At 39.9% G+C, this 72,089-nt stretch overlaps 1 long non-coding RNA gene across 1 annotated transcript; it reads left to right on the top strand.

Moving 5' to 3' along the window:
• Nucleotides 1-29,368: 29,368 nt before the first annotated feature.
• On the top strand, nt 29,369-49,403 carry LOC129149693 (uncharacterized). Its single transcript, XR_008556539.1, has 3 exons — nt 29,369-29,461; nt 46,648-46,717; nt 49,375-49,403. It is a non-coding gene; the product is annotated as an uncharacterized LOC129149693 (long non-coding RNA).
• The last annotated feature ends 22,686 nt before the right edge of the window (nt 49,404-72,089 follow it).

Raw genomic sequence — 72,089 nt, 5'->3', positions numbered from 1 at the left:
GGTCAAACAAGATAATATGATAGAAATTTCCCATCCCTGACTTCTCTGGTAATATAATACATACACCTTTTCCTAAATGATAGCTGTCAGCTCGACAGGCCAGAACTGGGCCATCTGCCTTATAACATAAAGATGCGAACACAGCTCCAAGCAGTTCTGCAGATTCTGTTCAATGGGATTTTTTTTTCCTTCTATTTTGGATATCTAGTTTTCAGAACTTTGGTATCATTTCAAAAAAATATTTTTTTCTATGTAATTATCTTCATTTGAGCTTAAAGAGACCTCTTCAATGATACACTTTTTCTCTAGTGCTTTTAGAAGCTTTTGGTAGAAGTGAATAGGAGAAAGACACAGAGCCTGTCTTCAAGGAGTGTAAACCCTACCACACTGATGTTGGTAAATGTGTCTGGGCAGAGATTCCGTTCTTTGCTGTGAAGCTGGCAGATTACATGCTGACAGGGGTCTTTCCAACAAATGCCAGTGAGAAGGATATCTGTTCAAGATGCACATCAAAGGGAGCCTTGGCCAACAGACCTCCCAGGGCAAGAGGTTCAGGCACTGTGGTAAATAGAGTTGCTACAGCAGCATGCCAAAAATCAAACACGCCGGCCTGAGAAATTTCCAAATGATGATGGTGGGCAGTGTGTATGGAATGGATTTTCTCCACCAGATACTGGCTCTTGCCCTCTCCCCCTTCCACTTCCCAGGCCTCTCATTCCATGTCATTCTTCGTCTCTATATAACCTTGGAACAAATCCTGCAAATTAATCTCCTGGGTATTTTTATTTGGGATCTGAGTGGTTTATTATTATTATTATTATTATTATTATTATTATTATAACTTTTTAATTCCTACATCACCTTGTACTCCCTGCCACTGGTTACCATATCTTAATTTTCCCAAGGGACACTCGAGTTCAAAACCACTTACTTAAGACAGCTTTAATTCCCATGACTTAGAAGGTTCCCTCAGAAGCCAAAAGAGCAGAACTAATAGACAAAGCTTGGTGTATCTGGTTGCCTGGGCAAGTTGACTTGCCTTGCATATGTGAAGATATTAAATTCCTACCCAGTTAATTAAAAGAGCTTCTTCATGTGTCAATGCAAGACCTAGTTTATAAACAGGGCATTAGGAGTTTACTCTGGTTTCAGGAAACAGCATCCTCTCCAGGTTTCTCACACTTTTAAACTTCGTTTTTTAGAAGATCCTACTGGTCATCTGAGCATTTCTGGTCAGCATTTTATTAAAAAGAAAAGTCAATTTCGTTCTCTGAAGATGTTTTTTGAGAGAGGGTAATGGGTGGGTTTTAATTAATTCAAGTTATATAATTTTCTTGACTCTGATTTTAAGGCTAAAAATATGCCAGTTCAATTTCAAACAATATTTTATAGAGAGACTGTGGAATAGTAACTAAGAGACCAAACACTGCTATTCAACAGACATAGATATGAGTCCTAGCTCCATTACTTACTATCTAATTAACCTTGATGTTGGGAAAGTTATTTAATTCCTTCTAACCTCAATGTGCCAACCATAAGATGAGAGTGATAATTGCATCTTTTTTTATAAGGTTGGTTGTCCTAGGATTAATACCTATACTTTATATAATGTATTCAGTACAGTGACTGAATGATGATAAAGGCTCCAACAGCCATTATTATTATTATTATTACTTTTGGCCATGAGACAAAGGGATACCTGAGAATTTTGAAAGCACATTTGTGAATTTTATTGCATTTTATCATCAAATGAGAAAAGAAGGGTGGAGTCCCTTACAATTAGCCAGTGACAAAAGGCAGCAAAGCAATTACCATCTCCTCCTTTCCATGCCCAAGTTTTCCCACTCTAAGAGATAGGCTAAGAAAAGCTATATGAGAACTGAACATCCTAAAACTTAAAATTATTGTAGGTATAATGAGGGAAGACAACAAAATTGACTTTAGGAGAATGAGTCTTATTATAATCCATTTCCATATCCAGGTCCTGGAAAAGTGAAATCTGAGCCCCAACAAAACACTGGTTCCAGACCCTCAAACAGAATCAACTAAAACAACTATACTTGGGATTTAAAATTTCATTGATCTGTTTCTATTTCTGGATTCTTCAACCTAATTTTTGGTCTGCTGGTCTGTCCTCACACCCAAACCACACTATCTCAATTACTACAACTTTCTAATGAATCTTGATGTCTGGTAGGATGAGGACATGATCTTGTTTTTTAAAATTGGTTGGCCATTTGATTGCTCATGTAAATTTTAAGATCAGCTTGTTGGTAAGGTTAGACTTGGAGTTATGTCAAATTTATAGATTAATTTGAGGAGACTTGATATCTTTATGATGTCTAATCTTCCCAGGCATGAACATAGTATAATTCTCCTTTTATTTCAACCACTTTTTGTGTTTTTGAATAAGGTTTTATGGTTTTTTTCCCCCTTGAAGTCTTTTACATCTTCAGTTATAGCTGTTCCTAGTCATCATATAGGTTTTGCTGCTATTCCCAAAGGTACCTTAAAAAATAGATATTCTGAATACTTTTGTTGATATATAAAAACATAATTTTTTTTGTACATTGATCATATATCCAGGGTTTTTTGTATCCTATTAGTTCTAATAGTTTGTATTATCCCTTGAACTATCACGTGTGAATTATAACATGTTTTCTTACTTTTTAATTAGTATTTTTCCCATTACACTTTTGAAATGTCTGAGAGCACTGATGCAATGTTGAATAGAAGTGATGATGGGCATCTTTGACTTGTTCATGACTTTACATTGAATGCTTCATCATGAAATACTCATATGCTTCAGATTTTTGGTAAATGACATTTCTCTCACCAGTCAGATTTCATTTTAGAAGTAGTACAAGGTATCTACGTTACAAGAGCATTCACCTATTACATATTATACTCTCTCCCTCAAGCTCTTATTTGGTCTTAGTCCTCTATTTATTTTGGTTGTTTAAAGCTTATCTTCCAGTGAATTCCTCAGGAAGGGCTCGTTAGATTAGCATTCTTACATGTTGATAACAGTTCATCTGTTTCTTGTATTCTTTAAAGCCAGTTTTAATGAATATGAAAATCTTGGTTTATGCTTTCCTCCCTTAAATGGCTTAATGATACTATTCTATGTTCTTCATGAATAGAATGTTGCTGTTAAAAGTCTGGTATAATTTTATTTCCTTTATTAGTGCCCTGGCGCACAGATTCGTGCACATTGCAAGGAAATTAATTAGAAGGTGGCCAGCGGGGTGGGGCTGGGCAAGATGACACACCTTGGAGCCAACATCCAATGGTTCCTCCCTGGCTGGCCGCACCTGGAGCAGCGCTGCAGCTCAAAGGGTGTCTGCAGAGTGAGCAGGGTCCCTCTGGCAGGTGGGGTCCCTCGGCCTGGCCTGTGAGGATCGGACCCAGACCAGCTCTCCAATATCCCCCGAGGGGTCCTGGATTGTGAGAGGGCGGTTCTTGGGTGATGCACCCTGGAATCAGGCTCCCTCCTGTCTGGTTCCGGGGTGTGTCACCTGAGAACCACTGCTGCCAAGTCACTGCAGCTCGGCAGCTCCTGCATTGAGCATCTGCCCCCTGGTGGTCATTGCCTGTCATAGCTACCAGTCCGACAGTAAGATGTTACTTAGCCTTTTATATATATAGATAGATTGCATGATCTTTTTTTTCTACATGCCCAAAGTTTTTTTATTTAAAATTTATTGATTTTACTATAATTGTTCTTGGTATTGATTATTCTGAGTCTATAAGTATAATGTTTCAATATGTAGTTATAAATCTTTTTATTTTACTTCCCAGGAAAGGTTTATTTAATAAAAAAATATTTATTTATTTTTCCCCCTTGCTTTGGTTTTATTCTACAGGACTCCTAGTATCTGTATGTTAGATCTTCTTGGCCCATCTTTGTATTTGTCACTTTCTCCTGAACTCTTATTATATCTTTAATCCTTTGATTAAAAAACATCTTCTCACCATCTATTTCCCTTCTGTATCCTTCTATTTTAATATTCATTTTTTAAAGGATATTTTCTTTTATTTCTAATTCTCTTTTGTGTTCTATTATTTCAGTTGTAAAAAATCTGATTTGTGTAGTTTTTCATGCCTTGTATAACTTTGTTAATGTCTTTTAACTAATTTTGAAATAAGTTTCATTTTGGTCTGCTTGTGGACATGCTTTTCTGGCATGCTTTCATCATCTCCAGAAATGTTATTATGCCCTTTATTTTCTCATTTCTTATTATAACTTTGTGTGGAATTTGACCTTGAGAATTCTCTGTTGCTCACTTTTACATGAAATTAGTTTTCCTGACCTTTTAGAATGAGGCAGCACTTAGGAAAGCTTTTCTAGTGTCACAAATGTCCCTTTTCTGTTACTTTTAGGTAATGTTTAAAAATATGGCCATTTGCTTCCTGAAATTTCCTGACTGTCTTCCTCATCCCACTTGGGACTGAATCTTCTCTTTTTATATCTTAATTTTCCCTAAACTGATAAACGTTATTCTGCTTCTAGTATTTTCTCCACAGTGTGGTTCCAGTATTAAAAAGAAGTAAGCCTATTTTAGTTTCCTGAGTTAATAGGGGTTAATCTGCTTTAACCCCTTTAGTCCTTACTTCATGTTCCTTGAACTCACTTGGTATTAGAGAGAAAAAAATTCATCCTGTTTTATATGGTGTTCTCATATTGGTCCACTGTGCTTCACAGTAAATGACTGCTGACCCTTCAGGGGTTCTGTTCACCATTAATCATGACCATCCATACATGCTTCTCTCTACTTTCTTCTGCACAGATGCCAATTCCATGAGGGTCTATGGCTGTTGATGATTTGTCCCCATTTGCTTGTATTGGGGGATACTTTGTTGGCTAGTTTTGTTATATATTTTGTCCATGGACCTTTGATTTTTTAATTTATTTTATCTGTCTGTTTAATGGAAAGATTCAAAATATTGAAAAGTATACTGTCACTATAATTACTATACTTTCAGAATCTCTGGATTGTACTTTAAAGGCAAAAACTATAACAACTACAGGTTCAGTTATATATTCTTTGTAATAGGTATATCAAAGACATATTTATGCCGACATTTTTGAGATGAAGGATATAAAAACATATGACATGGAATTAGAAATCAAAATATAACTAGTATAACATATCTGATGTCAAATTAAATAACCCTTAAAACAAAAACATCTATATGAATAAAAGGGTAATATGCTAATTAGACTGGGAGACCTTCTGGAAGACCTTCCGGACATCCTTCTGGACAAAGCCATGGTGTCGGGGCCAAGGCAGAGGCAGTTAGGGGTGATCAGGCCAGGAGGGGAGGGCAGTTGGGGGCAAGCAGGCTGTCAGGGGGGGCAGTTGGGGTGATCAGGCCAGCAGGGGGGGCAGTTGGGGGAAAGCAGGTTGTCAGGGGGGTAGTTGGGGCCGATCAGGCTGGTGGGGGGGGGGGGGCGGGGGGACAGTTGGGGGTGAGCAGGCCAGCATGCAGAATGGTTAGGGGCGATCAGGCAGAGGCAGGCAGGTGAATGGTTAGGAGCCAGCAGTCCCGGATTGTGAGAGCCAGCAGTCCCTATGGGATGGGGCCTAAACTGGCAGTAGGACATCTCCCAAGGGGTTCCAGATTGGAGAGAGTGCAGGCCGGGCTGAGGGACACCCCCTGCCCATGCACAAATTTTGTGCACCAGGCCACTAGTTATTAATAAAAAAATATAATGTGTAGAAAACATTTGATCAGGAATATATAATCATGGACTGTGTTCCCCTAGAAAATAACACTTAAAAACCCTAGCTGTCTTGGCTCAGTGGATAGAGCATCGGCCTGCAGACCAAAGGGTCCCGGGTTCAATTCCGGTCAGGGGCATGTACCTCAGTTGCAGACTCCTCCCTGGCCTATACCCTGGTTGGGGTGCATGTAGGAGGTAACCAATCAATGTGCTTCTCTCACATTGATGTCTCTCTCTTCCTTCTCTCTCCCACTCTCTCTAAGAGATCAATGGAAAAATATCCTCTGGTGAGGATAAAATATATATCCTATCTAATAATAGACAAATATGCAAATTGACCATACCTCCGACACACCCACAAGCCATGTCAACAAGCCACGCCCACCATCCAATCAGAGCGAGTATGCAAATTAACCCAAACCAAGATGGCTACAGCCACAGAGAGCAAGGTTTCCTAGGTAACAGAGGAAGCCAAGCTTTCCGCCTGCCCTGGCCAGGCCTAAGCCTCCACTCAAGCTACAAAGTTTCAATTATAGAAGGTAAACAAATTCAAACAAATGGCGGCAGAATGGAGCTTGAGAGAGCAGGCCAGGGTTGCCGCCGGCAACAGGGGAAGCAAAGCTTTCCGCACACCCTGGCCGGACCCACCCACTTAAGGCAACAAAGTTTCAATTATAACCCCAAAACAAACGGCTGCCAGCCTTGGAGGGAGCCCCAGGCTTGGCTCTGCTCCAGGTTACAGTTTCAATTGTAGAAGGAAAATAAATTCCAGATACCAGGGCCTCTGCTTGGGTTGCCAGGGGGCGTGGCCGGCCTGCAAACCACCACAGGCCCCTTGCTCAGGCCGCCCCACACCCCAAGGGAACCCCCAACTGATCTGGGACACCCTTCAGGGCAAACCAGCTGGCCCCCACCCGTGCACCAGGCCTCTATCCTATCTAATAAAAGAGTAATCTGCAGATTGATCATCACTGCAACACACAATATCGCTGCCCCCATGTGGTCAAAGATCCTGCCCCCATGTGGACACAAGATGGCCACTATAAGATGGCCAGCAGGAGAGGGCAGTTGGGAGGCACCCGGCCTGCAAGGGAGGGCAGTTGAGAGGGACCAAGCCTGCAAGGGAGGGCAGTTGGAGGTGATCAACCCTGCAGGAGAGGGCAGTTAGGAATGACCAGGCCGGCAGAGGAGGGAAGTTGGGGGCAAACAGGCTGGCAGCAGAGTGGTTAGGGCAGTGATGGGCAACCTTTTGAGCTTGATGTGTCAAACTTCTCCAAAAAACTGAGCATAACTCAGGTAGTGTGTCACTTTGAGGAAAAAACATTATTTCGCAGATGTTTCATCCTCAGGAGCAGCAAATGTTTCATCCTCGGCATGTGGCTGCCTCAGCGGCCACATGTCATCAGAAATGCTACACGTGTCAGTGCTGACACGCATGTCATAGGTTCGCCATCACTGGGTTAGGGGGTGATCAGGCTGGCAGGCAGAAGCGGTTAGGGGCAATCAGGAAGGCAGGCAGGCAAGCAGTTGGGAGCCAGCAGTCCTGGATTGTGAGAGGGATGTCCGACTGCCCGTTTAGGCCCGATCCCACTGGGATCCCATATTGGCGAGGGTACAGGCTGGACTGAGGGACAACCCCCCTCTGTGCACGAATTTCGTGCTCCGGGCCTCTAGTATATAGATAGCAAAACTGAATGAATTGCAAGAAAAAACTGACAAATTTGTAATTTAAACTTTTTTTGAAAAATATGTTTTTCTTGATTTCAGAGAGGAAGGGAGAAGGAGAGAGAGAAAGAGAGAGAGAGAGAGAGAGAGAGAGAGAGAGAGAGAGAGAGAGAGAAACATCAATGATGAAAGAGAATCATTGATCAGCTGCCCTCCACTGGGGATCAAGATCCCAACCCAGATCCCAACCCAGGCATGTGTCCTGACTGGGAAACAAACCATGGTTCATGGGTCAGTGTTTAACCACTGAGCAACACCGGCCAGGCACAAATTTGTAATTTAAATGGGCAATTTTAGCATATCAGTTCCATATGCAATACAACCATCTGACTGTCCGACCGGTAGCTATGACTTGCAATGACCACATATATATATCCTACATAAAGCTATTACAGAATGCATATTTTTTCCCAAAGATACATGGAGATTTATAAAACATAAACCTGTAAAAGGTCACAAATGAAAATTTAATAAATGCCAGAATTGATATTACACTGACTATATAGTCTTCAACCACAAATGAAATAAACAAAAAGATTATCTCTCTCCCCAAATCCACATGCTTAAAAGTTAAAAAACAAACACCCATAATACATTGTAAAACAAAGAAATATAGTGAAAGTTTAAAATATTTACAACCTGCGAAGTAAAACACAGCAGAACTACTGGATGCAGCTAAAGCTGTGGTCTAAAATGCATATATTCAAAAGAAAAACCGAACATGAATGAGCTAAGTGATCAACTCAAGAAGTTCAAAAACAGAACCACAAAAGGAACTCAAGGAAGAAAAAAAGAATTACATTTTGGAAACAACACAAATAAACAAAATCGAAAAAGGAATCAGGAGCTTTTGAAAAATCATCATTCTCTCGGAGCATGGATTTTGCAATTAGATCTGATTCACCCTACTGGCTGCGTGGCCTCTGACAAGTAGATTCTCCCCCTTCATTCGTCATTTATGGAATTGGTAAGATAATGTTACCTACCTCATAGATGTATCTAGAGGGTTTAATGACATAATGCTTGAAAGACCTGAGCAAAGTGCCTGGCATCTAGGAAGAACCTTTTGTTAATTATGGCTGTTTTATTTCCCCAATCATTTCATACATTAGGGAAACAGACATGCCAGGCACTTGAGGGCGATGCTGAGTTCAGCCTTTGATCCAGCCAAAGAGATTTCCCACAATGTTCCTATGGGTTCTCAGCATGAATAAAATCACAGGACGCTCCCCTTGAGGACACAGCAGTATTCATTTATTCATATAGGCTGAGGTTTCTTGGTGGTTCCCCTCCAGATACTCCTGTGGCTGAAAAAGGCAGTGGATCCAGGCATGACCTGTTTCTTTCCAAGAATCTCCAGGACCTTTCCAAGCATCCCTTACATTCCGGAAATATTTCTAAGAGACCCTTCTATGTCTCAACATCTGAGCACCACTCATTAGCTTTGGAGCAGGGAAAATCAGGCATTGTGGTTAGTCCCATAGACTCCTTCAGAGTTTTCCTCTCTCTTTCCTGGGTTATCAACATAGTGCATCCATGTGGCTATGATGATTGGTCTCTTTGCGGTGGCCACAATCCAAGGCTATACTCATCTGATTGCATTTTAGAATCTTGTGTAGGTGCTATTGAGGAAAATGCTTGCCTTTCCTTCTGGATAGCAGGTGAGATGTGAGGTTTGGGGCTGCTAAAGCCATCTTGCAACCACAAGAGGAGAAGGAAGCAAACAAAAAAGTGAGAAGAACCAAAAGACAAGAAAACCAAGGTCCATTGACATCATTTGAGCCCCTAACTGAGCCAAGCCCCAGGAGCAAGCCCTACCTTTGTTATATGAGCTGATAATCCTCTTGGCATTTTTATCTTAACTTAAAGAGTCTCAACTGACATTTTAAGAAATAAAATATACTACAGTCTCTTATAAAATTAAATACACATAGATATTTTTGATTTCTTAAAGGTGAAAAATAAATTTTAGTTACCTAAACCCAGATCATGATTCTAACTATGCAGAAGCTGATGTTCTACAGAGAATATTGTCCTGCCTTGAACAAAAAGCATAGTGGGTGTAACATGACTTTCTAAATAGCAACCAGCCCTGCTGAGTCAATGTTGACACATGTAACTCTTTCCTGGAAGGCAAGAAAATCTAAGGGTTGACTGATTTACTCACTCACCCCAGCTTTTGTTTCCTAACGAAGGGGTAATATTAGTCTTTCAGTATGATAACATAAAGCTGACCCATTTGCATCGCTCTGTGTGTTTGAGTTTGTTCTTATTTAATATGAGCTGCCCTGAAACTGGGTAGTCTCTATTTGTTCAGCAGCCTCTTATGAGGGCCTGCCTTCTCTCCTGGATTGAGTTGGACCAGAGAAAAGAGAGATATGGGACAAGCGTGAGGAAGTTTTCTGAGCTAAAACAGACTTGCCCAACTTTTCACCACTCCAAGGACTTCCAATAGGACCTTTGGTATCTTTAGAAATCTAGTCTCTGCAGCCTGGGAATACAGTTAATTGTAGTCTCTTACTTCACTTATCTTGAGATTCTGGCCCAGCTGATCTTTGTCACTACTCTCTTTTGCTGTGTCTTTGAATCATGGTGCCATAATATTGCCATTCTTACTTATTCTCTGATATTCATATTTATAAAAAGGATGTGTTGTCCAGGCCCTGCTGTTTCATCATCAGAAAAGTGTGAATAGTTATATGCAACTTGAAGGATTGCTGTGAGGTTTAAATGCGAAAACATAGGTAAAGAATCTCACTCACCATCTCCATGTGTACTCACAAGCCTCCCCAGACCCACCTCAATCCTCCTCTGACCTGCTAAGACTCACCTTAAGCTCATCCTCTCCGAGAGAACCTCCACTCCAACTTGGGTTCCTGTCTGGTCGTGCTCATTTCTATGCAACACAGGTCATGAGTTTTATTTGTTGGTTTTCTGATTGTTCTTACCCACTAAGCTGTGGGCTATTTTGGAGACTCAATTCTGTCTTCACTCTATATTCCCAGGGAATGAACTATGTCTAGGACCTTAGTAGGGATTTAATAAATGCATGTAAAATGTAAAAAAAAGAGAAAAGGAACTAGCTTCTTAAAAAGTCAACTATGTACCAAACATTGTCACATGCATAATTATATTTAATTCTTTCAAGCAACCATTTTTGCAGATGGAGAAATTAACAGACAATGAAGTTAAGAGTGTGCATGGTCCCACAGCTAGAGGGTGTCAGAGCAGAATCTCACTCCACTTCCATTTGGCTTCAAAGAGGTTGTTGCCTCAAAGGAACTGAAAATTTACCTTCTTTATGACTTCCTTGGTCTTTGGGATTGTCTAGATCCGTGGTCGGCAAACTGCGGCTGGCGAGCCACATGCGGCTCTTTGGCCCCTTGAGTGTGGCTCTTCCACAAAATACCATGGCCCTGGGCGAGTCTATTTTGAAGAAGTGGCGTTAGAAGAAGTTTAAGTTTAAAAAATTTGGCTCTCAAAAGAAATTTCAATCGTACTGTTGATATTTGGCTCTGTTGACTAATGAGTTTGCCGACCACTGATCTACCACAGTAGTATCTGGAGGGGAACCACCAAGAAACCACTGATCTACCACAGTGGTCGGCAAACTCATTAGTCAACAGAGCCAAATGTCAACAGTACGATTGAAATTTCTTTTGAGAGCCAAATTTTTTAAACTTAAACTTCTTCTAATGCCACTTCTTCAAAATAGACTCGCCCAGGCCGTGGCATTTTGTGGAAGAGCCACACTCAAGGGGCCAAAGAGCCGCATGTGGCTCGCCAGCCGCAGTTTGCCAACCATGGGTCTAGATCACTCTTGTGTCTTTATGTTCCCCAAAGGGATAAGAAAATCTTTTATGTAATATTTTAATGTAATACATATATTATATATATGGCCTTGACTTGAATTACCATTTAGCTATGAAATCTCTGCCAGAGAGTTTAAAGCAAATTATTTTGAGTACTTTATTATTGAGTAACCCAAATATCAGGTCATGAGGTTTGAATAGCGAGTGTTAAACATCACCATGTTGATCTCCATAGATGTAAATGTGTGATGGTAGTGTATGCTAAACATTTAATAAGAAAAACCAATTCATTGTTTTAAGAAGACAATGAAGCTGTTTCATTCTCTTAAATGCCTTTTATAAATCCTGAACCCACATCTCAAAGGAGTTTCAGCTCTTAAGCAGAATGAGACCCTAAGGAAAGGAAGTATACCCCTGTGATTAAGAGAACAGATTTGGAAGTTGGAAAGAAATGAGCTGAAGGGCTCACTCACTGCAAATTACCTGGGCAGATTACTTATCTTTTTACAAGCCTCAGTTTCCTATCTGTAAGGTGGGGATACTAATAGTGCATAGTAGATAGGATTGTTGGGAGGTTGGGTTGATAATCCATGCAAAGGGCTCAGCACAGAGCCTGGCACCTAATGAATACGCAAAAGTTATTAGCTATTTTTTTTTTCTCTTCATGATTAAGTCTTGATTATTTCAGTTTGGGGCACATGATCATTTTAATACAAGCTTTTCATTCCCAATCAGTATAGCCAAGTTCAATCACTAGAGATATATGCAGAGTGGTCAAGAAGCTTGGCCCAGCTGGGCTTGGGGCAATCAGGGAGGGTCCCCTAGAAAAGGTTATGGGTTAGATTAATCTTAAAGGGAAGAGAACTCACCAGAAAGGAGAAAATACTTGAGGTGGGTGTAGGGAGGCCAGCCTGGCTTAGGAGTGTTCATGGGAACTGGAGAATCAGAGCTTCGCTTCTGCTTTCTCATTTCAACCTCTCAGCATTGAAACATTTCATCCCAGAATAGAATAATGAATAGCTACTTTTTAGAATTGTACAATAAATACTATTTTAATAGATGATAAATTCATAACATAAAAATTTCTTTGTGATAAAATGAATAGAATATCAGATTTCTTCATCAGGGCTTAAATTGTTTTATGATGTCTGGAACAAATGAAATGTTCATTTTTGCTCTATTTTTTCAAGTGAGAATGAGTCTGAGAAACTGCAGGATACTTAGCTGTCTTCTGTTGTGTTATAATATTTACATTTCTAGTATATTTTCTCAATATCATTTGACTAACCATTAACTCACAATATTAATATTATGAGACTATTGACAATTTTTTTTAGCAATGGTACTTGTGACAGTGAGAAAGAGGTCTTCATTTGACCAAGTTAAGGATTCACGGGCTAGAAAGTTCTTAAATATTTATTTTATAGTTGGCTCTTTTTAAAGATTACAAAAGTGTGTGTTTCTTACAAGGCATAGTTTACCCTGATAAAATACTAGCTAAAAAATATTATTGAAAATAGAGAAAACAAAATAAGATCATCTTAATTCAGTTTATATAAAATTAACTATAATATTTAAAAAATCAAGCATACCTATTGAAGAATAAATAATATCAACTGAGAAATTTCAGAACCAGAGGATTTCATGTTTTCTTATATCTGGAATAATGGGCCTCTGGGCTCACAGTGAATAAGGAAGAAAGTTTTTTTTTTTAAGTATAGTCCAAATGGTCATTTTAATCTCTGCATTTTTATTCTTCTCTGCTTTCTCTTCCGAAGATTCAAAGCCTCCATCTGTTGGGCCCCAAAGTGAGTTGTTTACTCTGACCATCTGAACAGATAATCCCTTCTCCCAGGTCTATGTCTTTAAAAAGATATGAAACCTTTGCATGGTTGAACTACTTTTATGATTTCACTTCTAATATTTGGAAAGTTTAGGTTCCAAGGGTTATATCCACATTGTAGGCAAACAGTGACATCTTTTTATATTAAAAAATCAATTTAATTAAGTTTGATCACATATGGTACAGAGTCATATGGCATAAGATCATTTGAATATATTCTGGTATTCTTCCAAATCCTTTAAATCCTGCTCTCTTAAAATAGAATTGCTAAAGAGGTAAATTAATATATGGCAAATGTTTACCCAGTGAAACTTGCCTCAGTAAAAGTCACCGTGATTTCTAGTTATGAAAAGAAACTGATGAACCAATTTCACGTGGTATCAGAAGAGTTGATATCCTCAGTCGCATGACATCTTCCTGCCTTAGTATTCTTAAACAGCTGCTTCTGAGAGTTACTTAGGAAGTTTCCGTGTTTGGGCTTTTAAAATATTACTTTATTTTGGGTTTACTTTGACTGAACCTGAAAGCTGGAATCAAATGGAAACTTTTAGAATGACTCACAGCAATTGGTTAGCAATCAAATTACTGCCGGTCACTTCTGTCCTGTCAAAACTGTGGCCACCTTAAATAAACTGTGTTCATTATTTTGGCTGCTTTATTGACTAATTCATATCTGTCCCACCGGGATGTCCTTCACTCACATTTTGGCCCATCCAAAGCCTTCAACGTTCAACTCAAAGGCCACCTTTCCCTCTAGTCTCTGAATTGCCCTAGCTGGAAACACCTCTTCTAGTGTTTTATTTATTTATTTTTTAATCCTCTCCCAAGGATATGTTTTTTTTTAAAATTGATTTTAGAGAGAAGTAAGGAGAGAGAGAGAAACATTGATGTGACAGAGAAACAGCAATCGGCTGCCTCCCATATCTGCTCCGACTGGAGATCGAACCTGCAACCTGGGTATGTGCCCTAACTGACAGGAATCAAACTCAGCACCTTTAGTGTCTGGAATGACACTCCAACCAACTGAGCCACACCAGCCAGGGCTCATCTACTGTTTTAAAGCACTTGCTCTGGGCAGGCGTTAGGTACTTAGTTGGCAACATACTGCCCAACCCAATAGTTATATTATGTATGTGTCTTTTGTCTCACCTAAATTACTACTGATTGAGGGCAAAGTAATATCGTGTACATTTATTTTTTAATTTCTCCACAGTGGCTTTAGAATGCCTCAAGGCTCAGTAAATATTTATGGAATAAATTAAGAACTGTCAGCCCAGTATTTGGCTCTTACAATTACTAATCTTTGCAGTAGCTTCCAACTTTATGAGAAATAATAATCAATATCAATTATAAAGTGCTTAGGATGCTCCCAGCATTTAACTAGACACTTTAGTTATCTCATTAATCTTTTACATAACTCTCTACATGAGGGATTATTTTCACTTGAAAAATGTGAAGCTCAGAAAGGTTAATTAACTTGCCTATCATTGCTCAGCTAGTATTTAACCGAAGTGGAATTCCATGACCCATTTTTATTTTCTGACTCCATAGCTTGTGGTCCTCTGTGAAGCTATTATGTCCCTGGAGAATTATTATCATTGCACAGGTAAAAAAGCAAAACAAAACTGGAGATAAGAGAGCTTAATAATCTTGCCAAAGGTTATATAGCAAAGAACCACTGCTGAAATTTCTTTACTAGGTGGGTTTTCCAATGCCTGCTTCCGATTAACTTTTCTTATCTCAGATAATAGTATTAGATACGTTTAATGCTGTTGTAGTGGGGCTCAGGTTTAGAAAAGTACCCTTTTTTATCAGTTGTCTGGAAATACTTAATTCTATTCATTTTAGACATTGGTTACATTTGTTCCTGATACTTGGTGGAAATAGGATAATGCAATATTATCCTTTTCCCTTTGCTTCTGTGTATTGCTTACCATTGAATGTGTTATTTTAAGAGATGAAATAACATATTTGCTTCTGCAACCATCTCAAATAAAGACCCACAGAGAGGTTTATGTACTTCGGACTCATCTTTGGTAATTTAGCAGGGATATTAGTTTACAGTTGGTGGATGGATTCCTGACACACTGGATAAATCTCTACAAGTAAATGGAGAGAACATTCCTGGCATGAAAGAGGGTAGGAAGTGAAGTGAGAAAAGAAAGTGAAAATACATTATGTCCAAGTAGAAAGTAAGTTAGATTTGTGGCCTTGGAGACAAATTAACAAAGAAAGGATATTTTCTGTGTAGTTATTTGGAGTATAGTTTTATACATCTTTAGCACCATTATTGATCAAAATTATGCCTTGAAACAGGGATATTTTTTCATGTCTATTTCCTTCTTTCATAGAATGCTGGGCATTGCCCAAATAAACAGATAGACTTGACAGACGACTGTCAAACAGGTCATCAGGGGCCAAGACGAAAAATATGGGAAGAGTCCTGTAGTACTTGGAGTGGATACTATCACCTATCACCACCCTTATCTATACATGAGCCAAGTTATGCATGGACCAAGCCACATTAAACAGATGACCTCCTAGGGGATGCCATGCTGCTGGTGTGGATGCTTGGAGCAGGTGGCCCTCATCTTCTCAAAGGACTTCAGCCCTTCACTGGAAAAGTCCTTCTTAGATTGACATCAGTTCAAGCCCCCAGCAGGCCAGGGACTGAGTAGTAGGACTTTCAAGACCAAAAGATCTAGGTGGCTGAATGTTTTATTTGGTAACATCAGAAAGGTGATCTACTGGAAATGAGAGATGAAGGCAGTCAGAGATCAGACTCTTTCTTCCTCTTGTCTGCCCATAGCCCCACCTCTGACCTTGGCTGCACATTGAAATCAACTTTGGGAGCTTAACAGATACCGATGCCTGGGGCAGCACACCCCAGAGACTCTGCCAGAGACTCTGATTTAATTGGAATGGATGCAGCCTGTGTAGTGGGATTTTTAAACGCTTCCCCAGGTAATTCTAATGTGTAGCTAGCACTGAAAGACACTGCCTTGAAATACCTGTTTCTTTTCTTTGCTTTTTTTGTTTTGTGTTAATCCTCACCAGAGGATATTTTTTTTCCATTGATTTTTAGAGACAGTGGAAGGAAGGGGAGAGGCAGAGAGAAAGAAACATCAATGTGAGAGGGACACATCATTGGTTGCCTCCTGCACACGCCCCAACCTCAAGCCTGCAACCAAAGTAAGTGCCCTTGACCTGAATCAAACCCACAACCCTTCAATCTGCAGGCCGGCTCTAACCATTGAAGCAAGCAGGCTAGGGCATAAAGTACCTGTTTCTTGATGCTATAACACATTTATTTTGCTTTCTTCCCCTTCTGGCAGAATATTATACACTTTTCTAACAAAACACGAGTAACTTTACCTTGTCCTTTACAGACCTGGGGAAAGGGGATAGACCTAAGCATTTTCATAAAATTAAATCTAGTGACTAAGACTAATTATCAGTATATTATTAAGCTTATGTGGATAGAGTTGTGCTAACAAAAAGAAACATTTTCTGCTTCTGAGAAGGGCAAGATAAATAATTATATGTGTAATTATAATATTAATATGCCTTTGAGGCAGATTTAAAAATGCAAATAGTAGGATATTGAATAAAACACAGGATTATTTCTTCAATATTTAATTGGAATTATTCTAGTGATTACAAAAAGTATTGTGGGCATTTTTGCAGAGATTGGGGCATGGGAACATTTGACAACTACTTGTCTTTACAAAGCTTTATTTTCCCATCTTTACTTAATTTCATAAACATTATATGGTAGGATTTTCCATAGCATTCAGATAGTCAGTGATTTCTCATAGAAATCTAGAGAGTTTAATTATGATTATATGACAATAAATGACAAGTAATAAAATAGGAGTATAATAATATAATGCTGGATATCATGGTTTTCATAATAGGTAAGTGCCACTAAAATTGGATCTAAGTAGAATTTACATTAATAAACTTCCTTCCAATGTATTAGGAAAATTTAATATTACATATAATTTTTGAGAATCTTTTTGAAAAGTGAATCATCACAAAAACATCTTTTGTATGAATTTGGATTTCCATAGATTGGTTCTTTTCCAAAGTAGCTACTAAAATGTTGTGTTATTTTTCTCATTTCTTAAAAAAGATGTTTAATCACCTAACCCAAATTGATTGCCATATATTTCTATTTCAAATGTTAGGGTGGCAGTTCTTGTGAACACACATCTGATGATTTATTTTTTTATTTTTTATTTTTTGCAGATGGTTAGTGGGGTAAAATGACTTCTCAGTAATTAGAATTTTGGTGTTTAGTGACCTTTTAAGATTTTTTTTTTCTTAGCAGAAAGAAGCAGTACTTTAGAAATTGTTACAAACAACATTTTAAAAACAGACTGAAGTAAAAATAATATTTCACAGGCTATTTGATGAACTTCTCTGTGCACACTGGATATAGTAGTGCAACCTACTACTATAAAAAAAGAGATATTGCCATGATTGTGTAAGAATAGAAGACTTAACTGAACTATTATCTAAGAGTTTCTGCTTTTAAAATGAAGACTGAAATGAAGTATAGAGAAATGCTTTATACCACAACCGAAAGAAAATGATTTAAGGTTAAGCAATTCACAGTGTCCGTGCATTTTCTCATCTGAGAATAGTTAGGTCTCAGAGCTGGGCTCTAGTGCTGAATCTGGAAGGCTCCCCATTAGTTCCTTTGTTGACTCACTGGAAAGGCAAGAGGATGGAGAATCTGTGTGACTCATGGTCTCAGACATGGAATAGTAGTTGCCAAGTGAAGGAGAAGGAAGAGAAAAAGATGCACCCTCCGAAGGAAAATGTTTCCCTCACTGATAGCTTTCATTTTTAATGGTCCTTGGAAGGGCTTTCCAGATGACTTAGGACTCAGCAAATGTTTAATTAAATTAAATACGTGTATAGGTATAAATCTATAGGGCTTAATAATGCACACCCTTTTTGAAAAGGATTTATAACATAAGCTAAATAGATAGCCTTCAAAACAAATGAGTTTAACGCATGTTTCAGACTTGGTTTTGATCCTGTGTCAGTTCTCTATTACTGGTAGATTCAAGCCCTGAGAAGGCAGAAGCCATGTTGCCGGCGCTTTTGTGTCCCCTACAATGCCTTGCAGAGTGCCTTACTCAGGGTGGGTCTTGATTGAATATTTATTTAATGAATGATTGGAAAGACTTTCAGAGGTCATTTGGGCCAACCCTCTCTTTAAAGACCAGGAGAATGAGACCCAGAGAGTAAAGTGACTGGCCAATGGTCACATTGCTCTTAAGATCAAAGAGCTCTGGCTGTGACCCAGATTTCCGAACTCATGTTCCAGTGCTCTTTCTGTTAAACCTTCAGAAGGTAAATAGAGACACTGGCCAGATATTTTTCAAATTGCCCATGGAAAGTGGTCTGAATGGCAGGTGCAACCACCGGACGTGGTTCCTCGATCTGTTCAGTTGTATTTACTTTGCAATGTGTTTGCTTTCCAAACAAGAGAGGCCAGCTCCATTAGGTAAATGACTAATCCATTAAAGTGGAATCTCAATAAATGAAGTGGCATCTTAATACTGTGTGCTGTTATGGGGTGGGGAAAGGGAAAGTCAGGGAAAGGAAAGAAGGACTCAGGAAGAAACACCTAATATAGTGGTTTTCTACTGTTGCTATTTTAAAACAAAACAGCTGTTTTTCACAGAGATTTAAAAACCATGCTATGGTGTATCTTGAGGCCAAATGATTTTTATAATCTTTCTTGTCAATAAATTTGATCATTTTTTTGAACAATGTAACAAACTGTAATCTTATCTAATAAAAGGGGAATATGCTAATCGACTGTCATGCTCTCACAAAGATGGTGGCGCCCACAGCCAATAAGAAGGGAATATGCTAATTGACTGCCACACCCTCAAAGATGGTGGCACCCACAGCCACAAGATGGCGGTGCCCAGTCCCCTCAGCCCCACTGGGGCATCAGGCATGCAGCACGGCTGGGCTGGCCCCCAGGCAGGTCCAGCCACTCTGTGGGCCTACCTCCGGAGTCCCCCAGTCCCTTCAGCCCCTCAGCCATCCAGGGCTGGCCCTGAGGTGCAGGCAAGCCTTGGATGGCGGCTGCTAAGCCGCCCAGGGCTGGCCGAGGCATAGGCAAGCCTCGAATGGAGGCTGCCCAGCCCTCCAGGGCCGCCCAAGGCTCAGGTAACCAGGGCCAGCCGAGGCTTGTGCTGCCAGCAGTGGCAGCAGCAGAGGTGTGATGGGGCGTTGCCTTCCCCTGATCACTGGGTCATCTCCCTCCCCTGAAGGCTCCTGGACTGTGAGAGGGGTCAAGCTAGGCTGTAGGTCCCCCCTCTCCAGTGCATGAATTTTCATGCACCAGGCCTCTAGTAAATAAATAAATGAATAAATGATGCATGAATAATTAGTGTAATAGAAAGTTTATTAGATATTTGCCTTTATCTCGGTGACTTTATGTGACTATCTCTTCGCAATGTTTAAATGATATAAGAACATAATGTTCTACCATGAGCAAACTGTTCTATCAGCCATTCGTTCATTCTTTCATCCATTAAACAACATCTGTAGGGCATCTCCTATGGCCTAAATTTATATTAGATTGGCAATTTTCAACATTTTTTATTTCATGGCACACCAAAAAAATATTTTTACCAATTTAATGAAAAACATAGGTATAATTTTGATTTATTCACACCTATGACTATTGTGTTGGCTGTTGCCATTTTTTTATTTGACAATCTAAAGGAAAAGAGGTCAGTGCCCCTGACTAAATAGTCAGGTATTGCATGTTTTAAAAATCCTTGTGGCACACCAGTTGGGAAACTCTGTATTAGATACTTGGGACACACAGTCAAAGCCACAGTTCTTGACTTCTAGGAGCTAATAGTCTTCTTGGGGAAATGTATATCATTTCAATGTACTATATAGGAAATGCTTTGACAGAAGTATGTCCAAAGTGCTCCTGATACCAAGGAAAACAAGACTCTAATTCTGTGTATAGAGCAGTTCTTTCTGATTGACATCTGTTTAGATTGCTTGGTGTCTAGGCCAGGCATCCTCAAACTACGGCCCGTGGGCCACATGTGGGTGTTTTTGCTGTTTTGTTTTTTTACTTCAAAATAAGATATGTGCAGTGTGCATAGGAATTTGTTCATAGTTTTTTTTTTTTAAACTATAGTCTGGCCCTCCAACGGTCTGAGGGACAGTGAACTGGCCCCCTGCTTAAAAAGTTTGAGGACCCCTGGTCTAGGCCATCTTGGGAAGGTTCCAGGGAAAGTGTAGTATTTCTAGTAAATCTTGAAGTAAGAATTGATTAGCATTCCTGTTACTCTGGGACATGAAAACACTTGCCCTGGCATTAAATAAAAACTCCTGCTGTAGGCTTATACCCAGTCCAGCTACTATTGTGCCCTTGGATTTACCATACTTCAACTCTGTTAATTCAGGAGCAAGTGTGACTCTTCCAAATTCCAAATTTTGTAGGTAAGAATGTAAGAAGGATGGAATTAGATGTCCAGACTTCAAATACACAGTGCCATGACTTGCCAGTATGTCTTTCCTTCTGTGTCTTAGTTTCCTCATTTACTAATAGTGATAATAGACTGCTATTATTATATTATACTAGAGGCCAAGTGCATGAAATTCATGCACAGGTAGGGTCCCTAGGCCTGGCCAGCTATCAGGGCCGATCTGTGGGGCAACCGGTGAGGTGATCAGGGCCACTGCTCACACCTGCCTTGGCTGGCCTGGAGCCGCCTGCTCACAGGTTCCCCCCCTTCCCCCCCTGTCCCCTCCCCTCCCCAGCACTGGTCAGGGCTGCTGGCTGGGGGCAGCTCTTGCATTGAGTGTCTGCCCCTGGTGGTCAGTGCACATCATAGAGACCAGTCGTTCTGCTATTTGGTCGATTTGCATATTAGGGTTTTATTACATAGGATATTATAGAGATGTTACATTTAGAGCTGCTATTAAACCCATGTTGCCCTATATGGTCTTATCAGTTCTTTATTATTGGCATCTGTTTCGATTACTTGGTGTCTAGGCCATCTAGGCTGTGAGGCATTTTGAGGTTCTCCGGTCTGACCCAGCGTTGTTATAAGGTCTAAGTAAGAAATACATGTTAAGGATTTTTCTTGTTGCCTATCACCTGGTAACACCCAATAAATGTTAGTGTTTATAATAAAAAAATAATAATAATTACTATAAGTAATATGTAAATGCTTAATACTGTTGGAAGATCCATAACTATTTATGGGTTGAATATCAAGTTTTCAGAGTTGTATGTACTGGTAATTTAGCCTCCTCCTTACTTCACCTGATTTTTTTCTATAGTCCTTTCAAGCTAGAACTTCAATCAATCTCCAGCAGGAAGTTCAGGAACACTTTGTCTCCAGTTTCCACCTCCATCTTGATGATAAGGTACAGCTTTTGCCATCTGCATCCTCAGGTTTTCCTTCCCCATCCCAGACCAACATGGTTTAAAAGAGTACCGAGAAGACCAAGCCTCAATACCATACACCCCTTTCCAAGGACAATTGTCCATTCTCACCCAGACATAGCTGATTGGACCAGAGATTGATATCTGACCCAAGGGGAGTCAATCATACACAGGTTAGCTAACCACCTAGGGCCAAGGCTATCAGTCAGATTCTCTCATGATAGGAAACTTGAAGTGAAATTTTCAGGTGGCAGTGTGACTCTTATCATGGCAAGTCAAAGACATTTACAAATCAAAATTGTGAGAGACTGGAAGTCACATAGAATAGAGGAGGAGGGCCCTAGCTGATCTGGCTCAGTGGATAGAGCGTTGGCCTGAGGACTGAAGGGTTCTGGGTTCGATTCCAGTCAAGGGCACATGCCTGGGCTGCAGGCTTGATCCCCAGTGGGGGGTGTACAGGAGGCGGCCGATCAGTGATTCCCTCTCATCATTGATGTCTCTATCTCTCTCTCCCTCTCCCTTCCTTTCTGAAATCAATTTAAAAAAACAGAGGAGGAGGAAGCTGATTTTTAGAAAGAGAAAGACATCCTGAGAAAGTAGTAGAGAGAAGAGACTAGTGAGGGAAGGGAGAAAAGTGAGAGAGAATCAAGGACCAAAGCTGATCCTAAGACCTACCTGGGATCCTGATGCCTGTGGTACTTGTTCTAATAATAGTGATGATGACGGAAATGATGATGATGATGCTGATAAAGATTATAACAATAGGTAACATTTTAGCCTTTATATGAATTGACTCAATGATTATAAGAAATCCACGGGAAAAGTTTTATTGTATTCCAGTTTTAGGGAGTGCCCATTTGTAGTCTCATAGGAACCCTTGATATGCACTTCTTATCATCCATATTTTCTTTTTAAAATTTGTTTTATTGATTTCAGACAGGAAGGGAGAAAGACAGAGAGATAGAAACATCAATGATGAGAGAGAATCATTGATCGGCTGCCTCCTGCATGACCCAATGGGGATCTAGCCCAAAACCCAGGCATATGCCCTGACAGGGAATTGACCTGGTTCATAGGTCAATGCTCAACCACTGAGCCACACCAGCCGGGCTCATCCATATATTCTTTAGAAGAAACTAAAAGCCCAAGTAAATAGTTTAAAACCTCAACCACCTGCCCAAGTAGGGCACAGTGGCCCAGTCTCAATTGTCCCTGCAAGACTCAGCTGCCAGCCATGCCCAACATCAGCAGTACTAGCGACAATTTCTGAATTGCATGCTTCCTTTATCCTTTATTTGACCCCATCAATGTAGAGAACTGGCTTCTCCCACCTTGATTCAGACAATGCTCCTGGGTTTTCCCCTGTCCCTCCTCCTCAGAAATTAGAGCCCAGACTTGCCCAGTTGATTGACTAATCTCAGTTTCATCACTCTGCACTCATGGGGCCTGCATCCCTCTCTTTATCCCTGAATTAAGAGTATGATCTCTGCCAAAGATGGACAGAGCTCCTGAAATCAGCACATCAATTAGCTTGGCTCCCCAAAAAACAACAGTTGCTGGACCCTACAGGTGGGGTCTGTCTTTTCAATAACCATCACTGGGACCCTTACACTCCTCAGATTACGTCCAAGTAGCATAGCTGCTCCCTAGTCTAGAATTGCTCAAACTTTAGTGTGCATTGCCTAGGGAATTTTGTTAAAAGGCAGATTCTGATTCAGTAGACCTGTGATTCTGCGTTGCTAAAAGCTCTCATGTGAAGTTAAATCTGCTGGTCCATAGATACTTAGAGTAGCAAAGCTCTAGAGATGATGTGTTCTTGAAAAACAAAACAAAACAGAGAGTAAGTATTTTGGACTTTGCAGGCTATATCATCTTTGTTGCAACTACTCAACTGTGTTGTTATAGTATGAAAATAGCTATAGGCAATATGTAAATAAATGGGTGTGGCTGTGTTCCATTATTATCCTAATACAGAAGAAATATGCTAATTGACCCTCACGCTGTTGCAAAGATGGTGGCACCCACAGCCAATAAGGAGGGAATATGCTAATTGCTGCCATGCCCTCAAAGATAGCAGTGCCCACAGCCAATAAGGAGGGAATATGCTAATTGACTGTCCCGCCCTCAAATATGGCGGCACCCACAGCCAATAAGGAGGGACTATGCTAATTGACTGTCACACCCTCAAATATGGCAGCACCCACAGATACAAGATGGAGGCGCCCAGTCCCCTCAGCCCTGCCAGGGTGGCAGGCGTGCAGCAAGGCCAGGCCTGCCCTCAGGCAAACCCGGCCACTCTGTGTGCCTGCTTCTGGAGTTCACCAGTCCCCTCAGTCCCCCAGCCACCCAGGGCCGGCCCAAGGTGCAGGCAATCTTTGGATGGCAGCTGCCCAGCTGCCCAGGACCGCCCGAGGCTCAGGTAACAAGGGATGGCCAAGGCTTGTGCTGCCAGCAGTGGCAGCAGCAGAGGTGTGATGGGGCATCGCCTTCCCCTCATCACCCGGTCGCCTCCTGCCCCTGAGGGCTATTGGACTGTGAGAGGGGGCAGGCTGGGCCAAGGGACCCCCGCTTCCAGTGCATGAATTTTCATGCACCGGGCCTCTAGTTTTGTTTATAAAAGTAAGCAGTGAGCATATCTGTCTCACATCCCTTTCTACTCTGCTCCAGGGAGCAGATGTGTATCTCTGTAGCTTTAGCCACAATCCATCACACACCTGCCTACTCTAGTATATTGATTGCATTGATGGTCTTGCTCTATCTGTGCCCTTTGCAAAGTGACATTGCATATCTTTTCTTTAAGAGGTGGAATTTATTTCCCCTTTCCTGGAATTTAGGCTTTCCTTGTGACTTGCTTTAGCCAATAGAACATGGTGGCCATAACACTGTGCCAGTTATATGCTCAGTTCTCAAAAGATCTACACTTCCCTCTGAGCCCTGCCTGCACCACAGGAACACGTCTTTGCTAACTGATGGAGGATAAAAGAGCATAAGGAGAAGAGCCAGGGTGCCCTCAAAGTAGCAGAAGCAGAACTGTTGGCAGATGCATGTGGGAGTTCAGCCAAGACCAGAATGACCCAACTGAGCCCAGTCTAAACTGCCAAGTTTCAGAAACATGAGAAAACGAAATAATTGTTTTTTATGCTTTACAGTTTGGGTTGTTTTTTTTTAAGTGGTAAAAACTAACTAATGCATCTACAATGGGATAAACATATGATCAAAAATCCTCCCAACTACCACATATATTAAGGATTCTGTCCATTTTGTATCTATAAAGCAGAGGTTCAGCTAGTGGACTTGCCTAATGTAACACAGCAAATAAGTAACAAAGCTGGGATTCCAACTAATTCCAGGGTCTGGGCTCTTGTCACTATACTGCTGATGATGTCTGTCATCTGGGTTGGTTTGCTATTCCTCTCTTCATCTCTAACCACAACCCCAACCTCTCCTAGATACACACACACACACACACACACACACACACACACACACACACAGAACAAAAGACTTGGCATTTGAATTTCAAGCCCACCAGGAAGCAGCAGTTAACAAGGATGCTGAGGGGGTACCGTCATGCAACTTTACAGCCTCTGTGATTGATCTCATTCCAGATTGCATGGGTAACGCTTTAGAGCATGCAAGATTTAAGTTCAAACCCACAAGCCAAGAAGCTACTTTAGGAAAGTGTGCCTGTTTAAAACTTTCTATAAAAATGTATGGTACTTCCTCACAAGAAATATTAATGAACATTGTGTCAAGTGTAGGCATTGGATAGGGAGTAATGTTTCCTTGGACACTCTACATCCGACATGCTGCTGGATCTGCCAAGGCTACAGTCCTTTTTATAAGCACAATTTTGGGTCTCCCAGATTTAATGAAAGATTGAATTTTTTTTCCTGCACAAGGATAAACCTCAGGAAACGGTGATTTAATTCACAACACAAAAGCATAAAAGGCCTCCTTAAAATTAAAAGAAGTCTTCACACACTGAAAAGCAGGTTCACTCACAGTAATAGACCACTTTATCTTTTTAAGGCAATAGAACTTTGCTAATTCTCACTAATGACAGAGAAGGCCCATTGTAGAAGAACCAATTTTACTGATTACTGAATCGTATAAAATATTCTGAGAAGGAAATGAAATCTTGGTCATTCAAGACCCTGTTGCAGCTCCATGTGTCTTGCTGAGAAATAGGCACCACTGCTGTTTTAATTGGGAGGATAATCAGGTTTGCAGTTTATTGAACTGAGATAATCACAAATATCATCCGAGCGCAAACCTACATCTCAACCATTATTAAAGAAGAGACTTTCAGGTGATACACCCCAGCAGATCTCATGGGGACACATTGGCAACTCACTGAGTTCAAGGTAAGTGTTTTTAGAGGTGTGTTTAAATTTTCAAGCCATTAGGGGAAAAAGGCTTCCAGTTATACTTGAAAGAGTTTACTCATCTGGCAAAATCTGACCCAGCAATTTATTACCGCAATGTACACTTAGACTTCAGGATTAAAATAGCATTTGATGTGCCAGGTCAAAACCAGATGTGGAGTTAGCATACACACCCAACTCACAACGCATGTAATGAAGACAAAGATGTTGAAAAGTGGTGGTTAGTTAAAATATTTAAGTAAACTGCATTTGTTCATATAATAAAGACAATAAAATGCTTGGAAAAATATAGACGTTCCTAAAATACAACTTCAGAGCATTTCAATTATGGCAACTGGGAGGTAGATACTATCAGAGAAACTGTCTTGCGTTTGACAGAGAATCGTTTCGTACTCTGTTTCCCGGGTCACCAGCAACATTTCTGAACTTTTATGCCAACATAAGGCACCAACAGAATCTTAAACAAGTTATTCCAAAGTTAGTGTGTATATGTATTTACAGTTTAAATTTCTTAATTGAAACACAGATTCATCATGTAAATGAGAGGCAGTTGTAGTTGGATCTCCAAGTACAATATTAATATGACAAGAGTTCAACACCTACCATGTGTGGAAGGCATTGCTCTAGAAGCTTTGCATGTATGGCCCTCTAAATGTTCATGTCAACACTATTCGACAAGTACTTACACATGAGGAAACTGAGGCACAGAGAAGTTAGAAAATCCCATGCTAGTAAATGGTGGCATTAGGACTTGGACTGGGACAGGGAGGCTCACTCTGTACTTGGGCCTCTATTGCTTTGATGCCATTACAAGGTGCACCTGTCCATCTAAACTTCTGCAGAAAAAAATTCATTTGAAATTTGTTACAAACATAATGCTACCTGAAAAAAAGATCATCTTATTTACTAATATTTCCATGAAGAGTTCAAATTTGAATGAAACTCCTAAAATGATGAGTAGCTTATTGTTTTCTTGACCCTTATATAGAGCCCCTGTTGAAAACTTTACCTTTAGTCACTTCGAGTTACCATACTGGAAAAAATGGGGACAAATCCAGCTAATTAAGAAATGTTGCTTGACTTTTCACAAAGCCTACCATGGGTGTGAACCGAGCTGCCAAATTGGTTCATGTTGTTTTAGTACAATGAGCTTGCAACATCTGGGTCTTGTATTACACAATGATTAGTGTAAAAATGTCAGTAGTAGTTACAGAAGTCTGCTCATGTCCTATAATTAGTTTCCTCTAGCCCAGAACATCTATGATGTTCAAACAGACAGACTTTTTCAAAGTGATTTTCAATTAGTGAAGTTATTGCCATTAAAGTTTCTGTATTTGATCATGGAAAGTTGCATGTCCTTTTAGTATTTCAGTCCTTCCTAGATAATGTTGGGCTATAAAAATGATCGAGATTAAGTTCCAGATGTCGAATTCCTTAATAATGCAGTGGGAGAAAGAACATATGTTCACGAAAATATGCACTGCAAAATAGGACAATTCATAAGTGGGAAATGAGTAAGGTCTATAGATGTTCAGAGAAAGAAGGAATCTAAGAGGACTCATATAGGAGATGAGAGTTTTGAGATGTGTGTGTGGGTTTGGGAAGGTCATTGTAGAGGAGGGAACAGCAGAAGCAAAGGCAAGGCATGGCAGGGAAATGGGCAAGCTAAGTGGTCCTGTGTGTCAGCAATATTAAACATGTGAGGGAGTTTAGAATAAAGTTTGAAAAAGTAAATTAAATGTAATATTGTAGAGAGACCTGTGATCATCCAGCACACCAAGCAGTGAGTTGGATGTGCTGAGCACCCATGGAGGGGGCATGGGCCATGAGAGAGTGCATTGGGTGTTGCTCTTATCCATGAAGAGTTTTTTTCAGCAAATATAACCATAACACCAAGTACTCTTTCTTTTCCTCAGTCCTACCACTTCCTCAGCAGCCACAATCCACAAAACATTACAGCGACAAATCTCTTGAGAATAGTCATCAGGCTAAAATTATGAGATATAGAAGACAAATAAAATTAACATGATTATTTTAATAGGCAAATATTTAACTGCTTAAGCACATGAAAAACAGCTATAAAGATGGACCACATTATATACATAAAGAATGCATCAACAATTCTTTTTAAATTAGTGCATGTGATACCACAATTAGTATACATTCCATAAACTTATGCTACATCAACAAACCTCTTTGCAAAATTCTTTGCACTCTGGCAAACTGCATAGGTACCTCCAAAACTTCCCACTTTGCTGATGTACTGGCTTCTTGGCACTCCCCACAGGTTCAATTGTAGTAAATTTGTGTGATGAAATACTATGTAGTACTGAAAATGAATGAACTGTAGCTGTATGCATTAGCATGTATGGATCTTAAAAGTGTCAAGACAGCCCGACTGGCATGGCTCAGTGGTTGAGCATCAACCTATGAACCAGGATGTCATGGTTCAATTCCTGGTCAGGGCACATGCCCAGGTTGCAGGCTCAATCCCCAATGGGGGAGGAGAGACAAGTAGGAGGCAGACAATCAATGATTCTCTCTCATCATTGATGTTTTCATCTCTCTCTTCCTCTTCCTTCCTTTCTGAAATCAATAAAAATATATATTTTAAATGTTGAGACAAAATAGTCAAGACATGGAAGAATAAGAGTCATAAATGAAATATAGAATTACTCCATCACATGAAATTCAAACACACCCATACTTAAACATTCTAATTCCTCTGGGTGTCCAAAAGCAAAATGAACGGGGAGAGAAACATAGGAGACTTCAGAGGTACTCAAGTCATATGTGATTATGAATGTTCATTTTATTAATACATTTAAATATATTTCTTTTCACAAAAATATTAAATCTAAAAAATACATATTTGCTCAAGTACCTACAACTCAGCTTAAAGAGATAAAATATTGTAAATATAATTGAAAACCCCTGCTTATCTTTTTAAAATATTGTTCTAGTCCTTCTATTCATTCCTCTCTCTCAAATACAGCCATTATGTTACTATTGGTGTTTTTAAAATACTGAAAGAATCTCAGAGAAAATCAATCAGAGCCCTGATCATACTCTTTCTGGAGCTTGGGCCACCACTGGACTTCCTGTTATGTGAAGTAATAAATTTTCTATTGAGAGTCATGCTGAAATCATCCTAACTGATAGAGGAAGGCCAGAAATGTCCTCCTTTGATACCAAAGTGAAAAGGCAGGAATGCAGATGTGGGGAACTTATAATGAGGAAAGGGATGCATGTTCTTGCCATTGAGTTGGATCCTACTAGGAAGGAAGTGAAGGATATCTGCTGAAAGTGATAAAGACACGTGGTATTGAGGGTGAGGGTTAGTCATTTTTATAGATTATGTGTAGTAGGGGATCAAATAATATGAATGAATGAATGTAAGAACTGGTCGATATTTACAGGCTAAATGGAAGAAGCCAAAGGAGAGGGAGAGACTGGAGCTACTGGAGAAATGAGAAGAGTTGATGGAACAAGATTCCTGAGAGAGAAGCGAGAGAGGTAAGGCTCCTGGGCTTGATCTAGCCTCCTCCTTGTGCCCCACACAGGATAATTCACTGTTGTGTTAGTGATTGAGGGTGGGATATCCAGCTGGGTTACAGGAAGAAGATCCACACAGAGATGGGAGAAGTTGTCATTGTAGGCAAAATATACTCAGTATATTTTGATCTGCCATGGCTGTAGCCTTACCTTCATCCAGGTTTCACGTCCTATACCTTCTTACCTAGAAGCCCCTCATGCGATGATCTGCTCTTATCTGAAAGTCCTTTGGACACTGGCAGTTACTGGTTGCCTCAAAATATCCATATGTAATCTTGGGTCTGCTCTAGGTTTTTTTCTATAGCTTGAGCCTTAGGACTTCGTTTAAGTCTACTTGAGTTACTTTCTTTTCTGCTTCACAGACTCTTTTTTTTTCTTTATTGATTAAGCTATTACATATGTGTCCTTATCCCCCTATTGCCCCCCTCCACTCATGCCCTCACTCCCCTGGTGTCTGTGTCCATTGGTTAGGCTTATATGCATGCATACAAGCCCTTTGGTTGATCTCTCCCCCTTTCCCTCACCCTCCCCTGCCTTCCCTCTGAGGTTTGATGGTCTGATCGATGTTTCTCTGTCTCTGGATCTATTTTTGTTCATCAGTTTATGCTGTTCATTATATTCCACAAATGAGTGAGATCATGTGATATTTATCTTTCTCTGACTAGCTTATTTTGTTTAGCATAATGCTCTCCAGTTCCATTCATACTGTTGCAAATGGTAAGAATTCCTTCTTTTTTACCGCAGCATAGTATTCCATTGTGTATATGTGCCACATTTTTTAATCCACTCATCTGCTGATGGGCACTTAAACTGTTTCCAAATCTTAGTTATGGTAAATTGTGCTGCTATGAACATATTAACACCAAGAAATCTATGGCATTTTTATACATCAATAGTGAACTTACAGAAAGAGAGATTAAAAAAAAACAATCCCATTTACCATTACACCAAAAAAAATTAAGATACCTAGGAATAAACTTAACTAAGGAGGTAAAAGACCTATACACGGAAAACTACAGGACACCAATAAAAGAGATAGAGGAAGACATCAACAGATGGAAGAACATACCATGTTCATGGATTGGTAGAATCAACATCATTAAAATGTCCATACTACCCAAAGCAATCTTTCAATTCAGTGCACTCCCCATTAAAATGCCAACGGCATATTTCATAGACCTAGAAAGAACTCTCCAAAAATTCATCTGGAATAAAAAAGACCCCAAATAGCTGCAACAATCCTGAGAAAGAAGAACAAAGTAGGAGTGATCTCAATATCAGATATCAAGCTGTATTACAAAGTCAGTGTTCTCAAAACTGCCTGGTACTGGCACAAGAACAGACATATAGACCAATGGAATAGAATAGAGAACCCAGAAATCATCCCAAACCACTATGCTCAATTAATATTTGACAAAGGAGGTAAGAATATACAATGAAGTCAAGACAGTCTCTTCAATAACTGGTGTTGGGAAATTGGACAGATACATGCAAAAAAAATGAAACTTAGACCACGAACTTACACCATACACAAAAATGCTTCACAGACTCTTAACTTGAATTTCAAGTATGTAGATTTTGGCTTGACTTTCAAGTGTGCAAGACCCTGTGTTCACTCTGGGATTCCATAAAATAGACAGACCCTGCCCTCCAAGTGTTTAAAATCTGATAAGTCTGGCTGTTTAGTTTCCTTGCCCCAAGTTAAGGAATCACAGACATTAGCATTGGGAGGGATGATAAAAAGTGTTTTCCCTCACATTATGAAGATGAAAGTGAAACTGATTAGGGGTTTGCCCATAATCACAAAATAGAGTCGCCCCTGACTCAAGATCTGTGTCTTTCCCTATACCATGATGCTACTTTGAACAGCTACCATTGGGAGGTCAATGTGAAGTACAGTAGAGGGTGAAGGCATAGTCCTTCACCTTTAAGCTCTTAAAGTTACAAAGGCAATTATATTGTTGGTTTTTCAAAAATAATTAAATGCCAAAATAGGTATATCATGAATATAACAAAAAATTCTTGAAAACTGGAACTGGATTATATTTATTTCTATTTTGGTACAATACCCAGCGCATAGTAGGCATTCAATAAATGAATGTTATGTGGATTTTGAACTACAAAATATTTAATGTGTTTGGAGTTAACATTTCTTAGAGTTTTGAACTTAAACTAGATGTTTTACAGATTTTTTCTTTGAAACAGGGTTGGCTGGGATGTAACATTTTTTCAAAACAATGGCTACATAAAAAACAACAAAAATACAAATGTTGATAGAGTTCGTTCTCAGTATGTCCATGTTAAACTCTTCCTTGTGGAATGTTCTGCAATCCTCTTTCTTTGGTATCTTCTCCCAGTTTATGTCAAGCATTCATATGGCTTTGGTCAAAATAAGACTAGTATTTCCTGAATCATTTGACATTCAGCTGTTGCTGAAGATGTTAAATCTATAAGCAAACCTGCTAATCGTTGGCAACAAAGCAGCTTAATCCTGGCTGCCAGTGATTTGTTTTGGAGCCTTTGGAGCAACAGAGAGATTCAAGTTTATAAAAAAGGGGTAAATAGTCGGTTAGAGATTAGAAGGGAAAAAAGGAAAAGACTTTTTTCCCCCAGACCACACACTGACAGGGGATCTTCCTTGAGCAATTGTTCCAGAATGTCTCACGTTTCTGTCCCCTCTCCTCCCCTTGGCTTCACCGGCCGCTCCTCCCACTTTTTCAGCCGCAGAAGGCTTGATTGACACTTGTCACTACTGATTGAGAGAAAAAGATGCTTCAGGGAGAAGGGAGGCGGTAGGGGAAGCAGCCTCCTTAAAAGCCACGGTAGTCAAAAGATGATTCCTTCTTTCTGCCTGTGTTTTGTCTCTCTAAATTATTCAAATCTGGGTGGCATCTAGGATAACTGGCATTTTGACACAGCTTAAGGGATTGTCTCAGTGACACTATTGAATGGAAGCTGCCAACCTTTTAAAAAATGTATAAAGAGATCTTCGGTATAATCTGATATGTCAACAAATGAAAGGCAGCTTCATGCAAAGGCCTTAAATGTGTTTGACCAATTATATTCATTTTTGACTTATTATTTTGGTCCATCCATCTATACGAGTAATCTTTGTTAGATTAAACAAGGAAAAAGCTCTTACTTGGATTTCTTTAAAGAATATGCATAATAGCTTGGTGGCTATTGCTTGCTTACCCAGCCAGGGCAGCTGGTTGAGAAGGTAGATGTGAAATTATCTAGGACAGAAAAGGTTTGCCTTTGTGAGAAATATCTTGAGGGTGGGGGTGTGGAAGGAGCATTGGGCTGAGGTTAAGGTGATTTGGCTGTGGCCTCAGATATGTCACTGCCAATTAGAGAAGCCATCATGGAGTACTCTGGGCTATGTTTTCACCACCACCACCACCACCACCCACCCTGCCTGGGAATGAGGCAGTAGACAGGTGGTCCCGACCTCTTTCCAGCTTTAGAATCAGGTAATTATTGATATATTCTTTTATTTTTTAGTAATATTTTCCCCTTCGTAGTCCTTTGTGGATGGAAATACAGTGACATTTTAAAACTTTAGTTCAATTCGAAACCATTTACTACTGTCTTGTGTGCATCACAGTGTGTGTGTTTGGGGTGGGGGCAGATACAAAGATGAGTCTCCTGGTTCCTATTCTTAAGGACTTGGCCATTTCACTTCTGTTGTTGGCTTACTTTCTTATTTCCTGTTAGTAAGATACTCTGAGTGTAGGTTTGCTGGATTTAACAAATAAAAGCCTGGGATGTCCAGATAAATGTGAAATTTAGCAAACAAAAACAAAAAAATAATGACTGAAATATTTGGGACATACTTAGACTAAAATATTATTTGTTTTTTCTCTTAAATTCACATTTAACTGGGCACCTTGCATGTTACCTGGCTAACCTAAATGAAATCACCCCTGAGCTTTTCCTGCAGATGTCAGGAACATTCTGTTCTTATTAGATTTTTTTAGCCTTGAGTAAAACTGAATCCAAGGGAAAACTGGATATAAAATATATTTTCAAATCTGGTAGGATTGATTTATTAGTGATTTTAACAAATATGTCTTGAGGGCCTACTGTGTGCTAGGAACTAGGCTAAGTTCTGGGGACACAAGAGGAATAAAATAGACACAGCCCACTCTCTCAAGAAGGTTATGGTCTACCAGGAGGGACATTTGAAATGTAATCATATTTAATAAGTACTTAATTCCAATTGTCATAAGGCCCATGAAGGAAAATAAAAGGTGCAATGAAAATGTTTAACAGAGGTGCCTAATTTCATCTTAAGGATTGGAGCAAGCATTTTTGAGGAAGTGACATTGAACCGGAGAAAACTGGGTTCTAGAGAAGAATTCTGGACAGAGGAGCCACTAAGAAGGTTTTTTTTTTGTTTTGTTTTGTTTGTTTTTGTTTGCATTCATGGGGGAATAGGTTCAAATACAAAGGATATTAGAACTAACAAGTGGGTCAATTTTTTTTTTTTGTATACATACAAGAGCAACCGTTAGCTCAGAAAGAATCACATTTCTAGAATCCAATATTAGTGTTGCCCAAAACCATAGCAAAGGCTCAGATTAGAAGGAAGGAGGTGAGACAGAAAATTGTCTTAGTTTCTTTGCCAAGATGCCAGTGAGTCTGTCTGTTCTTGTTGCTCAGAGGCCATGACCTGTGAACTTAAGCACAAGTGGGAGAACTCTCCCATCAAGAGGTTATTTCAACACCATTTTACCACTTTGGAAGGGTGGGTGGTGTGTTAGTTTGCTAGAGCTGCCATAACAAAGTACCACAGACTAGGTGTCTTACTTAAATAATACTTTAATTAAACAACAACAGTTCTGGAGGTTAGAAGTTCAAGACAAAGTTGTTGGCAGGGTTGGTTTCTCCTGAAGCCTCCCTCCTTGGCTTGTTGATGGCCATCTTCTCCCCGTGTTTTTCCTACAGTCTTACCTCTGTGTGCTTGTAAGTTTCTGTATAAATTTCTTCTTATAAGGACACCATTATATTGGATTATAGCCAATATAATTACCTTATGATCTTATTTAACTTAATCATCTCTTTTAAAGACCTTATCTCCAAATACAGTTACATTCTAACATACTGTGGGTTAAGGCTTCAACATATTAATTTGGGGCTTGGAGAGAAACAATTCAGCCCATAACACAGGGAGTGGAAGAACTAAGTCTCTTTATTACCTCCTCTCTCAGAGGGAGGCTGTTGAGATAGTTATCTTCTTACAAAATTTAGAAATGTCCAGTGGAGACAGTTCCAACCGCATGTCAGTCTTCCTTTCCCAACCAACATGTCCAAAAACTCTAATTTCCACTTTCCCATTTGAGTCCTGTGTTCCAAGGCTTGGGAGTTTTCACCCTACTTCAGAGTGTACATGCAAACATCAGCTTTGTGGTAGGTGGAGATTGGTTGGAGGGGGCACTTATTTAGGCAGTTAAATGGGTATCTTACTCTGTGCACCACCTACACTTAAATCCAGACCTTTAGGCAAGACCTAAAGGACATTGGTTCTAGACGCTCATCCAGAATTACTGCCTTTCATGGGCAGTGCTTAGACGTAGAGAGAGAGATGGAAAGAGAATGAATCTTTAGGGATTACAGCTTTTTGATTGATTAGTGATTATTACTCATCCATTAGACTATTCATTTTTTTCTCCTTGGAGAGCACATGCTCTTCTTTGAGCTTAATTTTGATATGTTCTTACATCAGCATTCTTGTTAATCAGGGTACATTTTTCTGAGTAACAGTTTGTCAGACCAGTTTGTTAAATATAGAATGCCACTTACTAGGTAAACTAGACCTGTGTGTGTGAGGAACTGAGCTTTAGGGCTGAAATGAAGCAGTATCAAGCCAGTAGAAACTGCATTTGTCAGTATTTTGGAAAGGGGCATGTTTATATCATTGGTACATGTTGTGGCTTCTCTATCACAAAGTTAGTTATCAGTCAACAAGCCTTTATGAAGCATCTTCTATAGCCACTACGTCATCATTACAGGACCAATAGTGAGAGAGAAAGAGAGAGAGAGAGAGAGAGAGAGAGAGAGAGAGAGAGAGAGAGAGAGAGAGGCTACCGTTTTGTACCAATCGATTGTACAATGTGATTTTTCTCTTTATGTTCTGTGATATTAGGGAAAATTAATATTCTAAACCCTAAGCATCTAGTCATGGCAGCTCTGGTGCAGTTGTTCAGAATACCAGCTGCTTGGTCAAATTGTATGAGTCCAAGTTCAAATATTACAATTTACCAGTTGTGTGGCTTAAGTTCACCTGAGTATTAAATGAGATGTTATATATAAATGCTAATAACAGTGCTGGGCCCTGTTAAAGAAATGCTTAATGAGTGTTAGTTATTCTTTCCGTCATTGATGTCATGATCATCATCCTCTCATGTGATTATTGGCATATGGACAGGACTTAGAAATAATTTGGTATAGCCGAAACCGGTTTGGCTCAGTGGATAGAGCGTTGGTCTGCGGACTGAGGGGTCCCAGGTTCAATTCCGGTCAAGGGCATGTACATTGGTTGCGGGCACATCCCTGGTGGGGGGTGTGAAGGAGGCAGCTGGTCGATGTTTCTCTCTCACCGATGTTTCTGGCTCTCTATCCCTCTCCTTTCCTCTCTGTAGAAAATCAATAAAATATATTTAAAAAAAAAGAAATAATTTGGTGTATCTTTTATTGGCTCATGTGTTTTAAATCAACCCATGGAAACTGAGACTCATGAAATTTTGTGGTCTGCTGGATGTACACAACACCATCCATGAAACAGTCCTGTCTTCTTTCCCAAAACTGAACCTGAATCTGGTCAACCAATTTAAAAGAACTATCGAGGACTAAGAACACATTCAACAACACCAGAGAGATGCAGTCAGCAAAACTTAGTCTCAAACCTATTTGAGACATTACAGAACAAATAACTTGTTTCTTTGACAACATTAAAAACATTATAAGAAAAAAATAAAGGAAGGGCATGAAATTAAAAGAGAAAATAAATCTATCAGCCTTTTGCATTGTATGGAACACCCTTAGGTCCCAGTTTGAACAAATAAACTGTACAAGAAGGAGAAGCACATTTATAAAGCAATCAAATAAATATGAACACTAGCCAGATATTTGATGATATTAAGGAATAATTATTAAATTTGGTGGATAATAATGACATTAAAATTATGTTTAGAAAACAGGTCAAATACTCTTTCACATAAACATTTTAAACTATAAACCAAGAAAAAAGAAACCCAATATTGTTAAGATGATAATTTTCCTCAAATTGATATATAGATGAAAAGCAATCCAAATTATAATCCTAGTGTGCCTTTAAAAAAATAAATTGGCAGGTTGATTCCAAGATGTATAAAAAAAGCAAAGCCTTTAGAATATCCAAAATAGTCTTGAAAAGCATAAGATTGGAGGGCTTATTCTACCTGATTTCAATGCTTATTACAAAGCTAAGGAAATCAGGACAGTGTGGTATTGGCGTAAGGTCAGACATATAGATAAGTGGAACAGAATAGAGTACAGAAATAGAGGCACACAATATGGTCAATGTTCCCAAGGAATTCATGGAGAAAAGTCACAAATAGTTATCTGTATGGAAAAAATAAATATATAATATATAATAAACATTAACCCCTGCCTCACACCATGCACAAAATTCAATTCAAAATGAACCAAATGCTTAATTGTAAGAGTTAAAACTATTGAATTCCCAGCCCGGCCTCTGTGGCTCAGTGGTTGAGTGTCAACCTATGAAGCAGGAGGTCGCTGTTGGATTCCCAATCAGAGCACATGTGTGGCATGTGTAGGAGGCAGCCAATCAATGATTCTCTCTCATCCTTGATGTTTCTCTCTCTTCCTCTCTGAAATCAATAAAGATATATTTTTTTAAAGAAAGAATGAAAAAACAAAAAACAATTGCATTTCCAGAAGAAAACGTGGTTGATGGCAGACCTCTGTTCCTCCCTACCTGCTGGCTAGAATCTCCATTCCTCAGCACATGGGCATTTTCATGGGTGTCTGACAGCTGACTTCTCTCTCAGAGAAAAAAGAAAACCCAAGAAGGAAACCAGTTTTCACAGCTTAATCTTAGTAGTGACATGCTACTATGGGCTGAGTTATATCACCACCCAAAATTTACTGGTTAAAATTCTAATTCCCAATGTGACCATATTTGGAGATAGGGTTTTTAGGAGGCAATTAAGGTTAAATGAGGTTATAAGGCAGGGGTCTTAATTCAATAGGACGGTGTCCTTAGAAGAAAGGAAGAAAGAGAAAGATTGCTCCCCACACTCATGCACCAAGGAAAGGCCATGTTTTTACATAGTGAGAGGCAGCAACCTACAAGCCACCAAGAAAACCATCACCGGAATCCAATTATGTTGGCCTCCTGATCTTGAATTTCTAGCCTCTAGAACTATGAGAAAATTAATTTCTGTTGTTTAAGCCACTCAGTCTATGGTATTTTGTTATGGTAGCGAGAGTTGACTAATACACATACCATTGCTTTTGCTACATGTTATTAGTCTCACAAACCAACCCCAAACCACTGTGCAAGAAGCTTACACAAGCTTCTGAATTCTAGGAAGTAAGAAACATGGAGACCATCTTAAGGCTGGCTGCTGTAGCTTCTATCCAAAATATAGAAACAACTGGCTAAAACAAATAATAAGAAGACAGACACCCCAATAATAATGGGCAAAAGATTTGAACAGACACTTGATAAAAGAAGATCTATAGTTGGCTAATAAGCACATGAAAATATGCTCAGTCATTAGGAAAATACTAAATTAAAACTACAATAACATACTACTATATACTCACTAGAATATTTAGAGTAAAAAGACTGACAATACTAAGAGTTGGTGAACCACTGAAACTGTCATATATCGTTAGTAGTAGTACATAATGATACAGTCGCTTTGGTAAAGACTTTTGACAATTCTCTTATAAAGTTAAACACATACCTTCCATATAACCTGCAAATCTCATTCTTAAATATTATCTAAGAGAAATTAAGGTGTATGTTCATACAAAGAATGTATGCAAATATTCCTAGCAGTATTATTCATAAAATCCAAAATCTAGAAACAAACAGGTCATTAACTGATGAATGAATTAAAAACCTGGTGTATCTATACTATGAAATACTTTTTAGCAATAAAAAAGACTAAATTGTTAATATGCACAACCACGTGGATCAGTCTCAAAAGTAGAATGTGAAGTGAAAAAAATCAAATACAAAGGACATATTTCACTCTATTGCCAAAGAAAAGGACCGTGGAAAGGAAACGAAAGGACCGGTCCATCTTGACTAAATCAGTTGGAAGCATTAACAGTTAATTGGGACTCAGATAAAAAGAATTTCACTTTGTTTCTATTAAAATGAGGAGATTAGAAAAAGGGGAGAAACTCTCTCCTTGAGGATAATTCTTCCTTACTTTAAGAGCTGAGGGCTTTTCTAATGAGAACACTAAGCCCATTTTACATCACACAGAATCCAGCATCACCACCTGCTTCAAGGGAGAGTGATGGAGCAAAACAACAAACACAAATGCAAGAAGTCACCCCAAAATGGGCCTGCGTGCAGATTTAAGTGGGAAAGTAAATACACATTTTCTTTTGCAAAAACATGGGTGCAGAGTGGAATTGCTATTGTTCTGAATGATTTCCTAAATCAAGTCTGACCAGTGTCCAAGAAAAACGTGTCTAAGATAGACTAAAACAATTGCTCTCTAGGAAAAAAAAAATCAGTTTTCAGTTCCCTTTGTCATAATTTCATGCTTTCCTCCGTTACGTTTTTCTTTAGTCATCATTGTAAAATCAAATGTGTTGCAGATCTGAAAGTTGTTTATTGTGGGGCAGAAAAACACTTTGTGGTTTATTTAAACGTAGTAATTCCCTAGATTACCATTTCATGGTACACTGCACACCAAAGAAAGCAACCTGTGTCTTTCACGAAAAAGTGTGAGTGGGTGGGGGAGGCTCAAAGGGGTGTGTGGGGAGTCATCAGCCCCAGCATGGAATCAGATAAAGCTAGTGGCTTGGTATTAGTGTGCTCGCTTTGTCTAAGTCCTAGCATCTTCAATGGGCCAGCCCTCTCTTCATTTGTCAGCCCAGCGCACCTTTTGTGCAAATAATTTCCCATTGGTATTACCCAGAGCTTGGAGTCGATAGCCGACTAGCCTCTTCGCTTGTACCATTATTTCCAGCAAGCTTGCTACATCTGCAATAAATCCTGGAGGATTTAGGGGTGGACTGAGGAAGTATGAGTGACAGAATGAGGTGATAAGCTAAAACAAAAGCTTTTCCACGCTGGCCTGATGTGGCCCTGTTGCAGCCTCTGAGATTTGATTTGATCAAGTTTTGCCAGCTGTCTCCTCATGGAGTTCAAGCAAGTTAAAGATGCAGCCCACAAGCAATTCTTTCATTCTCTGTTAAGCTTGCCTATGAGTACCAGGGATGAAAATCTCTCTCTGTTCTTCGCTTTTGATGTTGTCCTAGTGGTAGGGAACGCTGGATATTAAGGAGATGCCTCAGCTGCGCCAAGGAACTGTTTTAAGTGATAGACCCAGATGAAAAGGCAGGCTCTGGCTTTATACAGCAGTGCCAGGCCATTTTCAGGTGTCAGAGCAAGAAGTGTGGCTTAATCGAAATTTCTCAGCTTGGTTACAGAGGGGTTATGATGAGCTCTTCAAAGCAGAGTTGTTTTTAAGTAAGATCAAATCCAATGCTGTCATTTTATATAAAGTTTTCTCCTCTTGGGTGTTGTTTTTTGTTTTTCTTTTATCCAGAAAAGCTTAACTTGGAAGTGGTGTCTGTTTATCAGTGATGGCTATTATGTCTGTGTATGTGCATGCGTTTGAACATAAGAAGGAAGGGAGGTGGTGTGGCTTCTGAAAAGTCTATTGCACGAGAACCTGTGCAATTGCTCAGATATTTTCCTTTGGTGCTTGGGATTTCAGGGTCCCTTGCTAGGACTCGGTAGTCAGAATAGTCTGGGTTATGCCTCGAAAACAGATATCTCTAAAATTTCAGTGATTTGCAACAACAAAGGTTGATTTGTTGGCCATGCTATGGATTGAATGTTTGTGTCCCCTCCACCTCAAATCCATCACATTGAGGGTTGAGGCTCTAACCCCCTATATGATGGTATTTGGATGTAATTAGGTGTGGATGAGGTCATGAGGTTGGGATCGCAATGGTGAAATTAGTGACCTTGTAAGGAGATGAAGAGACCAGAGCTCACTCTTTCTTTGCCATGTGAGGATATAACCAGAAGACAGCCATCTGCAAACCAGGAAGAGAGCTCTAACCAGACATTGAATATGCCTTGATCTTGGACTTTCCAGCCCCTGGAACTGTGAGAAATAAATGTTTGTTGTTAAAGGCACCCAGTCTCTGGTATTTATTCCAGCAGTCTGAGCTGATGACTAAGACAGTGTCCATCATGGATCAGCCCTGCTCTGTGCTGGCAACCCAGGTGGATGGAGCAGCCTCTGTCTGGGACATTGCATGTCCCAGAGCTAACTTTACGTCAATGGGGGGTGGGAGGTAAACATTCCACAGGAAGGAAACCAGACTGCTTGGAGGCACCATAGACGATCTCTAGCAGGCCTCAGTTTCCCCATATGAAATACAAGGGAGTCTCTGGTTTTATTCAGTGGCCATGGGAGGCAGCACTTCTGGCTATGAGACCTGATGGAGATACTCCCATGCAGAGAAGGCTCCAGGACCGTCAGAACACGGCTGATGAATGTGAAATTCCAACTTGACTGGTTGAAAGGTACAAGTGTCACAGCTGAATAGTAGTGTGAAAAAGGAGGGAAAAAACCCCAAAGAACCCAGGAGAAACTTCTCAAATATTACCCTTCATTTCAAATGAGAAATAAATTTGTTCCTTCCTTCAAGAAGAATAAAAGTCACTTTTCAAGTGTGTGAAATATAACACTTACAGAAAAAAAATCATGACAAAGTGGATGTACAGCTTAATTATTGTAAAGGGTGTATGCCCAACTGCCACCCAGTTCTAAAAATAGAGCATTGCTGTATTTCAGAAGTCCCTAAATGATCCTTCCCAATAAGAGCACTTCATTTGCCCCTCAAAGATAAATCGTATTAAACAATAAAGAATTTTTTTAAAAGTTATTTTAAAAAAGATAACCCATAAAAGCTGTCTTAACGATGACTCAGAAGTTCCTAATGTTACAACAACCAAAATTTATCAATTTGTTTTCTTTTGGTTAGAGCTTTCTTTGTGTCTTGTAAAATATGTTAACCTAAGCTTGCATAAGTAGTTTAGATTCTGATACCTTGTGAAATATGCTGCCATTTAGTTCTGTATAAGGCATCTTCTGCTATTCTTTCCTTTTAAAAAGTATTTTGGCTACCTGGAAGGAGAAAAGTGTTTTTGTTTGTTTGTTGTTTGGCAAGGAGATGAATTTACCTTTATTTTAACTTCAGGACTTTTTGTTTGTTTGATTTAGTTTTGATCATTAAATTCACAAGGAAATAGTACTAATCATTTAAACAGAAAATAGAAATCAACCTTCAAGGATGTACAAATGCTATTAAAATTCAGCTAAGTTTTTAAAGTTGAAATCTCTTTTCAGGAGATACCCCCATATCTTCCATCCCAGGCTGTGATCATTAGAATAGTCAAAAGGGAAAAAATTAACTCTTAGCAGGAGGGAGCAAAGAAAATCTGTCAGATATAATCTGGAAAAATGAACAGATCCAAAGGGTTTAGATGAGTTTATGGGCTGATGGCTTTATTTAAGGAGGTTGAGAGTTTTAGGGTTCATCCATAACCTTTTAAGAGCTATGCCACTTAGGGCAGTGGCTCCCAGCAGTTCCTTAGAGCCATCTCACTGGACATTAGTAAGGCCATCTGACCCTAGCATATTCCAAACTGCTAATTCCCCTTTCCCCATGCATCTCCCAGGGCTAAGAATGTAGGCATGAATTGAAGATGGTGGAGGCCTACAGAACTGGAGTTGGACTTGTACATCTGGCTGGGTTGGCCAACTGAAGGAGGGATTTCATCACCAATGCTGTCTCAAATATTTATTTATTGTCTTAGTTTTCTAGGCTACCATTACAAAATACCACAGACTGGGTAACATAAATAACAGAAATGTATTTTCTTACAGTTTTGGAGAGTGAAAATCTTAGATTAAGGTGATGGCAGGGTTGGAGTCATATGAGGTTTCTCTTCTTGGCTTGCAGATGGCCACCTTCTTGCTATGTCTTCACATGTAATTTTCTCTGTGCAAACACATCTTTTTTTTAATTGGAATTTTTATTGACAAAATTGTAGGTTCAAATGAAGTTGTAACAAATAATACAGAGAGATACCCTGTAACTTTTATCCATTTTTCCCCAATAGTAACATTTTGTGAAACAATACAATATCCCAACCAGGATATTAACACTGGATCTTATTCTGCAAAGATGCTCAAAGGTGGTATCGGGGTCAGAAATAATCCTATCTAATAAAAGAGTAATATGCAAATTGACCATCACTCCAAGACACAAGATGGCCACGCCCATGTGGTCAAAGATGGCTGCCCCCGTGTGGACACAAATGACTGCCACAAGATGGCCTGCAGAGGAGGGCAGTTGTGGGAAGTTAGGTGTGACCAGGCCAGCAGAGGAGGGCTGTTGGGAGTGACCAGGCCGGCAGAGGAGGGCCACTGGGGGAGACTAGGCCAGCAAGGGAGGGCAGTTGAGGTGGAGGGACCTAGGCCTGCAGGGGAGGACAGTTGGGGGGGGACCAGGCCTGCAGGGGAGGGCAGTTGTGGGCGATCAGGCCAGCAGGGAGGGCAGTTAGTGGTGACCGGGCTGGCAGAGGAGGGCAATTGGGGGAGACCAGGTCAGCAGGGGAGGGCAATTGGGGGGGCCCAGGACTGCAGGGTAGGGCAGTTGGGGGGGGCCAGGCCTGCAGAAGAGGACAGTTGTGGGGGACCAGGCCTGCAGGGGAGGGCAATTGGGGGGGACCAGGCCTGCAGGGTAGGGCAGTTGGGGGGATCCAGGCCTGCAGGGGAGGGCAGTTGGGGGGGACCAGGCCTGTAGGGGAGGGCAGTTGGGAGCCAGCAGTCCTGGATTGTGAGAAGGATGTCCGATCGCCTGTTTGGGCCCAGTGGGATCGGGCCTAAACGGGCAGTCGGACATCCCTCAAGGGGGTCCCAGATTGGAGAGGGTGCAAGCTGGGCTGAGGGACCCCCCGCCCCATGCACGAATTTCATGCACTGGGCCTCTAGTTACTAATAAGAGTCTTATTACTGACCCCAATACCACATTTGAGCATCTCTACAGAACTCAATGTGTAGAACTGAGTAGAGCATGGTCTCTTGACCTAATCATTCTTGTTCTGCTCATCCCCTTGCTATTTTCTTCAGAATGTATTTCATATCTGTTTCTTTGCAGCTCTGCCCTAAACTAGGATGGGTCAATCAGATAACTAATCCCTGCTCAGCTGGTAACTTCAAGATAACATAATGCCTTAACCTCATTTACAAGTCCCTTAAAGTCCCATTAATGCAAAGGCCCTGGCTTGCTTTTTATTTAAGGACATAAAATAGAAGTAAGAACAAGGCTAATAGTGACATGTAGTTTGGGTCCCCTCTACTTGCTGTACTGGTGGTGAAAAAGTCTGGCTTTTGCTTTTTCAGAAGCCCAAAGAGGGAAAACAGATCAGCCATGTAACTCTCAGTGTCCATAAGATAAAAAAAAAAAAAAGAATAATAGGAGAGGAATCCTCCTGTAGAAACCACCTAATAATACTTAAGTGCTTTTGCAACACCCCCTACCTCCAAGAATACATTTTCACTCTCTTAGGGGAGATGTTGGCCTCACTGGGGGTGGGGTGGGGGGGGAATACATGGTTTAAGTCAAAGGCTTTTGGAAGCTCATTGACCTCTTGTCTGACTGCCCTCCTAACTAACTGGGCAAGTAGGCATTGGAGCTCAACACATTCCCTGTTTGCTTTATCTCCCCTCCTCTATCCCCAAACCATCTTCCTTGGGAGTCCTCTATAGGTCAACAGCACTGCCACCAATCTATGCCAGAAATCTTGGAATTATCCTAGCCTCTCCTCTCTCCTACTCCTCTTAATTTTCCCTGCCCTACACTTTTTCCACAACCTCATCACCAAATCCCTAATTCTGAATGTCATGGTTTCCTTCCCCTGAAAGGTTTTAATCATTCACTAACTAGTCCCCCATATCCAGTCTTCAAATCCATTGACCCAAAGATGTGATGAATTCAGAGCTCATCCCCTTACACCCTTAACTTAACCTTTCAGTGCAGTGGTTCTCAACCTTTCTAATGCCGCGACCCTTTAATACAGTTCCTCATGGGTTTTGACCCCCAACCATAAAATTATTTTCATTGCTACTTCATAACTGTAATTTTGCTACTGTTAATGAATTGTAATGGAAACATCTGTGTTTTCCGATGGTCTTAGGCTCTACAGCAGCGGTTCTCAACCTGTGGGCCGCAACCCACAGGTTGAGAACCGCTAGCAGGGTCGCCTAAGACCATCGGAAAACACAGATGTTTCCATTACGATTCATTAACAGTAGCAAAATTACAGTTATGAAGTAGCAATGAAAATAATTTTATGGTTGGGGGTCAAAACAACATGAGGAACTGTATTAAAGGGTCGCGGCATTAGAAAGGTTGAGAACCACTGTTCCAGTGGCTCCCTTATGCCCTTGAGATGAAGGACAGATGCTCTCAGGTGGAGGCTGGATCCATCAAGCCTTGGTTCCCAATCCTGTTTCCCGACCCATCACCTTGTTCTGTCCTCAGATTTTATGCTTCAGTTCTACTGAATTGCTAAGCCCACTGAGTTATGCTTCTTTGACTTTCCTCATGGGGTTCCTAGTTCCCGATTCTTTTCTCACTCTTGGTTAACTTGTTTATTCCTCTATATTCTTTAAAACTCAGCCCAATCTTCACCTTCTTGAAAAACCATTCTTGAGAGCCCCAAACTGTGCTAGAGGCTCCCCCAGTGTCCCAAACCACTTTGGGTTTCTTTTTGTAGCATTGCTTTGAAATCATGTCTTTCTCTATTAAATCCTCAAATCGTTAGGGACACCAACCACTTCTCTTTCTCTTTCTATCTCTGGCAGCTAGTGGAATACTTGGCACATGACAAACATTCAACAAATGTTTGTTGAAGTAAACTGAACTACCCTTCCCCAGGTTGGGGGAATTAATTAGTATTAAAATGGGTTTTAAAAAGCAGGTGCCCAGGAAGGAAATAGAAAGAAAACGCAGGCCTTGATAAGCCACCAATGGGATAATTACGTCTAAATAATTCAGATTGAACCAGAGTTGTTCCTGAAAAATGCCCAAACAACTGGTCAGTTCATGGGGAAAGTCAGCCAGTTGGCATCAAGGAGACCCAAACATTCAACCAGTCATTTCACTAGACTTGTGACATTTCAGCAGGTGTCCACACAGCCTGGGATGGGAGAAGTTACTGATCCCTCTTTGTTTATTTCTACTTTCTCCTTTTCCCTACCCCCTCCCCCTGCCAACCTATGCTGGTATTTTAACATCCATGTGAAAATATAAACATTTAAAAATATTCCCATTTGAGAAAATCCTTAAACTGGCCAGAGAAAAATTGACCACATGGAAAATCCCACATATAAAAAGGCAAGTTTAACCAAGTTGCTCTACAGCACTAGCCCCTTTCAGGTTTTGGACACGTGGCCTCTCTGGCTGAATGGACAGAAAGTCTGAATGTGTAAGAGCAGCTAAAAACAACAATCCAAACAAGACAGCCATTCTCACTCCCTCAGACCACCGCTCCAAGGAGCGCGCTCTCCGACGGGTTCTACATGCTAAATAACTCCTATTCTCAGCTCACGTGGACTCGGTGGCCCGGGCCAGGTGAAAAGACAATTGCCCCACACAGCCCCATCGGGCTCCAAACCTCACTAACGAGATGAATGTTTTCTAATCCTGGTCAGCATTGTCGGGCTCTGAGAGCCACTTTCTAAAAATATGTCTTTCACATTGAAAGAAAAAAAAATATTAAAAGAAGGTGGGGGTGGGCAGAGAAGGAGGCCTTTAATGGGCTGTTTTATACTTTTGTTGTGTTGTGTGCTTTCTTGCAGGCGACTTTTTGGCAAATACTGCATCTTCAGGCAGGAGAAGTTGGCTGAGTACAAAAGGGCTTTTGAAGCTGTGAGTGTAAATTCAGGCTCCCTTTCTTTCTTCCTTCCTCCCTTTCTTCGCCCTCTCTCTTCTCCTGGGTCTGCAGACCGCTAAGCAGAAATAATAAGCGCCGTGGCTTGCAGGACACGTCCCATGAATTACTCAAACATCAAATGTAACTTTAGAATGCAGGCACACTTTATTCTTTTCTGCAAAAGTTTCCCTATCCAGTCTTTATTTACATGTCACCACGAGGCTAAAGCGATGTACAGCCGGTCAGAACACACACACACACACACACACACACACACACACACACACACACACAGGAGGCCATTAAACAAATTAAAAGGGATGGGGATGACTAATACAGTACTTTTGGAATCCCCAATGTGATTAGTCTGAATTTAATACACAAAAGCAGCACTGGAGAAAGAGGGGAGGCGAACTGATCTTTAATAACCTGTACAATTAAATTATGGTGATGAATTTAACCATTCTGTGCTGCTTAAAGGAGTCGTATTATCTGATTGCTTGTAGAAGGAGGTCAGATTTTCAGCAGGGTTTGAGTGTCCTTGGAAGGCTCCTGGTGGCAGTTCTATGATGTAAAAGCTATTTCTTCCCCCTTTGGGAACTGCTTGACCATTTCTCAAGCTTTGTCTCCAAAAATTATTGAGACAGCTTTAACTCCTTGGCGGTCCTTACCTTTCTTCAGTCCTTTGGAAAACAGGAATCAGGAGGGAGACTGTCAGGGAGAGGGGCTGTTTTTCCCTTTGGTAGCTGTGGAATAGATGCTTTGGGTTAACTTTTGATCCAAAAGGCCCTAACCTGCGTTTGATTGTGGAGAGCTTCCTGCTTCCCTCTTTGAGGAGGCCCATTTATCTCCAGAATAGAGGCATCTCGACAAACATCGGGGGCATGTTGGGTCAGAAGCTCATATTATGCAGCTTGATTTTCTAGGGACCAGTCCCCTGTATTTGTTTCCTTCCTGGGAGTCACCATCATACTGTGAAACTGTTCATGAAAGTCCATCCAACGGTGCTTTCGAGAAGTGTGTCTCCCATTTGCCTTTACTTACAACGTACAGTTCAGGCAGGTGCTATTCCAATAGAGGGTACTCTGTATAGCTCAGGACACACACCTGCAAACTTGCTGAATGATGAACTAAAGCGGAACAAGTGGGAAGGAGTTTTGTATTGCTGTCCTTATGCATACTGCCCTCCAGTAGCTACCACTGGACCTCAGCTGCTCTTAGAAATTAGGCCTCTCTGTGTCCACCTCAAGTGCAGGAGATTTTGAATAGTCGTTGCTCACAGGGATGTCATTTGCCAAAGTAAATAGTGGCAGTTTCTTATTGGCATTCAAGTCCTAAAAACATTGCGTGTCATATTCCCATGTGGTTACCAGACTAGACTTTGGAGGTTGTACATCCTTGAGGCTCAGAGCACAGATTTTGGGACTACAGAGCCTGGTTTCAAATCCTAGTTCTGCCATTACTGGCTTCAAAATCTCGAGCATGTTCTATAGCTCTGTGTGCCTCAGTTTCCTCATTGCAAAATGAGGAGGACAATGATACCACAAAAAGTTGTTCTAAGAGTTAAAGGACACATGTGGAGGCCATAAACTGGGGTCAGATATGTGAGTTGTGGCCTCGTTAATTGTTGACATTTGCTCTATGCCAGGCACTCTGCTCACCCCCTCTGTGCATTATTATCTCATTGATACAACAAACCTAAAATAAGGTTGTTTTCTCTATTTTAAAGATGAGAAGCCGAGACTTAGATATACTAAGCAACTTACCCAAGGGCACAGAGGTAAATCACAGAGTAAAGGCTATAAATGTGGGTATTCTAACACTAAAACACATGGGATCAGCCATTTTGTACACAAGGTGTATTTGAAAATATTTACCTGATCCCCAAGAGTGTATTACCCAAGAGGGGAGAAAACAGGGAAGCCAGTGTTTCCAAGAGGTAGTCCTAAGTGAAGGAGGTAAGGGATAATATAGGATGTAGGGAAGGGAGTGGAGAAAGGGAAATACGACAGTGGTTGGTGAAGACTAAAGGACATCAGGCATCTGACATGTGGAGTGGTGGCAAGCAAGTTAAGTGGTCTCAATAGAGGATAAGTGTCCAGTGTGCTGGTTTAAGGTGGTCATTTAATGATGGGAAAATGTGATAACTACAGTTATCTTGGCTGCTTTATCCTGCCTGGAGTCTCAGTATGTATTTATTAACCGGCTGACTCAATCATCTACTTGACTTGTGGCATTGTCCGGTCACTTTGCCATAGATCAGCATTGAAAAGATATGCCAGGTCAGAGTCAACTGATAAACACTGCCCTCTCTCTCTTTCACTGTCACACATCCAACAGGAAGAACTATGCAATGATCCATTGCCTTTATCACTATTCTCAGGATTCACCTGAGGAGGATGAGAATGGAGTACAAAAAGGAATGACTCCATTTCCCCCCCTTTGGATTCTAAAAATTGGTGAATTCCTGAACTTCATGCCACTCTCTTTGGCACACCAGGCCAAAGAGAGTGGTGCCCCTGGAGTTTCATTCTCACTATGGAGAAGATGGGCACCCAATTTTTGGGGCATGCACATTTTAAAATTTCTAACTCACCAATTCTTGGCCAAGATGAGCTTTGAAACATTTCTTCTTTTGAACTGTTCTTTCCAGTGGCTTATTAGATGCATCCCTGAGGATTGGGCTTATGCATAAATGGACTTTACATCACATTTTTAAGTTGGGATCAGGATGACGTTGAGTTTTACAACCACCAACCCCATGTTAGAAGAACAAAGGAGACCACAGGTAGACCATTTATAGAGTTTACAGTGTTAGAAAATTATAAGACCAATAAAGAAGATTTTAAGGGGAGCTGTTATAGTAAGGTTTTGTAGCAGGGAAGAGAGTTTGGCCTTAATACAACTTTGTTGTATTATGTAAATACAACAAAGAAAGTTAGTAGCCAAGGAACAGGGTGAGGGGAATGGTCAGTGGATGGGAAATTACTAAGAGGGAACATTAGTCATAAGGGCACTAATAGCTAACATGAGCTAACACAATTCTTATTGAAAGCAGGCAAGACATCACCTAGGGTATGGTAGAGCATAAGGAACCCTATCAGATATTGACAGTGATCAAATATAGAGTGTAGGACTCTGGTTAAACTGACTTAGTGGGATTCTTATTAGAACTAGACTCTGCAAAGGAGGACATAAAAGCTCTCAAAAAGAGAGCTCCAAAGAGCCTGACTGAAAACTGGTCAAGAAGGGAATTTTACCAATATATGGAATGGGATGGTCTGTCATTTCTTTTCTGAATGAATAGAGTCTCATGCCATATTAGATATTTCTCTATACTCTAGTACTAAGATTAAAGTGTGCATGTAGGAAGTTATCTGGATTAACTATTAGGAAAAAAATCTCCCCACACTGTATAATACCCTTGAATTTTTAACATAAACAAAATTTAATGCATCCAAATTGATTGGATATCAGTAATTATAATTTTTATTAGTGTTACTGATTTGTTAAATCATAACTAGAGGAATTTCATATATAGGTATATGTGTGAAATTTCCTTTCCATTGGATACATAATGCAAGTATCAATGTGCAAGTCATGTTGGTTCATTTAAAGTAAAATTCAAGGTTTTGTAAACTCTTGGTGTCACTTGGTGAGATCTTACAACACTTTCTCATCACTAGTCATTGCATTTTAATTAATATCCCTTTAAATGGATAGAAGATATTTTGAAAATAAATTGGGTCTACCTTCTTATTCTAAGATGGAAAAATAATCATATTTTGATATACTTTGCTTATAAAATGGTGTTCAAATCTATTAAAGCATTTGAATGTTGCTCTTAATTAAGAAATAATGTAGGTTAATGGTTGGGGTTAGTCTTGGAAACAGACTTATCTGAGTTTGAATTCTGTCTCTGTCACCTACTAGCTGGGTGATCTGGGGCAAATACTTAGTCCCTCTGCCACCATTTCCTCATCTGTAAAGTGGGGGTCTTGATGCTAGTTCCTACATCATGAGTTGCTTGGAGAATTATGTTACTTAGTACTGTAAAATACTTAGACTAGTGTTTGTCACATGGCACTCAAGTTAACCTTGAACCTTGTTCTTTAGGCATAGCTTGATCTGCACTGGCTGGTCCTTTTTATTCTAATTTCCAGTCAGTACTTCTGAAATGCAGTCATTAAAGATGTAGTCTTAGTTGACTGAATCCAAGTACAGGCTCTATGATTGGTTGTTTGACCTTTGGCAAGGCACTTATTTTCTGAGTTTTCTCAGCTATGAAATGGGAATAATAATTATTACCTTATAGAACTGTTAGGGTAGTGAAATTAGATAATGTGAATAAAGCACTAGACACAGTAACTGAAACACAGTAAGTGCTCAACAAGTGGTAACTGTAGTTTTTGCCAAGCAATACAGGCAGTTTTGTTTCAGGAAATGGTCAGTAATCAGAAAATATAAAGATGTGACCTCTACCATAGAGACATAATTTTCTTGATATGGGGCAAGGGGATTCAATGCCTTGCTTTCCACATTTGGAAACCCATGTAGAATGTTCCCCCTTACTCAAACCCATCATCTCTTTTCATTTGCTCCCACTATCTGTGACTATCTAAAGAAGGCACAATAAAGAGGAAAATATGGAGTTCCTACAATGAGCTGATCAGGTAGGACATGGTGAGAGAAACTTGGGCGTGAGACCAAAGTGAAGATGGAGCCAAGACAATAATCAAGAGGCAAACAAGATGAGGAGCAGGTATTGCCTACCTGTGACTGCCTTCTCCTGGCATAGACAGAATCACAGGAAGAGGCCTGTAAAGAGAGAAGGGAGGACTACTTGTTTAAGGGAAAGTATTGACACAAGAAAAACAAGGAATGGAAATCTTTTGAAAGTTACAAGGGATCTTTGGTTGCTTTCCCCAAAAGGTCTAAGATACAGGGGAAAAGCAAAAGTCTTCTTGTCATAGTATGAGACACTGAAACATGCAAATAATGACAATGTCAAGACTCAGGCAGAGGCTTTGAATTCCTGAGCTACTATCAGATGTCATGATTCAATAAGCACAGAGTGCAAAGCAGATTTTCTTAAACACATGAAGTTATCCATAAACTATATTTAGAGAAGCACTATCCACTGCAAAATCTCCCAAATAGGGAATTGGAAGACCCAGATTTGAACTATTTCATTGATTCCCCATGTGAAATCAGACTCATCACTTAGCTACTCTGAGCCCCACTTATAAAATGAGAGTGTTCAACTAGATAATCTTTTACTAATTCTATTTAGTGATTTTACTTACAGGACATATAGATGCTAATAAAAATGCAAAATGACTAATGTGTAGATTTAATAAAATGCTCAAGCAGTTCTGGGACCTTGAGCAAATCACTAAATTCTTTGGTATCTTTGGTTGGGTCTACAATTGAAGAACATGGACTGGATTATTTCTACTGGCCATTGTGGCGATACTTTTTCCCAAAGGACCATTTTGTTTCCTGGAGAGACTAGGACACACCTTGCAAAACCTTGTTTTGGGGAAGCCCCGTTTCTGGATGTCAATTATTGGGTCAATTATTGGGTAATACAAACAAAAACACCCATGGAGGTTATGTGGTGAGAACTTTAATTATTAACTCATAGGGTATGAGTTCAAGAGATACATTTGATAAATATTCAGATTCTAGGCACAAAAGAAGCTGATGTTAGCTTTAGAATTGGGTTATTACACCTTGTTCTTTTTTTTTTTAAGTATTCTAGGGAAAAAAAAAACTATTGGAAGGATTTAGTAAGGATATCCTTGAAACAGGCCAATAAAATTTGTGTATGGTTTATTAAGAAATAAAATGGTGTTGGCAGAGGACTTTGTGGATTCATTGCATGATGCTACAGTGAAATAATTCACCCTCAACTTAGAGTTGGCTTGGGGACTGTGAAATTTTGGACATGTCCTTTGCTACTCTAAGCCTCTATTTCCTCATTCATTAATAGGGGGGGCAGATATCATATACCACATGTAATGTTATGAGAAATGAATGAGATATCTTGTCAGGTGGGAAAGTTAAACAAATAGAAGGGAACTGAGAGCTCTGTAAAATAAGGGGTTATTATCACCACTGTTGTCCTTACAACTATGGGATACTCCTCTCTGGCTCATTTATCAACTGGGTGACATGATCTTGTCAATTACTTCACCACTTACTAATGAGCCAGACTTTCTTAGCTCTATTACTTCTACTGACTGAACTCCCAATTTCTACCATTACCCTCATTTATATTACTCTCTTCTGTTTTTCTTGCAATCACAGATTGGGACATCCTTGAAGGCAGGAGACCTATCTTTTGATAGGAACATCACTACATTCTTCCTATATAATATTGTCTAAAATATTCAGAATAACCACCCTATGAAACCAATCATGTTTTTTTCACTGTACAGGTGAGGAAACTGAGGCATAGAGGCATTCACATTTCTTGTGCAAGGACTCAGAATCAACTTCTTGTGGAGCTGGGGCTCAAACCTAGGAAGGCTGATGCAGGATCCATGTTTCTGACCACAATGCTGTGCGGTTTCTTCAATTATGAGCTCCTATGGGCAGTGATCTGATGGCCTTATCACTGCTAAGTTCCCAGATCTTGATACAGGACCAGGTCCATAGCCAGTAGAACTACTAAATTATGTGTGTTTTTAAAAACAGCTTTTGTTAATGAAAAACAGGAAGAAAATAGTCCTTTAATGGGTTACATTATATGAGTTTGAGGCTCTATCTACTGTTTGTTTTCATATGCTTCTTTCAGACCTTTTAGACCTATTGTTATCTTTTTAAAAATTATATTTTTTATTGATCTCAGAGAGGAAGAAAAGAGAGAGAAACATCAATGAAGAGAGAGAGAGAGTCATTGATAAGCTGCCTCCAGCACAGCCCCCATTGGGGATCAAGCCCACAACCCGGGCATGTGCCCTGACTGGGAATTGAACAGTGACCTCCTGGTTCATAGGTTGATGATCAATAACTGAGTCATTGCAGCCGGCCCATTGTTACCTTTGACATATATTTTGTAACCCTTTTCCTCACCTCATAGGTGTATTTCACATGAAGAAAGTGCACTGGGTTATATGCATGTGATGGGCTCAAGATATTTTTTCCTAAGTTGCATGGGTCTCATTACTCCAAATTTCCTTAACTCTGAGCCTATTTCACCCTAAGACTATTATCCCTATGATTGGGAGTATATTCATAGACACATGTTACTTGTCAATTTATCTCATCTCTCCTACTGAGCCACTAATTCAATTCCTTATGACACAATGAAAGTCTATTCCAGGAAAGGGGGATATATGGAGGAAATAGTAAATGGTTATCTCTCTCCAAGAGCTTAGAATCTGGATGGGGAAAAAAGGCTTACAAAAGTGACACAGAGAACTGTGCAAGCATGACTTTCGATGGTCCCTGACTTTCAATGGTTCAACGTATGCTTTTTTAACTTCATAATGATGTGACAGCAATATGCATTCAGTAGAAACCATACATAGAATTTTGACTCTTTCCCAGGCTAGAGATAATGTAGTACTATGCTCTCTCATGATGCTGGACAGCAGCAGTGAGCCACAGATCCCAGCCAGCCATGAGATCATGAGGGTAAACAAGGGATACTTTACAGTGAACTGTTTTGCCCAGTGTTTTTGAATATTGTGTCTTGTGTTTTTGTATCTCATTATGTCTACAAATTGCCCATCTGTGTTTCTTGCTTCTGGTGAGAAGAAGAGAAAGGCAATGACTTTTGAGATGAAACACCAGATCATTGCCCAACTGTAGGCTAATGCAAGTGTTCTGAGCATCCTTACAGGGAGGCTAGGCTAAGCTATGATGTTTGGTAGGTTAGGTGCATTAAATGCATTTTTGACTTACAATATATTAACTTATGGTGAGTTTAGTGGGGCATAACCCCATAAATCAAAGGGCATCTACTTATGGAAAATATTAATATGTATGTAAATTTCTTCAGCACAATGTCTACTTATATTGATACCACTCTGGGCCTAGGCAGGAATTATGTAAGCAATGTCTAATCCTTCTGTAGAAAGTAAAGGAGTGCACATTATTCATTCATTCATTCATTCATTTATCCAATATCTCTTTGCTCAAGACTTATCATATTTTAGGCACTGGACCAAGTGCAAGAAATTCAAATATAATCTGGTCACAGATTTGCTTTCAAGGAGCTGCTTCCCAGAAGAAGAAAAAAGCCCTAGCTGGTTTGGCTCAGTGGATAGAGCATTGGCCTGAGGACTGAAGGGTCCTGGATTTGATTCCAGTAAAGGGCACATGCCAGGGTTGCAGGCTTGATCCCCAATAGGGGGCATGCAGGAGGCAGCCAATCAATGATTCTCTCTCATCATTGATGTTCTCTCTCTCTCTCTCTCTCTCTCTCTCTCTCTCTCTCTCTCTCTCTCCTCTCTCCTCTCTCTCTCTCCCATTCCCTTCTTCTCTCTCTCTAAAAATCAATAAACTATTTTTTAAAAAAAGAAGAAGAAAAAGAGTCATACATAAATGGGCAGTTTCAATGAAATGGGAAGTAAAATTCTAAGTTATATACAAACATCCCTGGGGACAGAGAGTTAGAAGTGACTACTTACTAAGTGTTCTCAAGATTCAAGGCTGCTTATGTGGGATCATATGGAGATAGAAATAGTATTATCACTCTCTGTAGTGACACTGACTCTATGTGGACATTTATTTTGCTTATGGTCAGAGCTAAACATTAGTGCTCATTGTCTGGACTGCTTTTGAGAAGAGAAATAGCTTTTTAGATGTCTTTTGGGTATCTTGACAGATATTAGCAGAGAATACAGCACAGGGATTATCATGGACACTTTTCATTATGTCCACATGCCATGGTAGAAGGTGCATGGACTTTGGTGTCCAGTAAATCTAACCTGGACCCCTCAACTCTGGACTTATAGCAGTGATGTCTGTGACAAGGCAACTTCTCTGAGCCTCTTTCCCCATCTGTAAAATGGGAGGAAGAGTAATAATAGCTGTATAAAGGGCTTTTTTTAAAGAATTATCCTATTTATTCTTCTCCATGCACTTTCACTATCCCAGTTTTACAAATGATAAAACTAAGGTTCATGGAGCTTAGGAGACTTGACCCAAACCACCTGGCTAATCCTTGGGAGCTGAGATTCAGACTCAGGCAAACCTACTCCACTATACTCTATAGCTGACTTTTCATGTCTATGCTATGGAAAATAATTTTGTAAAACATCTAGCTCAGTGCCAGAAATGTAGCAGGTCCTCTCTCCGAGTGTTGATTCATTAATTGGTGATGGAAGGCCAGATGCAAACTGGCAAAGCTGTGCACAGAACAAAAGACACAATGTCTAGACCATATTTCTCTGGCTCTTCCTTTCGGAGCCTACTGCCATCTCTCCCTGTGCTCAGAAGAAAGGACAGTCCTGGAGCCACAATTCAACAGCCCCAGTGCTCAGGGGGTAATGATACCAATGTGAAACAGGCGTTTTTGCAGCTTGAGGTCTGACTCCCATCCCAGAAACCGTGGACAGCCTGATTCCTTCCCCGCATCTCACATCACACCTCAATCTGCCCCTGATTGGCCTTTAGATGAACCACCCTTTCTATAGAGCAGGATCAATTTAGCCAATTTGTCTGATTTAGATGCTGCTGAGATCGGTTGCTTGAAGCCCAGGATTGGCCACAGACAAACTTCTTTATGTGCATTTGTATTTCATTAAAGGGCTCCTAGTTCAATTAGTAAAATTCGTTCCCTTTCCCTAATTGCCAGACACTGATGTGAGCAAAAGTGACCTCTGAAGTTGGAGAACTGGTGTTAAATGGTGACATCAGGCAGAGAGAGAGAGAGAGAGAGAGAGAGAGAGGCTCCCAGGGAAGAGAATAAATTTTTTCTCTTTCAATAGAAATAGATTGCAAATATAATTTACTATTTCTACCTGCTGAAAGGGCATCTCTCCCCATGGGTCCATGGGATGCTGAGAAGTGCACCATTTCTTTCCAGAAGGCCATGCTTCCAAATTAAGTTGTTCAGATGCTGAGCAGAGAAGCAGCGTGCTGCTAAGAAGAACAATTACTTTCCCTGGGTTGCCTACACGCTGGTTCGTTCAGCTGTCTTTATGTTCCAAACCTTGGCTGGCTCTGGAATGGTGGTTCAATACTGCGGGGACTCTGAGTGGGGACTCTCAAGTTTTTATTTCAGCTAAACCGGTGGAGCCAAAAAATGAGAACCTGGTGAGAATCTCCTAATGTGCCAAGTTGGTGCAACCTGTCTTTCTGGTCACTCTGGCATACATTGTGTGCATATGTGTGCATGCACACACACACAAACACACACACAGGCACATCCATCTCAACATCAATGTAGCCTCAGAGTTGTAATTGAAGATGCCTTTGAATGAAAGGCACCCCCGTGGTCAGCCTTGCAAAGCTGGCCCTGCAGGAGGTTTGAACTTGGGTGCTCTTTGCATGGTGTGGTCTGGTGGGGTAACAGCCTGCCCTGGTGGATACTGAGCTCAAAATAGAGGCTGACCAGGACCGTGGGTGGTGGTGCACCCCCATATGCCTGCTGCATACCGATGCAGTCACTACTCATGGCCCAAAAGGTGTCGCCTCTTTACTGAGTTCTGTCAATTTACTCTGGAGGAAACAGGACAAAGGCACATGCTGGATCTTCATGTTTTAGAATGAGGATAATCAATCTTACTCCATGTATAGAACGAAGCCAATGTCGGGAAAGAGCAATAAACCCTACCAGCTGCTCAGGGGCATTGGAAGGCAAAGGGAAAGGGGGGAGGGCACTGGCAGAGTGGAGGGTTTTTTCTTCCCCAAACCTGTGGGAACAGATGCTATAGTAGATTACTACATAAAAAGAAAGTGAGAGGAGAAACTATATTAACGTAGAATGAAGTTGAATGAAGACAACTTCCTTCTGAAATATCAAAATCAAATTCTAGCTACTTATTCTTTTTTTTCTTTATTGATTAAGGTATTACATATGTGTCCTCACCCCCATTCATGCCCTCACTCCCCTGCTGTCTGTGTCCATTGGTTAGGCTTATATGCATGCAAAAAAGTCCTTTGGTTGATCTCTCCCCCTTACCCTCATCCTCCCCTACCTTCCCTCTGAGGTTTGACAGTCTGATCAATGCTTCTCTGTCTCTGGATGCTTGTTCTTAATAAAGTTTTTCACAAACAAACAGGTCATCTGCATGTATAGGACCCCTGTAACCGTCCCTGAATCTGTGAGATCTCACTTATGCAGCCAGGTAAGGCCATTTTGTGAAAGGAGAACTGAACTGTGGTCAATACTAACACTAGAGCATTAACATATTTTTTATTTTCTGAGAATTTGGGAAAATCAAATGGTGGCTGTTTCCAGTAACATCATTATTGTTGTTTTTGACATCTCCTTCCATTTACAACTTGTTTTCCCAAGAACGCAAGTTCCAGGATATTAACCAAGGGTCTGTGGTAAAATAAGTGGCAGAAATACTGTGTGATATCAAGTCAAATAGATTTCTTTACTACAGGATTTTTTTTTGAGTGTTTGTTATGTTAACTCAGATGAGAATGTCCAAGAGAGGGAGAAGGTAGCAGTGCTTTAAAAATGTATTTGACCAGAGGGGCTTTTTCTTTATGAGGACCTCATAGAACCAAGCTGGGGTAGAACTTGCTTGGAACATGTTAGTGTGAAGACTGTTTTCCCCAGAATTACTTTACAAGGACACACCTCTGAATCAATCTGTATAATGCTTAAAGATTTGGAGGTCATAAGATCCCTCTTCTAGTTTGAGATGTGGGATGAGAGATGGGATATTCTACAAGACTTGGCGAGGGGTTGGGGACTTCAAAAGGATCACTGTGAGTCAGAATCATGCAAGGGCAAGAGTGGGAAGTTTACCCCACCTTGGGAGGGGATGGTATTTATTACACATTTTGAGTCTGAGGTCCAGAGGAGTGGGACAAATAACAATTGAGCACTAGGTGTGCCAGATGGTATGCTCAACATTTCACACAGGTTATGAAATTTAGTCTTCCAAATAGCTCAGTGAGGGTTGTTACTAGCATGTTTTTGCTGAGGAAACTAATGTTAAGCAAATTGCTCCATGGTGTAATTGTTTAATGAGTGGTATAACCAGGATTCAAACCCAAACAAGGTGTCCAGAACAAAATGAGGCAATCTGACTTTTAGTCACTAGGCTATGTTGACATATCTGAATATCCTCATCCAAGTCACAGTTTACTTGATTCCTAGAACTTTATTTTCCCATGGAGATGGAAATCCTCTGGGATATTAAGACTTGCTTGTGGGAGTCTACCTGCCTTTGGGAGGACATGGGCTGGTATTCAGTAAGGGCTTAGGGGGCTTAACTGTGTTGTGGCTACCCAGCAAATATTCCTTAGTACAAATGATATGGTGATGAATAAGGAAAATTTTATAGTGAAAGTAAAATGCATTTTTTAAAAATTACAATTTCTAAATTTCCATATCATTTAGCATGCACAGTAATTTTTATAAGGATTTGAACACATGACCTTTCTGGGTTACTTATTATTGGAATGCAATGTTTATGCAGAAAAGTGCCCTTAGAAGCACACAGCACTGTGGACTTTTATAATCAGAACTCACTCATGTAGTCGACACCCACGCTGAAGAAGAAGACATTACAGCAGTCCTGACCCCTCAGGTCCCTGTCCAGCCACTCCTACCCCAAGCTGTGACCACCACCCTGACTTATAGCATTGCAGATTGGTTTGGCCTATTTATATTTACATATATAGAATCATACATCAGGTACATTTTTGTGGCTGGATTGAACAAGTTATAGTTTTTAAAAAATATTTTTTTGTGTGTATTTTAATTGATTTTAGCGAAAGTAAGAGAGAGGGATAGAGAGATAGAAACATCAATGATGAGAGAGAAACATTCATCAGCTTCCTCCTGTATGCCTTCTATTGGGGATCAAGTCCACAACCGGGGCATGTGCCCTGACCGGGAATCAAACTGTGACCTTCTGGTTCATGGGACAATGCTCAACCATGAGCCAGACCTGCTGGGCACAAGTTATGTTCTTTAATGTCAAAAGAAACTATGCAATGAGAAACCAAGATGGCCGCATAGGTAAACACCTGAAATTGCTGCCTCGCACAACTACTTCAAAACTACAACTAAAAGACAAAACGGACATCATCCAGAACCACAGGAAGGCTGGCTGAATGGAAATTCTACAACTAGAAGGAAAGAGAAAAGCACACTGAGATTCAGAGGAGGTGTGGAAATAAAGGCAGAGGTACAGAGGCGTGCATGTGGAGAGGGCTGGCAACTGAGGACGTGGCTGTCTTTTTCAAGTGGAAGGGAGACACAAGCTCCTGACTGCTCTGAACTCCAGTTCCAGGCAAGACTCTGGGGACCCAGACTCATACAGGGAGAAACTGGACTGTCTGGCAGCGGGCAGAACTCGAGGGCGGCTTTCTCTCAGAGGTGCTTGCAGCGATTACCGAGGGACACTGAGACCCAGGGGCCTCTCAGGGCAGGGCTGATGGAAAGCCATTGCTGTTGCTGCGCCCTGAGACCCCACCCCATCCAAGTGTGTGCAAAGGCTTTTGCATATGAATGGCCTGGTCCTTTGAAATCTAAAATTAACTAATAAACTGCAGCTGAGTCAGAGAGACCCAGAACATCCAAAAGAAGGCCCAAGGCCCCACAGCAGCTTGCATTGCTTTACAGCTGGGCCTCATCTGGGCACCTCCAAAACCCAAACAAAGAAGAAGAATCTGCAGATCTCTCCATAGCTCCTGCTGGGTGGCCTCAGGCAGAGGCTAAATTAGCACCTCATTGGAGATCCAAGAGCCAGTGTACCCAGTGGTCAGAGTGGGACCATCCAGATTACAACTCCTCAGATCCATAAGGGACACACTCAGGGGGCAGACCAGTGAGCACCAAAGCCCCACTGAAACAAGTCTTGCCTCATAAGGGTGTCTCCAGCACAGAAGTTCTCCCATTGTAGACACAGCTGATCCTCACAGCCAGTTGGCCTGGAGGTCAATTCCTCTCAGTGATACCAACAACAATCAAGGCTTAACTACAACATGACTGTGCACACAGCCCACAAAGGGGTGTTCCAAGAGTGTCCACCTCAGGTAACTTGGGAGGCTGAGCCACTGGACCCTGTAGGACACCTAGCACACAAAGCCACTCTATCAACTCAGGGAAGCACCCAAAATGCAGAGACAAAGAAACAGGTCACAAATGAAAGAAATGGAGGAAAGCAAACTACAGGATATAGAGTTCAAAACCATGGTTATGAGATTTTTCAAGAATTTTCTAGAAAAAAGCCTACAAATTTAGTGAGACCCTCGAGAATATGAAAAAGGACCAACTAGAAATTAAGCATACACTGACTGAAATTAAAAATAATATACAGAGATCCAACAGCAGATTAGAGGATTGCAAGAATCAAGTCAAAAATTTGAAATACAAAGAAGCATAAAACACTCAACCGGAAAAGCAAAAAGAAAAAAGAATTCAAAAATATGAAGATAGTGTAATGAGCCTCTGGGACAACTTCAAGCGTACCAACATCCAAATTATGGGGGTGCCAGAAGAAGAGAGAGAGCAAAATATTGAAAACGTATTTGAAGAAATAATGACAGAAAAGTTCCCATACCTGGTGAAAGAAATAGACTTACAAGTCCAGGAAGCACAGAGAACCCCAAACAAAAGGAATCTAAAGAGGACCACACCAAGACACATCATAATTAAAATGCCAAGAGCAAAAGACAAAGAGTTACCTACAAGGGAGTACCCATATGACTTTCAGCTGATTTCTCAACAGAAACTATGCAGGCCAGACGGGAGTGGCAAGAAATATTCAAAGTGATGAATAGCAAGAACCTACAACCAAGATTACTCTACCCAGAAAGGTCAGATAAAGAGCTTCACAGATAAGAAAAAACTAAAGGAGTTCATCACCGCCAAACCAGTATTATATGAAATGCTGAAAGGTATTCTTTAAGAAGAGGAAGAAGAAGAAAAAACAATGATAAAAATTATGAACAACAAATACATATCTATCAACAAGTGAATCTAAAAATCAAGTGAATAAAAAATCTGATGAACAGAATAAACTGGTGAATATAATAGAATCAGGGGCATAGAAAGGGAGTAGGCTGATAATTCTCAGGGGGAAAGGGGAGTGGGCGATGCGGAAAGAGACTGGACAAAAATCGTACACCTATAGATGAGAACAGTGTGTGGGGGGGTAAGGGCATGGGGTGGGTGGGAACCAGGTGGAGGGGAACTATGGGGGGGGGGAGAGGAACAACTGTAATAATCTGAACAATAAAGATTTATTTTAAAAAAAAGAAACTGTGCAGACTGGCCATTGAAATATTCAAATACATATGGAAACAATGATTTCTTTTTCAGATTTGAACTGCCTAAAAGGCAGTAATCTCTAGTTTATGATAAATAGGTAATATAAATTATGATTATGATGATAATATGATTGTTGCTATTATTAATACTCATTAATTATTAATATATTATTAATGAACATTAATAACAAATTAGAAAATATCAAGTTTATACTAATGAAAATGTAAAAGACTGCAAAGGGCAACTATTTCAAAACAGGCATCTATGTAATTGTGACCCAGTAGTGAACAGTCTTATTAAGTTCTTCATAAATAATGTGCACGAGCACTATGAGCATTCTCCTGGGCTCTCTGGGAGAGAGAGGGGCTGACAGATGAGGAATAACAGCTCTAGTGCGCCCCCACTGTTTCCTTCTCAGGCCCACTAGCTCTGTTCATAAAATCAGCTCATTACTTCTCTTTAATTGTAAGTGATTTGAACAGCTCTTGTTATTAGTGCCCTTGTGGTTCATCTAGGGCCCAAATCAACATTTGTAGTGAGGTTTACTGCAGCGTGAGGTCCCATGACAACTGGACATGCTTGCTACTTATCCCAAACCCACCCACTTCAATGCAGTTCCCCACTAAACAAGAGGGTTTGGCCATAGGATTGGAGAAAGGAGACACTTCTGGCAATATATATATATCTTAATATGTAAAAACCCAGGGTCCGTAACATCCAAAACAACCGAAGGCTCGACCGACCAGAAGTCAGTCCTGCAGTCAGTGCTGGGTTGTGGATCAGGGGGCTATGGATTAGGCCCAGAGAGAGGCCCAAAGAGAGAGGCAGGGTTTGATCCACAGCCTCTGTGGTAGCTGTTGATCAGCTGTTGCCTCTCTCTTTCTCTCTGGGCTTCGCCAGCAGCTGCGCCTCTGTTTCTCTTCAGGCCTCCACAGGGGCTGCTGATCAGCCTTGCCTCTGTGATCAGGCTGGAGATAGGCCCGGAGACACTGACTGGCATAGAAGCCGATCAATCAGAACCAAATCTGGGTGAACTGTGAGGAGCCAATGGCTGCCTAGGAGGCAGAGCTTTTGACGCTGGCTGGCATAGAAACTGACCAATCAGAACCAAATTGGCTGGCAGGGGAGGGCAGTTGGGGGCAAGATCAGGACTGCAGGGGAGGGCAGTTAGAGGTGATCAGGCAGGCAGAGTCAGTTAGGGGTGATTAGGCCGGCAGGGGAGAGCAGTTGGGGGTGAGATCAGGCTGGCAGGGGAGGGCCATTAGGGGCGAGATCAGGTCGGCAGGGGAGGGCAGTTGGGGGCGAGATCAGGCCGGCAGAGAAGGGCCACTGGGGGTGAGATCAGGCCAACAGGGGGGCGATCAGGCAGGCAGGCAGGAAGGCAGAGGCAGTTAGCGGAGATCAGGCAGGCAGGCAGAGAGGTTAGGGGCGATCAGGCAGGCAGGCAGGTAAGCGGTTAGGAGCCAGCGGTCCCAGATTGTGAGAGGGATGTCCAACTGCCAGTTTAGGCCTGATCCCACAGGGTTGATCCCCAATTGGAAAGGGTGCAGGCTGGGCTGAGGGAACTCCCCCACCCCATGCAAGAATTTTGTGCACTGGGCCACTAGTATATATATATATATTTAAGAAGTTATTGTCCAAGCATGGTTTTAAAGGACCTGAACTAATGAGAACAGAGACTGGTGTTTTCAAATTTATAATTCTAGGTAAATATGTATAGTAGAATATAGTAGAATAGAGGGCTTATCCTGTTCTGATTTAGGAATGAGAGAGAGAGAGAGAGAGGGAGAGAGGAGAGAGGAGAGAGAGAGAGAGAGAGAGAGAGAGAGAGAGAGAGAGAGAGAGGAAGTTTTTAGCTTTGGGCACCAGTTCACCAACAGACACAGGACGAGGCATTTTTGCAGAGTGATAGTGGTGTCGGGGTAGTGAGCTCTATTCTAGATGTGTCACATTTAAAGTACAGCCAAAAGCTAGGGAGTAGACAGTTGCAAATATATAATCATAAATTCAATTCATTCTTAAAAAGGAAAGTTATTTTTAGCTAAGCAAAAACAATGTCAAGCATAATTTTCTGTCTTTGTCTTGTCTGAGTATAATGTTATTGTCTTCTGGAAAAAAAAAAAAAGGATCTTCCCCTTTTTTCCCTTAGCCTCAGTAAAAAAACATTCTGGAATATATAAAAGAGTTGAAGAAAAAGAAAGCACTGGATCTTATACCCAAGTAAGTCATTTTATTAATTTGGTCTATTTCCTCCTATTCAACATTCTAACCTAAGTATTTTCTATGTCATTGCATTCTATTAAATGATTGCCTAATGTTTTATTGACTAGATGAAAGTGCTAGGGTTTACTGAGCCATTGTCTTTCTGTCAGCTATTTGAATATCTTCTCTCTTCCTCCTTATAAATAATGCTTTAATGTACAACTTCGTTCATGGACATTTTCTGTAACTCATTTCCTGGTTTTATATTCTCAGAAGAAGAATTACTAGATTAAATAATAAAAAGAACTTTTAGATTCCTGCTATGTATCAACAAAATACTTTCCAAGTGGGGTTAAATTAATTTTTATCTTCATCCAAAATATATCAGCATTCTTTCATAGCACCCTTGCCAGTATTCGCTATTCCCTTAAAAAAAAAACCTTTCTAATATGAGAGGTAGAAATGATATTTCTTCACTTAATTTGAATTTTTCTGATGACTAATTAGGCTGAAACATTTTTTATATATTTGCATTTGCATTTCTGAAAATAATTTTTGGTAGAATTTAAAACTAGGGGTCCTGTTACCCAGTGTGAATGAGCTGCCTCCTTCTGCTATAACACCCCTTTAGGCTGGATGGCCTGCAAGGGGCTGGTTTTTTTCATTGCTTGTTTTTAATTTTTCATTTTATTGAGAAAACTATTCCTTGAGAAAAATGCACATATACAGGGTGTCCCAAAAATGTATACACACATTTTTTTTTCTGATAGCTCAATAGATGTTTCTTTTTTCAGATTTAAACCATTGGAATTAATAATTATTCAAAGTGTATATACATTTTTGGGACACCCTATAGTTACATAGCTTGATGAGTTTTCACAAACTAAACCCAGCTGAATAACCAGCACCTAGATTAAAAAATAGAAATAATAGAAATATTAGAACCTTACCAGCATCCCAGAAACCCCTTACCCACCCTCACACCCCATTCCAGCCACTTCCCAGCAAGGGGAGCCACTATCTTGATATCTGTCAGCAGCAATTTTGCCTATTTTGTACTTTTCATTTAAATAGAATCATTAGCATGTCCTTGTGGGTCTGGATTCTTTATTCAATATAATTTTTTTCTGAGATTCATCCACATTCTTGTATGTCCTTGTGGACTATTCATTCTCACAGCTGTGTAGTATTCCATTGTGTGATAACACCACAACTTACTACTGCCATGGAGATTTAGACATTTTTCAGTTGTTTACTGTTATGAATAGAAATATTCTAGTATTTGTATTTTGGTGGACATATGTTTTAATTTCTATTACATGTACATTTAGGAGTAAAAATGCTGGATCATGGAATATACATATATTCAGATATTATGGATACTCCCAGTTTTCCAAAATGGTCATACCAATTTACACTCCTGCCATTAGTACATGAGAATTGCTCCATATCCTTATCAATACATACTTGGTCTTTTTCATTTTAATCATTCTACTAGGTGTGTTTTAATTTGAATTTCCTTAATGACAAATTATTTCAAGCATCTTTTTGTGAGTTTATTAGCCATTCAAATATCCTCTTTTGTGAAGGATTTGTTCAAGTTTTTCAATTATTTTTTAATTGGAAAGACTTTCTTTTTGTTATTGGATGTTCTTTATATATTTAGGAAATGAGTTCTATTTTGAATATATGCATTGAAAATATCTTCATCCACTCTGTAGGTTTTTTAAAAACTCCTATTTGTTTCTTTTGAGGTTAACAAAATGTTAATTATGGTACAGTTAAATTTAACAAAATTTTTAATGTCATATGCCTTATATGTCATATTTAAAAAAATATTTGCTACACCCATCAGGAAGATATTCTCCTGTAATTTTTTAAAAAATGCATTATTGTTTTATTATTCATAATTAAATCTTCAATTCACCTGCAATTAAATTTTGTATACAGTATAAGGCAGGAGTTAAGATACATTTTTTTCTAGAGTGATATTCAATTGACATCATACTATCTACTGAAAAAACTTATTCTTTCTTTAGCTAGCTGATGTGCCACAATAATATTTTCTTGGCTTTTCTAGAACCATTGCATCCCCATATAAATTTTAAAACAACTTGTGTGTTTTGCTCTGTGTTTTTTTTCCTGGCTTTATTGAGGTATAGTTGACAAATAAAAATTATATATTATATATATATATATATATATATATATATATATATATATATATTTAAGGAATACAACATGATGGATATATATATATATATATATATATATATATAGTGAAATTATGATCACAATCAAGTTAATTAATACATCCGTCATCACCTCACATAATTACATTTTTTGGTGTGTGCTTGAGAACACAAAATTTACTCTCTTAGCAACTTTTTAGTATACAATATAGTATTAACTATAGTCTCCATGCTGTACATAGAATTTATTAATCTTATAACTGAAACTTTGTATTTTTTGACCAACATCTCCCCATTTCCTCCACTCTCCCCTCTCCCCCAGCTCCTGGCAACTACTGTTGTACCCTCTGGTTCTATGAGCTCATAGGCTCCACATATAAGTGAGATCTTACTGTATTTGTCTTTCTATGTTTGGTTTATTTCACTTAACATAATGTCCACTGGGTTCATCCATGTTGTTGCAAATGGCAAGATAGCTTTCTATTTAAGGTTGAATAATATTCCAATATATAGATAATGTGTGTGTGTGTGTGTGTGTGTGTGTGTGTGTGTGTGTGTGTATAAATTTTCTGTATCTATTCATCTGTCTAAAACTTAGGTTGTTTCCATATCTTGGCTATTGTGAATATTGCTGCAATAAACATGGGATACTTCAATATCTTTGAGATATTGGTGGTATTTCCTTTTAACATGTACCCAGGAGTGGGATTGCTGGATCATATAGTAGTTCTGTTTTTAGTTTCTTGAGTAACCTCCATACTATTTTCCATAATGGCTATAATATTTTTCATAATACCAATTTAAATTTCCACCAGTAGTGCACAAGTATTCTCTTTTCTCCACATCCTCACCAACACCTGTTATCTCTTACCTTTTTTATAATAGTTACCCTAACAGGTATGAGGTAATATCATGTTTTTTATTTGCATTTTCCTGTAGATTAGTGATGCTGAATACCTTGTCAAATTATAGAATTGAGATTACTCTGGCCTTCTAAAGTGTTAGAAAGTATTCTGTCTTTTTCTATTCTCTGGAAGAGTTTGTGCAGGATTGAATGTTTAAATTAACTCGCTGGTGAAGCCATCTTGGTTTCTGCCGGTATCAATCACTTTGAAAGATAGTCTTCCTCCCTGGTGCTGAGGGAATATATATATATATATATATATATATATATATATATATATATTTCTAGGCTTGGAATTTGTGATGATTTTATGGAGAAAAATTATGATGTTGGAAAAAAATGAGTTAACCCAGTAGAGAAAAAAATCAGATATAATCAGGTAGTGGGCTAACAATGTTGTGACTATTCCCATATTTTACATTGGAAATGGGTTCTCTGCTATTGGTGATCTCTCAGTGCAAATATAAAAAACTAAACTATGAGCCACTTTGACTCAATCCTATAGCCTGGCTTCTATGATTCATAGTGGCCATCCATTGGGCTGCCTTTCAGAAGGTGTGTGTACTGCTTTGCTATTCTTTGGTTTCCTCACTTGCAAAAAGTGAATAATAATCTATGTCATAGTATTAAAAGGATTCATGTCAATTATAGATTAATGTAAAATAGCACAGTGGCTAGCCCACAATAAGCACTCAATAAAAGCTAACTTGAAAAAAATGCTTTATTCAGTCACTTTGTTTTAGAAGCACTTAGATTTTCTGGAGCATGGATTTTTAGCAGAAGTAACACATTTTCAGTCGATATTTCTGAGGTATTATAGCAACTATGACACTTCCTTGCATTTAATGATGTCTTCTTTGGCCTATTTGTGGGATTCTGGTAGGAAAGAACATTAAAACTATATATAATATATCCAGGGCCTGCTCAAATGAAAAAAAAAGTATCAGTGACTGAGACTTATTTAATTATGTCATTATCTTAAATTTCAGGAGCATAAATATTCTTAAAAACTTTGGTTTAACAGTTCATCCCCCAAGTTTTACTTCTACAAATTCTTTAGATTTGGAATAACTTCATATTTTTAAAATATGTGCAAAAATAAGCCATTCTGTAAGGAAAGATACTTTACAAAAGTAGTGAGAAATATTTTATATTGAAATAATTATGAAACAAAATACACATACCCAAACTTATTAATTTCAACTTTTAAAATCTTTCACTGAAGGAGCTGAGATCACAAGAAGTAAGTGAAAAAAATAAAATCTAAATTTCATGATTAAATTTGTTCTTCGATATTTTTAGAAAGCAGAGGAATATACCTTTATTTTTATATTAGTGCTTGTTTCGGCAGCACATATACTCTACTTCTTTGTTCTAAGATAAATTTCAATTTTTATCTGAAATTTGAATTTAACTAGGTGTCCTGCATTTTTATTTGTTAAACTGGAAACCCTAACTATATGGTTTCTAATGGAGAAGCCCCTAGAACTAACCTATGTTATACAGTGTTCTGTGGAAACATGGTTTGAGGCTTATGATTTTTTTTAATCCCAAATTTAGAATGGAAATTTTAATTGTTCTACCTATAGAAAAAAATTCTAAGTAAGGATTTTGTTTGTGTGCTTTTTTTTTTTTTTAATCCTTACCCAAGGATATTTTTCCATTGGTTTTTAGAGAGAGGGAAAGACAGAGAGAAATATTGATGTGCGGGAAACACATTGATTGTTGCCTCCTGCATGTGCCCTGACCAGGGCGCAGGCTAGGGAGGAACCTGCAACCGAGGTATGTGCCCTTGACCAGAATCAAACCTGAGACCTTTCAGTCTGCAGGCTGACACTTTATCCACTGAGCCAAACTGGCTAGGGCTGTGTGCTTTTTGAAAAATTAATGAAAAGAGGATGCAATTTAAGCCCAATCTTTGAAAATGGTTTTGCCTCAGTTGGATGTCAAAATAGATTTTTGAAGACAAGAAAACATTTAGATAGCAAGTAATAAGGTATTGGGATTCTCTGACCCACTACAAAGGAAACATGCCTTTCAGGATAAATGAGAACAGAGGATTATGCACCAACTATTCTGCCCAACCATATATATAGTCTTTGTATAAATCTGTACCCGGAGCCCTAGCTGGTTTGGCTTGTTGTATAGTGCACTGGCCTGTGGACTAAGGGTCCTGGGTTTTATTCTGGTCAAGGGCACATGCCTGGGTTGTGGGCTCAATCCTCAGTAGGCGACATGAAAGAGGCAGCTGATCAATGGTTCTCTCTCATCATTGATGTTTCTTTCTCTCTCCCTCTCCCTTCCTCTCTGAAATCAATTTGTTTTAAAAGATCTAGTTCATAACCATATATATGATGGTTCCTGTACCAGGAAATGCTATGATGTACATATTCCTTCTTTCCTTCTCGAGTGATAATTGACCAAGGAACAGTAATTCTCTGGCTAGATAGACATCCCAGAGAGCTTGTTCTGAAGCTTCCCCAGCTCTGATTTTTCACCAGATGTAAGATAGAGCATTTTAAAAAAAATATAACAGTGAACTGATCTGTGTTTAGTTTTCCACATGGAAAGTGAAACTGTTACCTACTCCCACATACATTACAGAGATAATTAAAGAAATACTGAGATCATATGAAACTAATGCCAATTTATTTCTTGATTATTCCAAGATACCTCCTTTTGTTAAAATGAGCACAATTATTTATATCTGCTAGCAAATACCAGTAACTAGGATGAGCCTCATTTAGCATCTGCTCAGTTCATGGTCCATGGGCCCAAGGAACATGAAAGAGAGAAATTGAAAAAGGCCTTCATGATGTAAAACTAACCATCAAGAGAAAAGAAGCTTTCTTTATTCATCATCTTCAAAAATGTTCAAATATTTCAAACAAGGATGGTAAATTAAGAAGTAATTTGGGGAACAAAAAGCACTGAACTGTAAATATAGTGGGATTTGCAGAGAATTTCCAACTAGGTGTTTCTTTTAGCACAGTACAGGCCAAATAAGACAATAACAAATCAAGGTTATGAACTAGATCTTTTAAAACATAATTAGAATTATGGGAGTGACTTGAATGAAAGCAAAACATACTTTCATCTGAGATTGGTAACAATGAAGTCATATTCAAGGGCTTAATTCTTGAGGTAGACAGACTGTGATAACTATGGTAACAACCTTTATAAATTAATAAGGCCTGTTAGGTACAAGAATCTAAAATAACCAACTTCCTTTTGATGGTTAGATTGGACTTCTAGCAGACCGACACATAAACCTGATCGTGCTGCTGGTATACCACAGTGAGGATCCAATTCCACAAACCCATCTTATTTGCTTTTATTGAATGAAACAAATTCATTTCCCATCTGTCTGTGTTATTGTCACTAAACAATGACATAAAAAAAAGATATGATTCTACCCTCTATGCTTATTCTTTTTAAATTTAACAGCCTTTTTTTTTTTGGTATGACAACAACAAAAGGATGGTATGTTACCAAATGTTTCTCTCTTCCATTGATCTCCATGAGCTTTGTCCTGTGGTTTCTACTTTATGAAAAATTAAACCACAAAGTTGGTTAGGCTACATTGGCTGCTCGTCCATGCGCCTTGGGTAAACAGACTCTCTCTGCAATCTCCCTTCCACCCCACCCCCATTTTTCTGGGTATTTTGTTTTCCCTTGTAATGGCTGAACAAGGGTTTTCAAAGCCAAGATAGAAAAGGGGGCCAGGGACCTAAACAAGATGGCATGTACTGTACCAACACTCTAAGCGAGCACCAGCCTCACACAATTGCAGCTTTAGAGAGCACACTTTGTGCAGTAGTTACTGTTGTGCAATGCAGAAAAGGGAGGGAACCAGCCGCGAAGTCCTGTGGGTCGCATTCAATTCTAAGACACAAAGACAACTGGCAGGGGGAAAAAAAAGAGAGAGAAAGTTTCATTAGAAAGAACCAAAAAAAAAAAAAAAATTAACCTCTGCATTGCCCTGGGTCATAGCCATGGATTTGTATATAGAAAATGGTTCATTCATTCATTGCAAAGACCCAAACTTTAATTTGGCATAATGCTTGTTCTTCATTTTATAAAGTGTCTTTCATCGTATTGACCTGAAGGTTCTTATTAAGCATCTGAATTAGAAAATAATTGTTTGGAAAAATGAAAGCTGGAAGCTGCAATAAGGGGGAAGAAGTAGCCCAGATTGCTTTCCTCCTTTGAGACTTCATTTTGACCATAGCACAGGGAGTGCGTTCATGCTTGCTTTTCTGCATCCTTTATGTGGCTCCTTACTCACAGAAACCATTAGTAAGGCTGCATCTAAATAAAAAGTGGAAAAATCCATCCCGAGCTGCACTAGATGAGCTTACCTTTTGCATCCTTGAGGCCCTCTGTAGTATGCTCCATCAGCAAACATTGCTCTGCTAGAAATAAGGCCCTGGGCCCACTTTGCTTGCTACTTTATCTGATAGATTTCACATCTAAATGTCTGACTGGCATTCAGGCTGAAGAGTTCTGAGTGTCTTGGTGGGCTTTCTATTTATCTGGCAAAATGCAGGCGCTTTCTTCCTCCCTTTCAGCTTCTCCCCATGTCCCACGGTTTATGTAAACCACATGAGTAGATCATTTTTTGGGGAAAATGCCTTAGCATCCTGATGTGA

The sequence above is a fragment of the Eptesicus fuscus genome, chromosome 7 (assembly GCF_027574615.1).
Source record: "Eptesicus fuscus isolate TK198812 chromosome 7, DD_ASM_mEF_20220401, whole genome shotgun sequence".
Taxonomy (NCBI): Eukaryota; Metazoa; Chordata; class Mammalia; order Chiroptera; family Vespertilionidae; genus Eptesicus; species Eptesicus fuscus.
Note: the sequence above shows the minus strand (reverse complement) of the source record. Positions and strands in the feature narration are given on the sequence as shown.